The following is a 72,089-nucleotide window of genomic DNA, read 5'->3' as shown; positions in this document are numbered from 1 at the left end:
GAGTTTGCCTACAACAACAGCTATCAAGCGAGCATCAAGATGGCACCCTATGAAGCATTGTATGGTAGAAGATGCAGAACACCTGTATGTTGGACAGAACTTAGTGAGAAGAAGATTTTGGGTCCAGATTTGGTGAGAGACACAGAAGAGAAAGTAGAAATCATCAGAAGACGGCTGAAGGAAGCAAGTGATCGACAGAAATCCTATGCGGATTTAAAGAGAAAAGACATTGAGTATTCGGTTGGGGACAAAGTATTTTTGAAGGTTTCACCATGGAAGAAGATCTTAAGGTTTGGACAAAAGGGTAAGCTAAGTCCTAGGTTCATTGGTCCATACGAGATTGTTGAACGCGTAGGACCATTAGCCTATCGCCTAGCATTACCTCCAACCTTAGATCGAATCCATAATGTATTTCATGTATCCATGTTGAGAAGATACAGATCAGACCCCTCACATGTGTTATCAGCAGACGAGATTGAAATTCAGCCGGATCTCACGTATGAAGAAGAACCAGTTCAGATCCTAGCCAAAGAAACTAAAGAATTGCGGAACAAGAAAATAGCATTGGTGAAAGTTCTTTGGAGGAATCATAAGACAGAAGAAGCAACTTGGGAATCAGAAGAAACCATGAGACGACAATATCCGCATTTGTTTACAACAGGTAAACTTCGGGACGAAGTTTTTATTTAGAAGGGGAGAACTGTAACATCCTCTTGAGTTGAGTCGGGTTGAACCAAACCCGGTTGGGGTAGCATGAGATGATAAGTGGACTTAATTGCATGGAAAGTTTAGGACTTGTTTGCCTCCAAACATATAGCTTGGGTAGTAAGTTGTAGCCTTTGTATACTTGAGGTACCAATTAGAGAGTTTACACAGCCAAATCACTTCTTCTAGAGTCTACCCGTTCCTATCATTTTCACTTTCCTATTTTCACGTTTTTCATTTTCTTCTTAAGTTTCCCTTCCATTTCCTTGCACTTTTCATGCAAGTTACGCAGTAAGTCCACTCCAAGTAAGTAGAATTCCTTGAAGTGTGATGTTATTTCCTATTTCATTGAGTTATATTGGAGATGAGTTATGAGAATTCTTGTGTATAGGAGAAGAAAGTTCAAAGGTAGCAGAAAAGAGAAGTTAAAACAGAGCCCCAGCTTTGTGGCAAGACAGGTTTGATATCTCTTGTTATTTCCCATGTTCTTTGCATGTAAATTGTGTGGTGTGTTGCCAATGAGATGATATGTTGCTTGTTGTTGGGTGGAAGTACTGGAAATGATGTGAAAACAGGGGATGAATATATGAAGCGGAAACAGAGTTTGCTGGAAATGTTACCAGCAACTTCATCTTGATTTTGAACCCATATAATGATGGAATTAGGAATTGTCATAGAAGAGTTATTTGTTCCTTTCTGTGTTAGCTTTACATGGGCTTTTGAATCATTCAATTTGGAGTTAGCTATTGAGAGTTATGGCCAAAAGAATACAGACTGCACAGAATCACGTCGCGCGCTCGCGCATACTGGAAAGCAAGTCGCGCTCGCGATTTCCTATTGCGCGCTCGCGACTTGAGTCAGGTAGCTCTCTGACTCTCAATTGCACAACTCGCGCTCGCGAGGATCACATGCACGGTCGCGACTTTGGCCAGAAGCTCTCTGACCCTCAGTGTGCGCATCTCGCGCTCGCGAATCACACAAGCGCGCTCGCGACTTCATCTCGCGCTCGCGACTTGTGCTGTGCGGTCGCGACTTGAGCCAGAAAACCCTCTGACTCTCAAATGCATTTCTCGCGCTCGTGAGGTTTGAAGACGCGCTCGCGACTTCTCTCTGGGAAGCATCTCGCGCTCGCGACTTGGAATGTCGCGCTCGCGACTGATGCTTTGACACTCTTTTGCCTTTCATTTGCTATGTAATTACATTCCTTTGCTCAACATGCATGCATCCAATCATTTTTCAACAAAAATACAACATAAGAACATGGATTAAAACAACATACAAGCATTCATATGATGTGAAATCAAATCAACATGATGAACTATGAAGTTATGCAACCATTTATGTATTATGGTGTTATATTATTGACATGTACATAATAAGCTCCATTGAGGTTAGGTAGAAACCATGTAGATAAGGCTATGTCGCGACATAGAATAGCAGATCTGCGCCCCATACAGTTTGGAACTCCGGCTACAGGCCGTTGAGTGGATATGATTAAACCGTGCGGTGCAAATCCGGTTAGGGGCACCAAAACGGACATTATTGGCATAGGCGAATTCGGTTCGGGGCCTATAGCATACAGTTTCACCCAGTTTCATACAGTTTATCTTATCACTTCGGTTTCACTATAACCTTATGGAGCCATACAGATATTTTAACTTGCTATTGCATGAATCAGACAGTAAAATAAACAGTAAGAAAGATCATCAAGGTGAAATGAAAGTCGTATGTTATGTGTGATTATATGTACTTACATAATTCTTTCTGCATATATGTGTGCTTAATTATGTCTTTCTATATTGAGATATCCACTGAGCTGTAATAGCTCAGCGAGTTACCTGTTTAACTCGCAGGTTTTGAGACTGGTCTAGAGAGCATCAGCTTACAACTGCAGCAGTTCATCTGTAGAAGACTCAGTCTTCAGGGTAGCTTCTCATTTTGATGTGTATTTTTGTTTCTTCCTTCCATGGCATGTACAGGGCACACAGTTGGGCCCATTCCATTTTGTACACTCGTATCATGTATATACATATTCAGTACAGTATTAATGTAAACAGCATCGGTATATATATATAAATATTCAGTATTATGATATCAGCATGCCAGATCATACAGTCAACCAGTGTTGTAACATCTCGACTCGGTTCATTCGGGTTAACGGGTGGACCGGAAAGGGGTGTTACAATACAATTGATTAATTTGTATTGAACTGGCTATGCAAGCTACTTGTATTGCTACTTCTTATGTACTTAATTTATTTTTGTATAATGAAAGTAGTCTCAAAATAAACTTCAACCATATCCCTAAACATAATCCTTCAGTCTCTAATTTATAAATGAAGATTCTTAAAATCCTAATATGTCCCCAAAAAGAAAATCAAGTCATCACTCAATCTCCAATCCCTACCCACCCCAAATTAATATCTATATACAAATATAATAAAAAATAATAAAAAAATATTTTTCAATTCTGGGTAAAAAAAAATGAGAAGGTGATCTGAACTCATAATAGTAATCACTTTGACTATAGTGGTAACATTACTTACCCAATGTATTACAGAAAGGAATATATGGATATACATATAAATTTCTAAAACTCCAAAAAGTGATCCAAAATAAAAATATATAGTCTTAACTTTTTTCTAATTTCATAAACACTATTTTCTTTCAAGTCAAATAGATTTATAATATAAAAGAAAAAATATTAAGAAAATTAAAAATTCTTAATCATCAAGAGGTCATTTATTTATTTCAAGGAAGATATAAATCTCTTATTAAATTAAAGTGATAGTAGTTAAATATTAATTCAGTAACGAAAAAGAAAATAAAAATAAAAAATTATTATGAGGAATAAAACTCTTTTAAGAACTTAACATATAATAAGAAATAAATTATATTAAAAAATTATCAATTTGAATTTCAAAAATCAATTCATTCTTCAACTGGAAAGCCATAATTTCATTTGATGTTGATGAAAAAAAAAAAAAACCACAAAAGCGAAGTCAATAAATGCAAATTACAAAGCAAATCATGCTAGAATCCAATATTGGTCAGTTAATAAATTTATTCAAATATTTTATCTCTATTGTTCTAAATTGTAAATTTAAAAGAAATAAATATTTTAATTAATTAATAAAAAAAGATTACATAAAAGAAATATTCTATCACCTTCAAATAAACCATCAATTTTTTCTACTCTCTATTGTAGTTTTACCCAAAGTTCATATTAAAGGATATTGTTGCTTGGTTACGCACTACATACAAAAATTATGTGCCATTAATAAGGAATTTTAAGAAAAAATCCCGAATGGGATAGCTCAGTGACAAAGAGCACTTGCAGGGTTGATCATCATGGCTTAGATCATGGGTTTGATCCTCCACAATATAAATTCTTCCCAAGCCAACTCCTTTGCCTTCGAGGGCGAGTGAGAATTAATTAGATTTATGGACCATTAAAATGGTTACTGTCACGACCCGTTTCCATGGACCGGACCGGCACTAGAACCTGGGTGGGGTTAAGGCCCCCGAAGCCCGTAATAAGCTTATATTAGTTAAACCCATATTTTGTTTGTAATTGTGGCTTTGAGCCTAATAACTTATTTCCCAAACATATCAAGAGTACACTTTATATAATTAATATATGTACTTTTAATATTCAATTACAACCCATATGGAATACAATTGTCGAACTTTATAATTTACAGTCCTTTACATTTACATAGTTATTACAACTATTAACAGTCTTCTACATTTAATATTTCGACTCAGTTGGATCCATAGGACTTTTCTTTCTTCCTATTACTTGAAAAAAAAAAAAAAATAGGAGGCAGGGTTGAGCGCCAAGCTCAATGAGTAGGGTTAGACAACCCTCTCACCCCACACAATCACACATACCCTATAATAAATCAATTTAGTCCTCCGACTAGTTATATGATTATACAGTTTGTCACACAAATGGCAATATAACAGCAATAACAATTATTATCATCTTCATATAATCACATCACGTGCAAATTAGTCAGTGGCGTCACCGAAAACCCTGATGAGCCGTCCTCCCCCATCCTCTCCAACGTTTGCACTAGGGAACCGATCCCCCATATATGGCTGACCGGTCTAATCCTCACTTGGCCAACCCTTTCATTGTTTTTCCATTCTCTCGTTTCTTTTCCATACCAATAGGAGGCCACCCTGTGGTTTTTCATATCATCCATATCATATCATCCCCATCCATGGCCGACGGTATCGCAGACTGCCCTCACAAACCCATGGTGACCCACTTCATTCCAACTCCACACAAGCAAAGTAATATAAAGCACATCACAATTAATCAAATCATTTCCAATAATAACAATAATGCAACACAAAATAACAATTTAATAAGTAATGCATGATAAGCATTTAGCCTGGAATGTATGGATGCAAATGTAGGTGAATGATGCGAATTATCTAACACTACTCACAGCTCTTTATTGTCATTTAGAGGACTATGTTATGAATTAATCTCAAATAATTCCACAATAACCTAGATCGTGCAAACCACTAGATTCAACAAAATAGATTGAATAAGAAAAGGTTGCGTACCTGACATCGTTGTTCGTCGATCTTGATGTGTAGAATTAGGTTTGCAGCCTTCCAGAGAATTGAAGAATCGATTTTAGCGGAAGCAGTACGAAAGGAATGTAAAACTGAATCGTATTCAACTCCTCTGGAGACCACGACCTTTATATACCTATAGCGTTAGTACAATTCCTATTTCGGCCCTTTAACGAAATAGGAATTATATAATGGTCTCTACACTTAATATCTATAATTAGTTGATACCTCAATAGTCAATTATTCACAATCAAGACCACATTTGAAATTGACTTTACAATTAGACTGCTGTACATATTTAATTTTACATATTAAGCCCACAATAGAAAATTAAATCCAACAATCTCCCACTTGGGCGAACATATGTTAAATAAAATACATACACCAAAATGAGCTTAACAAACGCAGTCATACAAGGTATCCAAAAACTCGTCCATTAGTTATATTGATAAAGAGCTGAAGAAACATTCGCCATAGATCTCATGACTAAGCTCATCATCAACTACATTACCAATACCGCTAAATGACATAGATTCATTATAGAAGTGTAGCATGAAAACTACATGCAATGTGATCATCATGTCTGTTTCCAACTGGTCACCAACAAAAGTGAGATCAAGCAAAACAATAATAATAATACAGAGTGTAACCATCAACCAAAATGAGTACTCAACAAAATTTCATAATAAAACATATCCAAAACAAAATAGAGCATTCAAAAACATAATGTATACATAAAGACCAAACTCCCACTAAAAGTAGATAGTCTCAAACAAAACGATACCCATATGAGCGGTGTGCTCATGGAAAACTTTCGGTATCACTGCCTTTGTAAGCGGATCCGCAATCATAGAGTTTGTTCCAATATGCTCTAAGGATATCTGTCCACTTTGTACCCTCTCCTTCACAGCCAAGAACTTAATCTCAATGTGTTTTGATCGAGAAGAGCTCCTGTTGTTGTTAGAGAATAAAACGGCTGACCTACTGTCACAATACAACTTCAGTGGTTTTTCTATTCCACCTACTACACGCAGCCCAGTGACAAGGTTTCTCAGCCAAATAGCTTGATTGGATGCCTCATAAGATGCTACAAATTCAGCTTCCATGGTGGAGGTTGCTACTAGAGTTTGTTTCACACTCTTCCAAGAAATAGCACCACCAGCCAATAGAAAAACGTAGCCAGATGTGGATTTTCTACTGTCTTGGCATCCAGCGATATCAGAATCAGTATACCCAATGATCTCAAGCTGATTTGATCTCCTATATGTGAGCATATGTCCCTTAGTCCTCTGAAGATATCTCATGACTCTTTTGGCTGCTTTCTAATGATCCATTCCTGGATTGCTGAGATATCTACCTAACATGCCAACTATAAAAGAAATGTCTGGACGAGTACAAACTTGAACATACATAAGACTTCCTACAGCTGATGCATAAGGAACCTTTTGCATTTCCTGAATTTCAAGTTCACTCTTTGGACATTGTTGATTACTAAATTTATCACCTTTTCCAATAGGGGTATCCAATGGTCTAGAATTCTGCATACTAAATCTCTTGAGCACTTTATCAATATAGCTCTTTTGTGATAATCCAAGAATACCTCGAGAACGGTCTCGATGTATCTGAATCCCTAAACCAAAAGAAGCTTCACCTAAATCTTTCATCTCAAAATGCTTTGAAAGAAAAACTTTGGTTTCATGCAGCAAGACTTTACAATTAGTAGCAAGAAGTATGTCATCCACACATAAGACCAAAAATATAAACCTACTCCCACTGAACTTATGGTACACACAATTTTCAACAGCATTTGCCTCAAAGCCAAATGAGACAATTACTTGGTTGAACTTAAAGTACCATTGACGAGAAGCTTGCTTGAGTCCATGTTGCATACCAGATGTTTTGGATCTCTAATTGCAAAATTTTCTGGTTGCACCATATATATTGTTTCATCAATGTCGCCATTGAGAAACGCAGTCTTAACATCCATTTGATGAAGCTCAAGATCAAGATTTGCAACTAAGGCCATGATTGTCCTAAAAGAATCCTTCGAAGAAACTGGAGAGAAGGTTTCTTTATAGTCAATCCCTTCCTTTTGAGTAAAGCCTTTTGCTACAAGACGTGCTTTATATCTTTCCACATTACCTTGAGAATCCCTTTTGGTTTTAAATATCCATTTGCAACCAATGGGTTTCTTTCCTTCAGGTAATTGAACAAGATCCCAAACTTGATTGTCTTGCATAGACTTATACTCTTCGTTCATTGCCTCAATCCACTTATGAGAGTCAGAACTCTGCATGGCATGATAGAAACTAACTGGATCATCATCTATCATGTCTACAGTATCCTCATGTTCCTGAAGAAACACTATATAATCATCTGGAATAGCACTTCTTCTTTCCCTAGTAGATCTCCTCAAAGGCATTTGAACAAGCTCTAATTCTTGAGGTTGTTGAATTTGTTCTTGAGGAAGAATAGCATTGTCTTGAATTGGATCTTGAATAGCGACAGGAGCAACTGGAGTCTGTACGCTATCAGAAACAACAAAAGGAATGAGAACCGAATCATCCTTACTTGGTTCCTCTTCAAAGACAATGTTTCTTTCTTTATTTCTCCCTCCAAAATCAACATCCTCAAAAAATGTTGCAATTCTCGTTTCAAAAAAAGTTCTGGAAGTAGGATTATAAAACTTGTAACCCCTAGACCGCTCAGAATATCCAACAAAGTAGTTGCTGATAGTTTTGGAGTCCAGTTTTGTTTCATTCGGCTTGTAAGGCCTTGCTTCAGCTGGACATCCCCAAACATGAAGATGCTTTAGACTAGGCTTACGTCCAGTCCAAAGTTCATAAGGTGTTTTAGCAACTACTTTAGATGGAATCCTATTGAGAAGATAAGCTGTTGTCTTTAACGCTTCACCCCACAGAGACTCTGGTAAAGTAGAATGACTAATCATACTCCTTACCATATCCATAAGAGTCCTATTACGTCTCTCAGATACACCATTCATGCTGGGAGTACCAGGCATTGTATATTGAGGGACAATTCCACATTCCTGTAGGAAGAGCGCAAAAGGTCCTGGATGTTGTTCGCCTGAACCGTCATATTTACCATAATATTCACCACCACGATCAGATCGAACAGATTTAATCTTCTTTCCTAGTTGATTTTCAACTTCGGCTTTATAAGATTTGAACACGTCCAAAGACTCAGATTTTTCATGAATGAGATATAAGTAACCATAACGAGAATAGTCATCAATGAATGATATAAAATATCTTTGGCCATTTCTAGCTGCAATATGGAATGGACCGCAAATATCTGTATGAATCAGTTCTAAAACATTGGATGACCGAATGGCACCTAGTCTCTTTTGTTTAGTCTGTTTTCCTTTAATACACTCAATACAAGAATCCAAACCTGTGTAATCAAGTGTATCTAAGATACCATCAGAAACAAGACGCTCAATTCTTGATTTGGATATATGACCCAAACGTCTATGCCAAAGTACAGCTGAGTTATCAATATTCAACTTTCTTTTGGTACCTCTTGTAGTAACATGCAGGGATTCATGATAACTAGTATCAATGTCTAACATATATAGATTATCACATTCATTCAAGCAACTAGTACCCAAAACTTTTGAATTCATAGATAAAGTAAATACACTGTCTCCAAAAGAACAATGAAAACCAGATTTGTCTAAAAAGGAAACAGAAATCAAATTCCTTCTAAAAGAGGGAATAACAAAAGTATCTATAAGATCCAAAAAATAACCAGTACTTAAACACAATCTAAAATGTCCAATTGCCTCTACTTCAACTGGATCGCCATTTCCCACATAGAAGTATTTTTCACCGTCAGTTGGCTTTATGTAGTTGAGGCAGCCCTGCAATGAATCCATCCAATAAGTGTTTTTAGGAGCTGAAGTTAAATTAACTTCACAACAGACTAAAACAAGGCACTTACCCTTCTTTGCAAGCCAAATAGCAAATTTAGGACAGTCCTTTCTCAAGTGATCCGTCTTTCCACAAAAGAAGCATTTTGGCACATAAGGCTTCTTTTGTACTGGATCTACAGCAGTAACAGCAGCAGGTTTCTCAATAACCTTTTCAACAGTCTTTGCAGAAGGCCTCTTTCTTTTCTTGTTCTTGCCCTTCCCAGGTGAAGAAACAAAATGAGCACTCTCTCTTTTGTTAGAATTCATCTTTTCCTCCTCATCAACACAATGAGAAATGAGCTCGTTAAGAGTCCATTTATTCGGCTGACAATTATAGGAAGTCCTAATTTGTCCATACTGAGAAGGAAGAGAATTCATAACCAAATGGACTAAAAGGTCATCTGGTAAAGCCATACCCAGCGCCTTCAGTCTCTTTGCAATCTGAGACATGCTAAGAATATGCTCCCGAACACCACCATTGCCAGCAAACTTCATGGAGGTTAATTTTCCTAAAAGTGTTCCTACTTCGGCTTTGTCATTCTTGACATAAGCCCTCTCCAGCTCGGCAAGATAGTTTTGAGCATTGTCCTTTCAGCTGAGACAGAGTCTCGAACATGTTCTGGGACTCCTTTCTGCATGATCATCAGACCTAAGCGATTAGAACGCTCCCACTTCTCATACTGAACCCTTTGAACATCAGTGCTCGTATCAGTAAGAGGAGCAGGTTCGTCCATCCTGAATGCAAGATCCAAATCCATACAGCCCAGAAAGATCATAATATCTGATTTCCAGAACTCAAAATTTGATCCCTCAAGTTTAGGGACACAATCAGGATTAAATGACATGTTAGCTGACATCGGAGAAAATAAACAAATAGATAAGTATAAGCTCACAATCCACAAATGAAACAATTCACATAAGTAGAGATCAAAAATGGAAATAAGATACAGACACAACATTAATATTCTCATCTTTGGATGTAAAACATTAACTTGTAATTAGTATCTCAACGCAGCAATCAAATATTGATAACATAGTCCTGACAAATAATAAATCTTCCTTTGGGCCGATAAATCTTTGTCATGGAAAATAATCAAACAATTATCACATACTTATTGCCAAACATGTATTCAAAACTCAGCCAGATAGCAACCTTCCTTTGGGCCGATTAACTATCCGCAACGAATTTTAATACACCTGTCTAATATTCTAAAATAAATCAATTCAAGCAATAGAGGTCACTTTGGTGACTTATTGATCAAATCAATTTATTTTAACAAATATCAAACACAATAGGGACTTAATCACTCCAAAATTTAATCTCAAGTCGACAAATTAATTCATTTAATTGTAATTAAAACAAAACAATTGCAATTAAATGAATTGATTGTCTAAATATTTAATAATCTAAAATTATTTAGCCCTAAAAAAAAAAAATTATAATCTAGTCTTTAAGTCACTAAATTAGAGACTAAGTTATAAAATAGGACTAAATAAATTTGAATAAATAAAGTTCGGGGTCTAATTTAATTAAATATATGTCCATGGGTCTAGACGAAAGAAAACAGAAAATTAGGGGCCTAATCTGAAGTTACAGAAAATTAGGGGCCTAATCTGAAGTTACAGAAAATTAGGGGCCTAATCTGAAGTTACAGAAAATTAGGGGCCTAATTTGAAATTTTCCATCCCTAACCTTAAAACCAAAAAACGATGAGAGACAGCTCCTTTCCGCCGACTCTCTCCAAAGAACAAAATTGGAGATCCGACCAGCAAAAATAAAATACCACCGACGTGAAAATCAGGGTCCAACACATGATTGAATCAAAAGAAAACACAAAACACTAAATATCAAAACCTCTTACCTTGTTCTTCGTATTCCCCAATGAGAACAAAATTTTTTTTTTTTTATTAAACAAAACCCTCAATCCGTAAACAGCAGGAAAAACAAAAAAAAAACATATGAAAATCAATCTAAAATCTAGCAATTATGCACAAGGCTCTGATACCACTTGTTATGAATTAATCTCAAATAATTCCACAATAACCTAGATCGTGCAAACCACTAGATTCAACAAAATAGATTGAATAAGAAAAGGTTGCGTACCTGACATTGTTGTTCGTCGATCTTGATATGTAGAATTAGGTTTGCAGCCTTCCAGAGAATTGAAGAATCGATTTTAGCGGAAGCAGTACGAAAGGAACGTAAAACTGAATCGTATTCAACTCCTCTGGAGACCACGACCTTTATATACCTGTAGCGTTAGTACAATTCCTATTTCGGTCCTTTAACGAAATAGAAATTATATAATGGTCTCTACACTTAATATCTATAATTAGTTGATACCTCAATAGTCAATTATTCACAATCAAGACCACATTTGAAATTGACTTTACAATTAGACTGCTGTACATATTTAATTTTACATATTAAGCCCACAATAGAAAATTAAATCCAACAGACTATCTTTATTACTGCACGCTTCCAGCTTTTGTCTTCACATTTCGAAACTTAATAAACATCTAAAATAAAAAGAAAATTCTAAATAAGAGTTATAATTCGAGAAATGTATTTCACACTCATTTATTAGTTTTGGTTACTAGCTGCTTAACTAACTTATCAAACTCAACTATATTTATATATAATGTTTCTTTATTTATTTATTTATTCTAATTTATAATTTTTATAAAGCTTCTAATTATTTGGTAAATGATATTTTAATAATAATAATAATAATAATAATAATAATACTAAAAGTTTTGTCATTACCACCTATTAAGGATACAACTAATTTAATTCTTTATTAAGCATTTTGCCGAAAATTCGGTATCATTTTCTCTATAAACTAGACTATCCAAATTTTTATTCGTCGCACATATCAATACATAGCCTATCCATCGAGCACATTCTCAATCAAGCTGAATTCCCGTCCGCCATAACCATATTCATCAATCATATCCCATCCGCTATTCTTCGTAACTCAACGTCCACGATTTGCATTTCGTCATTTGCTAAAATTCCATTCTAATACAAATTTCATTAGTGATGTTGCAAACAACATAATTATCTATATTTAATTTAGTCAGCTTTTAAGAATCATCAAATAATATTTATTTAAAATTCTCAATTTAACTCACATAACAACATTAAGAATTCTTATCTCCATGTCAAGTCTTCTAATCATAATTATAGTTCATGTAATTTATTTGACAATGTTCTAAACTAATTTGCAATTACATTATTCTAAAATCCTAAACCAATTAACTAATCCTATCCAAAATCCTAAACCAATTAACTAATTCTATCCCGCTATCGCAATTACCGCAAATTAATCAATTTAATTTATTTACAAAAGACTAAAAATATTCTATACATATTTAAGCTATTTCAATAACCTCATTTCTTATTATTCAATTTAATGTACTTAAATACACAATTAAATTCATTAATTAGTTAATTCAGAATTTATACGAAAATTGTGAATTGAGTCTTAGAGTGTTCCGATCGAAAATCGGACTACGATTCTGAAATCTGCGCGAAGAGGAGGTCATTCTGCCTCTTGAAGCCTCACCGGCCGGTCATTGGACCGCCGCCGTCTACGGTGGCCGGAGAATGGATCTTGCCCAGAAATTTGCCACGATCATACCATTCGACTCGAAATTCACCAAGGATTCCATTTTCGGCGTTAGTTTAGTGAGATCAGCCCTATAGTTGGCCAAAACGGGCTCAACAGTAGCCTTAGGTGCATCAATGGCGCAGTCCCTCAAGACGAAGCAACCGCAGCTCACCTACGCAGCAACAGTCGCCGGAGTCGCTAGCAGAGAGGAGGCACGACTGAGCAGTGGCGATCGGAGACTGGAGGTGCTGCTGCGTCGCCGCCAAGGAGAATCGCAGCTCGCTCGCCTGCTGCGTTCTCCAGAAACAAGAACTGAAAGAGGGGGACACTGCAGGACAATGGTGGCGCGATGGAGGAGGAGGTTCGGTCGGCTCAAGTGGCCGGAAACGAATGAGGAAGGAGGCACGACGCTGGTGGTGGTGGCGCACGTCCTGGCGCTTGCGAAGAAGAAGAGAAGAAGAGAGAAAAAGAGAGGAGAAGATGGGTCTAGAGAATTCAAGGCCATTCCGGTTTGATTCGATCAGTTTGGTCCAAATCAGCGATTTGACTCGATTTTTATTTGGTTTACTGGTTTTTCACTTATTTTTGAAAAATCAAAACTGATTTACGGGTCCGATTTAGTAATAATAAAATATTTTTCCGTTGATTTCATTGGTTGGGTTTTATAATTAAATTTTTAAATGAAAAATTTTTGAAAATAATTTTTCGGGTTGTTGCAGTTACGGGCTTAGATATCTCGTGCTAATTATAAAAAAAAAAAAAAAAAGAATTCTATGAAAAAAAGAGAATAAGTTATATAATTAAGATTTTAATGGACGTGCATCATATAAGAATTATGCACACTAATTAAAAAAATTATTGTGAAGTGTCATGTGCTATTAAATTAGGAATTTTATTAGCCTAACTTATCGAAATAATCCAATTTTATAAGTTTTACAATTTTACTCTATTTTGATTTTTCTATTAATATTTATTCAATTTTGACCTTTGTAATTATAATACCATCAACTGCAATTAAGGATGCAATTGCAAATAAAAAAATATTTTCATCATTTTCTAAATCATCATATAACTCAGATAAAAATTTAAAAGATAAAATTTTTTAAAAAACATTATTAGTCTACACAAATAAACATTTCAATTAGGTTTAGAATTAGATTTACAGTGCACTATATGGAAAAACTTATTTAAGTCGGGTCCATGTCATAGTTAGTTTGTCAACACTTTTATCGAATTGAATTTGTTCAATAAATTAGGACTTCTTGAACCTTTTTATAATTAAATTTGTTTTATTTCATCTATAATATATTACTAATTATAATTATTAAGTCTCGAGTAAAAATATATATATATAAGAAGTGTAATATTGGAGTGGACAAAAAAAAATTGGTTAAATTTAATAAATTGCCCTCTAAGAAAATATTATTTATAAAAAAATCTTTAATCGGGTTGATTTTATTGATTTCTTATCTAAATTCAAACAAAATAATAATATTATTTATTATTAATATTTTAGCTTGCTATCTTACTGTGTAAATAGTTAATTATTTTATAGTAATTGACGTTAGTAAAAAATCTAAAAAGTGTTCAAATAAAACTATTAACTAATAAAATGATTAAATAATAAATAATAAATTGATATTTATAACTTATCTATCTTGACTAATTCTTATAACATACAATTCTAAAAAAAATAATACAAAAAATCCAATTAAAAGAATTTAAAAATCCGTAGTTATTATTTAAATTTTTATACTCTCAATAGTAAAATATAAGACTTTTACGATAATTATCTTAATTATGAATTATTGAAAATCATAATTATAAATTACTAATATATATGTTTAATTCTTATAAAAAAATCACGACACAATTTTCATTTCTTTTGGCTATAAGGTTTAGTAATATTATTTTACATCAAAAACTTTTTCTTCTCGTTGTTTTACTTCTTAATTTCAGAGGTATTATGTTTCTTGGGCTATTATTAATTTTATTTTTCCATCTTGTTTCAATTATAAATTTTTGTTTTACATTTGATGTTAATGTTTTTTTTTTTTTTTATAAAATTCATTCAGTTTAATCATGACAGAAATTTTGGCTTCAGCAGTCTCAATAATATGACATGGATAAAAACTCCATACTATGATTCAAATGGCTCCAATAAGAAACCAAAAATGAAATGATGGGATCGTAATTATTGGCTATTGCAACCTAAATTGGCTTCCAATTTGATTCCTCTCTTTATAATAATGTTTTGATGGGCAAATGAGAAATTTGGCCTAAATATTAAAAGATTACCACTTCAAACCCATCTGCTTATTCGGATGTCTTGGATTCAGTTGACGATTGTGTCACTGCCGGAATGAACTCTGACTTTTGCTGGCCCTACACGAGAGAGGAAGTGGTCTGCGCCCTCAAACAAATGCATCCTTCCAAGGTTCCAGGTTCAGACGGTATGCCTCTTTTCTTTTTCCAAAAATTTTGGTCTTGGTGCGTCTGTTGAGCAAAAAGTCCTATCTATTCTTAATGATCATGAGTCTCCTGATTCTCTAAACAATAATTTTATAGCTCTTATTCCAAATGTCAATAATCCTAGCTTAACATCTCAATTTAGGCCTATTAGTTTATGTAATATTATTTTTAAGTTAGTCACCAAAACCATAGCTAAAAGGTTAAAAATTCACATATAATTAATCAATCGCTGTCAGCCTTTATCCTTGGTCGCTTTATTATTGACAATGCTTTAATAGCTTTTGAAATTTTTCATTACATAAAAAGCAAAATTTCTGGGAAAAGAGGTTTTTTTTGCTTGCAAATTGGATATGAGTAAAACATATGATAGAATGGAGTGGTGCTTTTTGAAAGACGTGATGCTTAAATTGGGTTTTGATCTTTCCTGATTGGGATTAGTTATGAGATGTGTTTCTACAGTGTCTGGTGAACCGACACAATATTTTTGTCCTAACAGAGGTCTTAGACAGGGGATCCCCTATCCCCATATTTATTTCTGTTTTGTACAAAAGTTTTTTCAAGTTTACTTCGAAAAGCGGAGAACAATCGACTTTTGCATGGAATTAAAATATGTCCAAGGGCTCCTCCTATTTTCCAAATGTTCTTTGCTAATGGTACTGTTATTTTTGGAAGGGTGAACTTGATTCAAGCTGGCACTCTTCTCAGTGTCCTCCAGGATTATGAAAGAGCGTCGGCTAAAAAAATAAATTTTGACAAGTCAGAGATCGCTTTTAGCAAGAATACAGCTGTGGAGGTGTATCAAGCATTGCCTTTATCGTTTGTGCACTATTCAGATTCCTACGAAATCAGCTCTTGTGCGTCGGGGGGTTAAGGTGGACAGAATTTGTGATTTTTGTGGCGACGGGATTGAGTCTACTGAACATATTTTTCCGATTAAATCCTTAGCTAGGAAGTTTCATTCTTTTGCTCACTCTGCATATTTGTAGGAGCAGCAATTCTGTTGCTCATAATTCAGCTAGATTAGCTTTGAGTTTTGTTGCTGCCGAACATATTTGAGTGGAAAGTTGTCCTGACTCCATCCTGCAGTTTCTATTTCCATTCTGAAAAAAAAAAAAAAAAAAAAAAATCATAAGTTATAAACTAAGAAATTAATAAATTTTAATGTACTTACCTGACAAGGAGCCGTTAAACCTGTTGCCAATTAAAGATAATGCTTTGAGAGAATGAGGTGCCCACATATATGGTGGAAGAGTACCATTGATAAGATTTCAACTCAAATCTAAAATCTCCAAACTTTTAATCTTATAGATAGTTTAGAAATAATATAGATCTGAAAAAAGAAAGTAAAAATAATATAGATCGTTTAGAAATTAAATATCTAAGGTATTAAGTACATAAATGGAATTTTAATCTTATGCTACTAATATAGATCGTTTTTTTTTTTTTTTGGACATTTATTTAGTAAGAAAGTTTGTTTTATATATATGTATAAATAGGAACATGAAGGGGAACATTTGAATTGTCAAAATTACTTTTAATTATTTTTATAATTTTATTTTTATTTTAGTAATTAATATGTCTGATCGTTCCTCAGAAGATTCAAACTATTATGTTTAGTTATGTAATAGAAAATTTTTAAGTAAATAATAAAAAATCATAAACTAAATAGTAATGTGTGTGGATACATATGTAAATGAATATAGAACAAAATACCGATTTAAAATTATATATTTTATTAATTGAGCCATTAATTTAGGATGATTTCTATCGTTATGTGTAATTTTTTGACTTTCAATTTAATTTTTGGATTATTTTATATGATTTTTATAATTTTCTAAAAGAAATCCGAATTTGAAGAATTAATTGCAAATTCTTTTGAAAAATTACATTAGTTGGAAATTAGAGTAAAAATTTGCATCTTTCTTAACTTTTACAATAAAAATGGTGTAATTTTTTGTTTTTAAAACACATTACTTACTTGTGATACTCAAATAACAAAGTGGCTTAGAGGGTTATGTGAATATTTTGAAAGACTCGTTGAAGTCCAAATGTTAACAGTTGTCTACTAAAAAACAAAAATAAAAATGATATACTAAATATAAATATTTTTATAATGCACCTGCGGCTCTCTCTTTCGCCAAAACCTAAATATAAAAAAACTCTCTTTTCTTCTCCTATGGACAGCCACCCGTCGTCACCCGTTTTCCCTTTTTTTTTTTTTTTTTTAGCAAATAATCTTCAGATCTGTATAGATCTGAGTTATTATTTTCTATATCTTAGGATTTAGTGTTACCCATATTTTGAAATTTTGCTCTCAGATATAGTTATGAGTTATTGTTATCACTATTATAGTGATTTTGTCTAATCGTCTTTTGTTATTTTGATAGTTATGCAGAAAAAAAAAAGTGCAGATTTCCCCTCCAATAGAAGGCAAAAATTTGAATGTAATCAAATCGGACTTATAGAAAGACTATGAAGTCTAATAGTGGTTATGAATAGCTACCAAGTGGAGCAAGTCATCGCCTACAGCACAAATATTATGCTTTGTCAACACGATCAGATACTTTAAATTAAGATTGTATTTTTTTTATTCTTTATATAAGTAACTTATTATTAGACTTTCTATATAAAAATATAGAAACTTATTGATCTGTATCCCACATCTGTATACAGTTTCCTCTTAATGAAATTTATAGTTTGATTTCTTCTAAAAAAAAATCAAAGAATAATTTTAAAATGTTTATTTTCAGTTTTACTTGCTTATTTGTGGTATAATTAGATTTGAATTTCTAATCGCAAAATTCAGAAACTCCAATATCATTTAACAAAAGCTTTTACTTATTTTTCTTAAAACTAATTTGACATTATTGTTGATAATAACACTTTTGTTATATAAAAGATCGGGAAGAATGTTTTTGAAAAATGAGTAATATATATTTTTATAATAAATATAGTTATTATAGGCCTAACACTGATTTTGGAAAAAAAATTATATTTGAAATTTTCAAAAATTATTTTTAGACCAACAAAAAAAATTATATTGTTAAATAGCTAAAACTAAATTTAAGTTCTCGGGAAATAAATTACTGAAAAAATATTTTTCATAATTTTTTAATATTTGAAGAATTAAAAGAAAATTAATTAAGAAAAATAATATGTTGGCCAATGAAAAAGAAGGCTAAAACACAAGAAAATAACTTTCGGAAAAATATTTTACAAACTCAAAAGAGCCTCTAAAATTGCAAATCACATGGTAAAAGTTGTTTCCATCGCAAAACTCAATCCAATTCTGCTAATATCATTGTCGCTCATTTCTAGGTCGGGACGACCAACAGTATCGTTAGTCTTCTTCGACAAAGTCACATCTACATCTAGCTAAAACAAAGGTTTCTACAATCAAGCTAGGTTCAGAAACTTCTACGAATAATAATTAGAGTTTGATGGACTTTTCGTTACTACTGAATTATTATTAGGGTTTTGCCCAGATTTCTGGGGCTCACTGAAGGCTTAATTGATTTTGGGTTAATTTTTTATTGGTCATTCAGTTTGGATTTATATGTAGTAATAGATTTTGATCTTCTTGCAAAGTTCTTAGAGAAATTTGTTATTATCAATGTTGGGTTTTTTTAAAGCTCCATGAAACACAAAATAATGACTAATTTCTCTCCCTAATATCTCGTTTTCAATTTGCTCCATAATCATGATTGATAGTTGTCAAGAGAATAGAATAAAAGTTATTTCTGTTCTAATTAGTATTGTCTAGCCTTAGAATTCACGTCTTTGACTTTTCTTTATAGTCCGTTATTAAATGTAATGAATTTATATATTAATATCAATTATATCTCATTTCTTATAAGCTTCCTGCTCTGATTTATTTTCTTCATTTCATATACGTTAAATTATTGATAAAATTTCTAGTGCTGGTAAAATTGCTTTTTAGACTAATCAATAATCACAATATCAATGTTGCTTGGTTGATAAATCATATTAATTCAAGTAATAATGGTCTTTTAAACCTGGAATTCAGGATTTTTGGGTATCATTCTTAAAGCGTGTTAGAATTTTTAATGTGGGCTGCTATTAATTGTGGGGCTATTTTAGTTTGCGAAAATAGACTGAATAAATACAATATAAGAATTGTTAGGAGCAATTGATAAAATGGAGCAATCAATAGAATAGGATGAGCAGTAGATTGGTTTGAGCAATCAATAGAATAGAAGGAGCAATAGATTGGTCTGAGCAATCAATAGAATAGTCCGAGCAATCAATAGAATGAACTGAGCAATTAATTAAATAGACTGAGTAATTAATAGAATAGATCGAGCTTTATTCAAACCAGCTCAAATAGTTGTTACGCTTGGTCAAAGAGTCATTAAGAACATTTAACCATGTAATAATGCAAGATTCTTGCTTGACATTTATGATCGCGATTTTTGCTACGCATTTATATATTCGGTTACAATAGGAGGTACATTATAAATATTTGTATCACATCCTATTAAAGGATACCTTACATCTTAATAGTAATTCCAATATTCATTTGAGTTTTCTAGATTTCACTTCAATCAATTAGGTGCAGTGAGCGTGGAACACACCTCAGTTTTTCAGCAATTCTCTCGTAACAACTATCTCAAAAATGGCGTCCAATGAATCTCAAAATCTACTTGTTGAAACCCAATGTAGGAACGGAGTCTCCTCCAAACCTGACTTCAAATATTGTAACTCTTCCCCATGGTCATGCTCAAGGTGACGTTACATCTGCTTCGAATCCTCTTCCCATGATAGTTCCACAGGTTGCGAAAGCCCTAACAGAGGCATACAACAACTTTGCATCAATTCTAAAATGATTTATGTGTTCTCAGCCTTCTTCTCAACCTTCCCAACAACACCACTATTCACTTAAAAATAGGAAGCGAGTTGTTAGGGAAGAAGAGGAAGAACAAGCATACATGGCAGAAGAAACTGAGTCATCTTGGAGGACATAAAAAACATACAGCAGGAATAATACAAATGTTCCAAAAGGGGAGAGCAAAGAAAACTTCTGAGTAAGAATCAGAGGGGTGAGCAAAGAAAACTTCTAAGCAAGAATCAGAGGGGTGAGCAAAGAAAACTTTCGAGTAAGAATCAAAGAGATTCTTAAAGAATATAGAGTGGAAGGAGATCGCAGTGATTATGGCTTAGGAATGATTCCCCATTATCGCGAGAAATACTAGAAGTATCTTTTCCTTCAAAGTTCAAGATGTACATACGATGACACAACAGATCCCAAAAGTCACCTAGCTAACTTCAAGACAATAATGCACATTTAGACAACTACAGATATGCTATTATGTCAAGCATTTACAGCAACTTTGAAGGGATCAATTGATGAATGGTACCAAATGCTCAACACAGGATCAATTGCATCTTTTGCTCAACTAGCTTCTGCTTTCAAAGCTCAATTTGTCATATGTCTCCCGAGCAAAAAAAAATCTCATTAGGCCTGCTTGATCTGAAAAGGGATGATTGAGAATCACTTAAGGAGTATGTTAATAAATTCCAGAAATTGGCTATGCAAATTGAGGACCTAAATGCTGAAGTGGCTGTTAGTGCCATGTTAAAAAATTATAAGTGTGGAAAATTGTTTGATTCCTTTAATATTGATCCTTCGCTTTCTTTTACAGAATTAATGTTCCGAGAAAACAACTATGCTCAACTAGATGAGGCTTAGAAAATCTAGCAAGCATAGACAAAAGTTCCACACGAACACAATGATTCAATAAGAAGATGATCACCTACAAGATTCAGTGGATTGCACTTTGCTCAGGCAAATTACATATCCAGAACACCATATTCTTGAGTAAGAAATGTTGAAGAAAAACAAAAGAATAAAGAAGTTACTGATTACAATTGATCATCCCAATTATACCAACTTGCTCATCCAAATTGCACTATCTTTTGATAAAAAAGGGAACAAAAGTACAAAGCAAAATGGCAGAAGCTATAAAATTAGTGCGCATAACATTCAAAATCGTGATACTAAGTAAGCTCAAGATAATCTCTAACTCAAAATCAAAGTCCTTAAGAAAGAGAAATAAGAAATTTTATTGGAATATATATATATATATATATATATAACCCCTTCAAATTGGGGGAACGTCAAGAATGGCCATGTTAGGGTCATTATCTTGCCCAACCTATTCAACTTAGGAGAACATCAGAAATGGCTATGTTAGGGTCATTCTCTTGCCCAACCTTATCTGGACTCAACTCTTGTCCATACTGATATGATCATGCCTAGAAATCACGCTCCAAGTTATTGATAGAGCTAGCCACTTCTATTCGCGCAAGCTCCAAAAGTCATATCAATTAAAGATGGGGCTTGAATTGACAGCTGAAACTAAAAAAGTGCATAAATTTTTAAAAAAGCAATTGACAATTAGGGCAAATGTGGAAGAGTAACATAACTTTTTAAAAAGCAATTGACAATTAGGGCACACGTGAAAGAGTTACAAGTGTTCGGCCAAAATAGATTGGTCTGAGCAATCAATAGAATGAGATGAGCGATAGATCAGTATGAGCAATCAATAGAATGGGATCAGCAATATAATGGTTTGAGCAATCAGTAAAATGAGATGAACAATAAATTAGTCTGAGCAATCAATAGAATGGACCGAACAATAGAATGGTCCAAGCAATTAATTAAATATATCGAGCAATTAATAGAATAGACTGAATGTTATTCAAACTAGTTCAAATAGTGGTATCGCTCGGTCAAAGAGTCATTAAGAGTCATTTAAACATGTAATTAATGCTCAAGATTCTCGCTCAACATTTATGACTGAGATTTTTTCTAGACATTTTTATCTTCGATAACAATAAGAGGTACACTATAAATATTTGTATCACATCCCATTAGAGGACATCTTACATTTTAATAGCAGTTCAAATATTCTCTTGAGTTTTCTAGATTTTACTTCTATCAAGAATATTTGTGTGCAGCGCAATATATATTTTTGTGATCACTTGTGTAATGGGTTATGCACCTATAATAAGCCAAGTAAGACGGTGAAAAGTGTAAGCCTAATCCAATAGGACTTGTGAAAAATTTTATAAGGACTAGTGCTAAAATTTTTTATTAAAAGATATATTATAATGGTGAAATTAACTACTGTGATTAATAATTCTATCATAGGTTAAAATCTACAATATATTTAAATGTGGGAATAGGGTGGGAATACTAGGGTTTTAATAGTGCCTTTAATGAAATTTAGAATATGCTAATACAATCTTAGTCATAGCCAATTAGAAATATATTTTTTAGTAGATTGGATATATTTATAATTTTTTTTAAAATAAATATGTATAGATAATTAAACATTTCAAAAATTTAAGTTTTACCGTTTTAATTTATTTTTAGTAGATTGGATTAGGAACATTTAAAATTTTATATTTTAAAATAAATATTTGATTATATTTTAATTATAATTTGAAATTTTTTATTTCAGAGAGAAATAAAAAAAGCAAAAAGTATATTCTTTGTATTAATATTCTTTTTTCATTATATTTGTATGATTTGATTGGGTATATTTTTAATAAATATATTTTCAAATAGAATATACATAATATTTTATTTAGGAGAGGTAAAAAAAAAAGAAAAAAAGTATATTATTGATATTAATATTTTTCTTTATGTTTGTTTGATTTGATTTGGTATATTTTTAAAAAATAAATTTTTAAATAGAATACACTTAATTAAAACCTTCAAAACTTTTAATTTTTACTTTTCAAAATTTATTTTAAATAAAATGAATATGAGATTGGCGAAAATTTTAAAATTTTAATTTTAAAAATATATATAATATTTTATTAATATATTTATATATCGATATATATTGAAACCTTTTTTATTAGGTGAGTTTTAAAACGAGTTTTATTTTTAATAATAATTTTTTATTTTTTTTATTTTCTTTTTCGTTATTGAATAATTTGTACCTGTTATCATTTGAATTTAGTATAAGATTTATATCTCCCTTACAATAAATAGATGGCGTTTTGATGATTAAACATTTTTAATTTTCTTAATATTTTTTTACATTCTAAATTTGTTTGACTTGAAAAAAATAGTGTTTAGAAATTGTATTTGAATAAATTTACAAATTATTTATAATTTATCTAGTGCTATATATATTTATTCTTTCAATATTTAAATATATTAATCAACGCATACTCTCTATGTATTTTATTTTCAAATACATACCTAAATAAAAGAAAACACTCAAAATATTACCGAAACATTCTTCTAGAGATCTTTCTTAAAAAAAACAAAAAGAAAACAAAAATGAAATATTTTATTTGTTTGTCTGGGTTATATATGTAGAAAATGAATTTCCTTATAAAGTATTTGATGATTTTCTTATCCCATTAAAAAAAATAAAAGAGAGAAAAAAAAAAAAAAAGAAAATGTCATTCTCACTACGTTTTTTTTTCCCCTCCATTAGCAGCTTTTGCCTTGAAGCTTAAAAATATTTTCCGTATCTCAGTTTAATTAGCATGATTTTTCATTGTTCTTTTAAAAAACAAACTTCGAAATCTAATTTCACCTGTCTTCTTTAGTTGAGGAACAAATTGATTGTTTGAATCTTCTAGCTAATTTGTAACTTTTAAAGACTTGTAACCCACTCAACATATTTTGGCCCATAATTATATATATTATAATTTTTACGACTTTCAGAATTCCCTCATTATTTTATATGATTTTTGCTAACATTTAAAAATATATATGATAGAAAATTTTAAAAAATATTATTTACAGATGATAATCAAATTATAAAATAAGGTAGATTTAAGAATCGTATAAACTCTTCAAAAGATTTTAGTAAAGTCCACAACTTAACAGTTGAATAATATAACTATCAAATCTCTTGTGTGAGAGTGATTGCAAATTCAATTATTAGTTGATTGTTGACTGTCTAAAATTTTATATAAATTATAGATATGTAAAATTGGTGTATTTGAATCTATTATAGCAATTAAAATTTGTGCTTTTTTGTAACTTTCTAATTAGTCAGTATTTCTGTTTTTAAGTATAGCATCAACTAAAGTTTTGAACACGTTAACTATAGAAGTGTGATATAATTAAATGTGTTTAGCCTTTTGCAGGACATAAAAATTGAGACGTGATAAAAAAATACAGGACTTCAAAATCTATTTTTATAAATTTTGTGCTGCTATTTATTTCTATTTTTTATTCTAATTCAATTTTCAATGTCACTAATTTCAATGCAACTACCCTAACATCATAAATATAGAATCAATGATTGTAGGATAGAACAATAGTGTTTATACTATATTCAATTTTGATAGTTTTATACTAATGTTTTGTATTTTTTTTTTTTTTTTTTACTAGAAGCATTCATGTACTGTGGAAAATAAAAGTCACTACCGGTGGCAGTGGCTGGTAGTGAACGGTGAGTAGTTGTAGTGGCTACTAATGATCAATAAATTAAAAAAAATATAAATTTATAAGGTCGAAATAAGTTTGTCAAAGTCCAGACAATATTTTACGTTCTTGAAAATGAGAAGTTATTTTCCTTAAAAATGACTTAATATTCGTTTGATCAGAAAAATATTTTCTGTTGACTTATTTTCCCAAACAACGAAAAATTGTGAAAAATATTTTTTTGCAAGTTATTTTACGGATACAAACGGAGTCTTGATGTATGTTTTATATGTATTTTTTTCTATAATGTTACTTCTACAAATATGTATTACTATATAATATATAATCTAATTTTATATTATTCACTCTTTTGAATTTGAACAGTTACCATAAATCAATATACTTGAAATTTCTATTGAACAATTAAGTGATGATGTTTATTGCTTATAGTTATTGGAATTCATTTAAATTTAAAATTGTAGATTTAAATTAATTTAATTAATTAATTTAAGTTAATTTAGTTATATTTTTAAATTAAATTAATTTGGTACTTTTGTACATAGATTTGGGCTGAATTATGGATGAAAATCGAGACGATGTCAACAAAAAATATCATTAAAATATCAATAGTTTAGTTGATGTATTTAGTTATTGTATATTAATGATGTCAATGAGATCAAATCATAGACAATATATTATTATCCTTTTTGATAGTGAAGGCATGACCTCGGGTTATCGAAACGGGGCTACTTTGGAATCTCCTCACAATAAGCGTATTCCCACAAACCTTCCTACAGAGACCAAGGGAGGCGTCTATTCCTGTTCCTCCTCCTCCTCCTCCTCCCCTCCCCCCGGGCCGGCGAACCTCTAGATATCCAAGCCTACTTCATGGGTAAGTATAGGGCTAACTGCAGCCTTCAATCTGATGTTGCCTAGCCACGAGATGGCTCACCATTGTCTCTTTCATGCGGATGCTTGCTTCTTTGATTGCATGGATGATCTGGCGAGGAAAGATATCATAAATTAATGTCTTTTTCAAGCACTGAATGCCAATAACATCATCTTTGGTCAGATAACCAAGCTGAAAGGTGCCTATACCGTGATGGAACTGCAGAAGATCCATATGGAGGACGCTTTAAAAGGTGCTGAAGTTTCTATGAGGGAGTAGGAGGCTCAACATAAAGCAAAGCTTGCTGCTTGTGATGTTGAGCTGGAGAAGTTGAGAGAGGAGAACTAAGACTTGCTCAATAAGAACAAAGATCTTGAGGGCAAGGTAAAAGAGATGGGTGAGGAACTGTCGGGGCTTCAGGATCAAGATGGGTCTGTGGCGGAGGATATAATGGAGGCATGTTTGAGCCTTAGGGCGAACATCCTAACTGAGATAAAGACTAGATGCCCTCAGTCAGATTAGAGTTGGGCGAACTATGTATACCCTGATGGGGATGATGAAGATGAGGAAGAAGGGGATGTTGGGGGTGATACCCTCGCATGAGCTCGCGATGCCGGTGACTCGCCTCCTCTGAGGGTGGATATCAAAGTATCAGCTGACATCCACCTTGTTCTTCTAAAAGGCGGGGCACGATTGAGGACGTGCCTTCTGGGCAAGATATTTAATTAGATTAGGGCGAAGCATGTTGTATTTAGAATTGAGTAAGGAAACTTTTTGTAACTTATCCCTGAATAGGAGAATCTTAGAGACTATCTATGTAAACACTTATGTTTATTATTAATGAAAAGAAATTTTTGACTATTGTTCATGTGTTATGTTTGCCTCCCTTGAATTCTAAGTATTTTTTGTGGCATTCAATATTATACCGCAACTAAGTATTTTTGTTATTTTTTTGTCAAATTTCGAACCTGAGTGTTTTAAAATCTGAGCGATGTACGTCCGAACTGATGGACTTAGTTAAAAGACTGCTTAAATCTTGATTTGGCGAACTATTTATTATTGAACTGATGGATCAAGTTAAAGGACCGCTTAAGTCCTGATTTGGTGAACTATGTATTGTCCAAACTGATGGACTAAGTTAACGGGCTGGTTAAGTCTAAATTGGAGAACTATGTATCATCCGAACTGATGGACTAAGTTAAAGGATCGCTTAAGTCCAAATTTAGCGAGCTATATATTGCTCGAACTGATGGACTAAGTTAAAGGACCACATAAGTCAAAATTGGAGAACTAATGTATTGTCCAAACTAAAGGACTAACTTACAGGACCATTTAAGTCCATTTTGGAGAACTATATACTGTCCGAACTGATGGACTAAGTTAAAGGCCACTTAAGTTCTGATTTGGCGAACTATCTATTGTCCGAACTAATGGACTAGGTTAAAGGACCGCTTAAGTCTAATTTGGAGAACTATGTATTATCAGAACTGATGGACTCAGTTAAAGGAGTGCTTAAGTCCTGATTTGGCAAACTATGTATTATCCGAATCGATGGACTAAGTTAAAGGACCGCTTAAGTCCAAATTGGTGTATATATTGAGGTCTCTTTATTGTTTGAATATAAAGTTACTTTACATCTTATTGGGTAAAAATACAATATGCCTTCTTCAGATTGTTTGCATTCCATGTTCGAGGTAGCTCGACTTCTTCAATCTTCTTAAGCTTATATGTGCTTAGGCTTAGCCACTTTGAGACTTTATAGAGGCCTTTCCAATTCTGCCCTAACTTGACCACGCATGCCGAGCCTTTGGTTATCTCTGCCTTTCACCACACTATATCTCCTTCTTCAAACTGTTTGCTTTGAACTTGCCTGTTGAAGTATCTTCTCATCCTTTGCCTGTATGCCTCGACTTGGAATACAATATCTTCCTTAAGTTCTTCTACAAAGTCTAGGCTGATTCTTGGACTCTCGTTGCTACCAAGCTCCTCATATTCCCTTATTCTTTTGCTAGATATACCTATTTCACTGGCACCACTGCTTCGGTCCCATATACAAGGGAGAAGGGGGTTTGTCCTGTCGTTTGTAGAGGTGCAGTTCTGTGAGCCCATAACACACTATTTAGTTCATCTACCCGGTTAGCTTTCTCCCCGTCCAACCTCTCCCCGTCCAACCACAAATTTTCTTTATCCGGTTATTATAGGAAAAGGTCCTAGTATGTGTATTCCCTATTGAGCAAAAGGCCAAGCTGAACCTAAGGGCTATAGTTCTGAAGAAGGTTTCCTGGGAATGCGATCATATTTTTGATAAGAATTGCAATGGTGAACATGTTGGCAAATATCTTTCTTCATTATCTCCCAGTGGTACCCTAGGAGCAGTATCTTTCTAAGCATTGCATCGGAACCCTCATGTGCTCCACAAACACCTTCGTGGATTTCCTTTATGATGATAGTTACCTTCTTCTTCAGTTAGACATTTTGCCCGAGGGTGTGATTTTGACCTCCTATAAAGCTCTCCATTTTCCAGTGTATAGTTCACCGCTTTTTTGCAAAGTCTGGTCGCCTTTTGTCTATTATTAGGCCAAACGTCATTCTATATAAAATCGATGATTGGACTCATCCAATTAGTGCTAGGTTGGGATACAATAATTTCATCCAGCTTATAGCTCGGGTGGCTCTGATGTTCGAGCATTACCTCCTTTGGCAATTCTTCTCTCCATGCTGTAGCTTTAGCTATGGTGTTTGCTACCTCATTGTTTGCCTGCTCTATTTGGATTATCTTCTAAGTGCCACCTTCCTCCTCTAGGTTGTGTAAGAGAGATAGAGCTGGGGAATGATACTTAGCTAGACTTGCCTTTTTGGTGACGAATGTGATTGTAATCTTATTAACAATAAGTTGTGAGTCTAAGAAAATGTGGAGCACTGGGTTTGTACCTCGAGGGCCAATTTAAGCCTTCGTATTCGGTGCCATTATTAGTTATTATAAAGTCTAGGCGCACGACGTACTGTACTTTCACCTTCTCTGGCCCTTGTAGAATGATCCCTATGGTTGCCGCCAAACTGCCTAGGGCCCCATCAGTGTGCAATTGCCAAGTACTATTATCAGGGTTCGATATCTTAGCTCTCGGTTCACCCTCTTCTTGTTCTCTAGAGAACTCAGCCATAAAGTCTGCGAGTACCTGTGCTTTCATAGCAGTACAGGGTGTATGCTTTCATAGGATTTTTTTTCAAAGGATGGTTAGTTCGGACAAATATAACATGAGATTGGAAGTAGTGACGTAACTTGTTCGCCGAGGTAAGGATGGCGAAAGCCAGCTTTTCAATATTTGGATATCGCAGCTTAGCACCCCTAAGGATCTTGCTAGTGTAGTAAATGGGGAACTGCTCGCCTTCCTCTTCTCTGACTAAAATCGATGCAACAGTGTCTTCAGTAGTAGCTAAGTATAAGTATAGAGGCTCATCTTTTTTGGGTCTGCTTAAGAGAGGGGCTGAAGATAGGAATTCTTTTTATCTTTTTGAAGGTGAGTTGACACTTATCATCCCATTGGAAACCCTTTAGCTACTTTAGGGTTCAGTAAAAAGGCACGCATCTCTTAGCTGAGCACGAGATGAAGCATCCCAAAGCTGTGATCCGGCCGTTCAGCTGCTGAACTTCATGAATGTTATTTGGTGCTCGCATCTCCAGGATTGCTTGATCTTCTCAAGGCTTGCCTCGATAGGTCTTATTTTTATAGTATTTTTAGTTTAGTTTTTATTAGGAATTCTAGTATTTTCAATTACTTTGATTAATTTTTGTTTAGATTTAGTTAAGTTTTTCATTAAGTTTCCTTGATTCTTATAAGCTTGATTTGAAGGGTTTTTAGCAGGAAAATAGCTAAAATTTGCATCAAAGAAGGTTAGAGCTGAAAATTGGAATTAAAAGATCAACATGGCCAAGTCAGTAAAGTACACGGCCAAACGCCACGGCCGTGTTACCAAGAAAAGCTGAAAATTCAAAGTGGGCTAAATTTAGTTATTTAGCCCTGTAGATTTGAAGCCTGGGCATGGCTTGAGCATGGAGCTGCATGAGAATAATAGAGACTTACCTTGTTTGAGTTCAAGCCTTATTTGGTCAAAGAAAACTCCTAATTGGGAAGAAATACAACATAAAATCATTTTCCTACTCAAATGTTATTTCTTCCTAATTAAGCCAGCTAGTTTCCTACTCGGATTCAAAGACACACTATGAAGTCTATATAAAGAGAGATCACTACAATAATTAAATCATTCATCGAATCTTGGATCTTAGATTTTTGTTCTACTCTTTTCTTAGTTTTCTTTCTTTTAAGACTTTGAGCATTCAAGTTTGTGTAAAGAATCAAAGAAGTCATCTATACTATTCGTTGACTAGTTTTTATCTCTAAACTCTTATTCTTGTTTCTATTTTTCATTATTCATATTGATTATGGAATTATTTTCAAGTTTAATTAAGTTTTATTTAATTATTATGTCGAACTAAACTCTCATACTAGGGATTTGATGTAGCTTGATTTCTACTCCAATTTATAATGTTAGATTTGCTTTTTTCATGGTATAAATTATTATTGAACTTAATGCTTCCAGACAGAGTTTCTCCCCTAGATTGATTTATTTCATTAATCACTATTGGAAGAAGAGTTTTTGTTATGAAAAAGGTAATAAATTACAAGGAAATAATAACTTGAAGTTGAAGCTATACTGTTTGACTCATAAGTTAACAACTTTAGGTTATGAATTCTTAAACAAATCATAGAACTTAATTTTTTAATTCATGTTTGATTGCACTATTGGGAGGTAGGTAATTAAACCGGATTAAAATAGCTGACAATACATCAGGAGAGCTTATAAGTGATTTTAAGGTTGTTCCCCCCTACTTGTACAATTAAAATTGATTATTAAACTAATAAAATAAATTTGATAGAATTAAATGAAGTCAAAATCCCTAGTAGCTTTTAATCCTTGATTTCTTTTCATTAAATATTCTTGCTTGATTTCTTTTTATTCTCTTTTATTTCCTTTGAATTAAATTTTCTTAGATTATATTCTTCTTATTATCGTTTAAATAATAGTAGGTTAATGCCATTTTTGTACTTGGTATACAATCTTCGTGGGATAATACTCTACTCATTCTTTATTACATATGTCAATTTTGTGCACTTGTGAAAAAGCCTGTCAGCCTCAATCCCCCTTTGTAGTATAATGAAACCCAAGAACTTACTTGCTTTAACCCCAAATGTGTACTTGTCTGGATTGAACTTCATGTTGAACTTATTTTCGCAAGCTTCCTGCAAGTCTCTAGTATGGTTGACAACTTGGGTACTCTTGATGATCATATCGTCCACATATACCTCAACAGTTTGGCCCATCTGGTGTTGGAACATGCTATTGACCAATCTCTGGTATGTGACACCTACATTTTTTAGCCCAAAGAGCATGACCTGATAGCAATAGATCCCCCTATCTGTAATGAAGCTCGTCTTCTCCTCATCTAGCCTATTCATTCTTATCTGATGGTATCTTATTGCTGTATCTACAAAGCTATACACTTCGTAACCAGCTGTTGAATCTACTAGCTGGTCTATATTTTGAAGAGGGTAAGGATCCTGAGGGCCCGCCTTGTTCAGATCGGTAAAGTCGACACACAACCTCCACTTCCCATTGGACTTTGGCACCAAAACTATGTTCGCTAATCACTCAGGGTAGTTGACCTCCCTTATGAACCTTGCCTATAACAGCTTATCTATCACAGCTACTATAGCTTGCTGCCTCTCTAGGCCATGATTTCGCTTTTTTTGCTTTGTTGGTTTATAGCCTGGGTCAATGCTGAGCTTGTGGGATATGGTGTCAGGATTGATCCCAACTATGTATTCAGCAGTCTAGGCAAACTATTAACATTACCCTCCAAAACTGTCTTAATATTGCTCCGTACCTCTTCTGATAGTTTAGTTCCTAACGTTAAGTGCTTTCCTGGTTCCCAATGTATGTCTGGGTATGTCAAAAGGTTGATGCTCGGCTGGTCTTATGGACAACTCCTCATTGGGCATCCACATGATGGGTAGGGCAAGAGGTAAACCTTTCAATGCTATCATGTTGTTTTCGCCGACCGCCCCCGAGCGACGCGAAAAGCCGTCCCTTCTTAGTTTTTTGGTCGGAAAAAGTGATCAATGGTGAGAAAACATTTTGGATACGATGCCGATAAATCAGTTTTAGAAAACACTTTGAGTCGCCACCCATTTTTTTGGCAATGGGACCGTTTCCAATTTGATTTTATAAAAATGACTCCATACTAAACCCAATTTCTTTCTTAAGGCCAAATTATTTCGAAAACTGGTCAGGCGCACCAAGTGCGATTCTGGGTAAGGGAATTGGGTACGTCGGCCCGTTGGAAGCCGACGCCCGGAAAATCGGCCTCTTTTAACCTTACAATTTCTAATTCATTTTCGTTAGAAAAGCTAAATTATTTATTTAAACCAACCCGAATAAATCGAACTGAGTTCCTATTTGGAAAATCAATTAATCGTCCCAATCAAATTATATTACTGCATCCATAATCATCCAGATCATCCAAACCAAAGTAAATAAGCAAAAATAAATAAACCAAATAAATAAAAGACCCGCTCTTGTCTTATGGTTAAAGGCAGGCCACAAACTGAACCTAAAAGATACATTCTACCCTGAAAACATTAAACCCAAAAACCCAAAAATCATGCATAACTACATTCTAATACTATAAACTTAATTAAACTACAATCTGCTCACAATTGGTTGTCTTCGGATTTATTGGAAAAATTAAACTTTGTTGTCCATTAGTTAATTTTTGAAAAGAAATAAAAATTGTTTCTGGAACCCTAGAACAGTTGCGTCACGCAGCTGTTCTTTGGAAGAACAGTTGTGTTACGGAATTAATAGTCACGTGACCTAACTGTTCTCAAGATTCCAGATTTATTAACCATATGTTTTAGATTCATAATGAAAAATAAAGTATTAAAGATATAATAAAATCGTGAACATGAACAGTTCCGTCACGCAGCCTTTAGATCCGTTACGGATCAGATAGCTGCGTGACGCAACTAATCTGGGTAATTTTGGACATGAACAGTTCCGTCACGCAACTGCCAGGTCCATTACGGAACTACTGGCTGCGTGACGCAACTGCTCTGGTCCGTGCTTACTTTTCAAACAGCCTTTTAAATCATTCTTTTATTTAAACATGCTTTTATAAGGTCTAAAAACAACCCAAAGTGAACAGACCACCGTTTAACTAAGATTAAACTACACAATAATAGCAAAATAAGCAATACTAAAATAAAAAGACAAAGAAAGGTTTGAAAGAGTTACCTAACCCTCAGACTGAGGATTGTAAATGATTTAAGTGTCTTAAGGAATGAGGATTAATGGTTCCAGAAGCCCTGTCCTCAAGGATTTAAACGTTCAACCTTTTTCTCTTTGCTTTTTCTTTCCTTTTGATTTTTGTTTTTAACCTAATTAATGTCTAATAGCTGTTTTTCTTCAAGGGAACTCAGAAGAGTCTCTGGAGAAAAACTTAGCCGCTAGTATATATTTTGACGCCCTAAAATTCTGTCTCGAATAAGAGATAAAACGATGTATTTATAGGAGTAGGGCAATAGGGGATAGCTGCGTCACGCAACTGATGGCTGCGTGATGGACCCGATAGCTGTATGATGCATCTCACTTTCTGGACCGTTGCCACATACTCAAACAGAATGAAAAAACATTATGTCGGCATTCACAGTGATGTCATCTAGATTGGAGTTGCGTGACGCAACCAATAGTGCCGTCACGCACCTAATAGCTGCGTAACGCAACTCTATTGCAATCCGGACACCTTTAAATTGGTCTAATTTAAATCCTTGGATTAAAAAGACTTCTAGACCGCCATAATCCTTCATTCCGTATCCTTGTATCCTCATTGGGTTAGGTGGGGGCCAAAAGACATGCGTCAACAGTTTGCCCCCCCACTTTATCATTAATTGTATAAATAATTAATGTTAAAGTGGTCCACTGACTCGCCTTTAATCTGGTAATCATCTTCGCAGCTCAATCTGATTGGCTTTGAAGACACCTCTGGAGCTCGTCTGATTAGCTCGAAGGATTTTGATTGAAATTGTCTTGATCATCTGGTTACGTCTAAAGCTCAGTCTGATCGGCTTTGTTGGCTCCAGTCGGATCTGTGATCATCTTCAAAGCTTGGTCTAATTGGCCTTGAAGACACCTCCGAAGCTCGGTCTGATTGGCTCGAAGGATTTTGATTTGAATGCACTAATCAACTTTGTAATCCACCATCATTAATCAGGAAAATGATTGACTCGATCAGCTTCGTAATGCTTCATCACTAATCGAGAAAAAGATCCAAACAGCTTCATAATAAATCATCACTGCCTAGTGGGACTAAATGGCTTCGAGAAATCATCACCGATTGTCCTGAAAATATTTTTCAAAAAGAAAGAGCAATTTCTGTGTACAAACAGATCTTGCTTTTGTTAAATATTGGAGCATCACATGCCCCCATGCATTAATAATTATGAATTTTAAAATTCGAAATTTTGCATCAGGGCAAAAGATTTTTCTTTTGCCCCTAGTCTGGAATTCCGACTCGGGACCAAAAATATTATCTTTTGAGCAAACCTTGAAAGTTTGAGATTTTAGCAAAAATTTGTTAGAAATTTCAGCAAAAATTTAGGCAAAAATTTTATACCTAAAGTTTCGGGTATACCTTTCCTGATGCGGTGTTTGAAAGAAAACATACCTGAGGGTGATTTGGGCAATTTAATGATGTTGCCCCCTATGTGGCGAGTAGATGGAATTGCTGAAGCATGCGAGCCGCACATTGACTCCAAATTACTTAGATGAGCCATATTGGGCTTGAATGGGTGTTGATGGGCTTGGGCCCATTTTCTCTTTTTATTATAAATTAGCTTTTAACTTATTCATTTTTCACTTTTCAACCTCTCAAACTTCCCAAATTTCTCTAAACCTAAGCTAATATGGCTCATTTTCCTGAGATTCCTGCCTCTGCTTACACACCCGACATGGAGATTCTGGGGGTGATTCCAGACATCCCGGTCTTTGAGGGCGATCGGGTTCCAGTCAGCCGTAACGCTCTTACACCTGGGACACGACCTCTTCAGCTTCTTCCGCTATCAGGCTCCGATTTCCCGGTTCGACATGATACCGACGCGATGCGCAGTTTCCAGTCCAAGGTACGCAACTTACACTTGAATTTCTTGCTTTTGGTGTTGCCCTGAATGTGTTGCGAATGAATTTATGTGATTTGTATGCTGTCTGTGCGTCGGCAGTAGTGTCACGCAGGAGAGAGTTGATGCAGCTGTTCTCACAAGCAGTTGCATGATGGAACTGTTCTTGTGTTGAACAGTTGCGTGACGCAGCTGTTCGAAGTTTTGCGAACTGTCTCTGAACTCTGATTTTGCCCCTTTTATGCATCTTAATGCTTTACTTGCTGTTTTAAAGTGTGATGCCATGTGATTGCGAATTATCTAGGCCCTGTAAATGCGTAGAAAAACACAGAAATTGGTAGATTGAATGTTAGGGTTTTCCTGACTCATGTTCGACAGATGCGTCACGCAGCTGTTCTTTGGAAGAACAGTTCCGTGACGCAACTGTTAGTCAGAAGACGCGACTTTGACAAGCTGTGTGGCATAACTCAGCAGTTGCGTGACGCGGCTACAGTTGCGTGACGCGACTCTGTGCCTGGCCAGACGCTTGAACACTCTATTTCCCTGCCATGAAAAACAAAAATAAATAAATATTAGTCTTAATTCTTTGTTTGCATGAATTTTCTTACATAAGGTCGATTTGGGCAAGGCCCGTGCTGGCTGGTCTTCTACCGACGCCTCTGCCTTTTGGGACTTATTGGACCCCCTGATGCGGTCTAGAGTTGTGGCTGCTGGATTTGGTGACTATGCCTTGGGTGTTCGCCGGACTCAGCCTCGATTTCCACCCGCCATGCGCTATGCGCTGATGGAGTGGTGGAACGACTGCACTCACTTGTTCATCTTTGGCTTTGGAGAGATGACCCTGACTCCAGCTGACTACACTACGATCACTGGGCTCAAATTTGATGGCGACGCTGCTCCTCTGGATTCCCGGTACCAGACGGCTACATTGGGAGCCGAGCAAGTTGGGACCTTACTCGGCATTACCACCCGCACTAGGTACACCGCTCAGGGGTACGTTTCGTATGAGGTCATCTACAGGTTTTGGGCCGAGCGGATCTAGACCAAACTAGCTGCTTGGAGAGAGCTACCCGTGGACGCTAGACCTGCTGCCCTAGCTTATACTAGAGAGGAGAGGGACCAGGCAGCGCGGTCCTTTATCTTCTACATCATTTCTTCACAGCTGATATGCACCTCCCAGAATAAGGGAGATCCTGTTGTTCTGGCTTGCCTTCGGGACTTGAGCCTTGTCGGATCCTATGACTGGGCCTTACTTGGGTTGGCTCATCTCTACCATGGTCTAGATGTATGGACCAGGGGTAGTGGTGAGTCTAACTGGCAGTTTCTCCGCCCGCTTGAGGTAATACTACTATCCTTCTGACTTTTCTTCCTTTATTTTTTCAATCACTCAAATTCATACTTAACTGTTGGATTCTTGTCACAGGTATGGGCCTATGAGTATCGGATCTATCCTGGTGGTCCGGAGGGTGATACTTCTGCTGAGGCTCGACGGATTCCTCAATACTTGGCGCATCGCCATCATACTTATTTGAGTTCCGAGGATCCGCATTACTGGAGGTGCTATCTTAACGATAAGGCCTTGACTGATGTAAGTATAAGGAACCTTCAGAGTAACATGTCTTCTTTTACTTTTTACTGTTGATTTGCTGACTTTTCTATTTTGCAGCTCTTTCTGACTCCTTGGGAGGAGATTCTTGGGCGGCTTATCCTCCTCGTGCCCTAGCGAAGGCCTTTACCCGGTCCAGAGTCCTGCTTCAGGGCTACTGGGTAGACCGGTATTTCTTGGGGGAGAGGTTCCTCGAGATCCGTGTTGCCACGGCCCAGAGGCGAGTGCCCGCTGCTCCTCCTCGCCACATGTGTATCTTGGAGGGGATGACGCCGGAGGACAAGTTGTTGGAATATGATGGCTTTCCCGCCGATGATTACCTGATCTTTAGCGATTATGCCTCCTATCTCACCACCCGACTTCAGGCCAGATTGCCGGAGGTCCGAGAGTACTTTCAGGTAACTCTTTTGCCCTTAGTCTTGATTTTTCAACACTCTGACCAAGTAATTGATTGCATTTGTTCTAACTTGTTACAGGAGAGGAGGAGGCATCGTACTCCTGCGTTTTATAGGGCGCAGGCAGAGGCTGATGTTCCTGCTGAGCCTCAGGGTGTCGTGCTGGGTGATGTCCCCTTCCCTCTAGGCATGGAGGTTGCTTTGGACCCTGCTCTAGGCCTTGGGCCGACCATCGTTATTCCTGCTGACCTCAAGCAGGCTCCTCCGCCGCTACAGCTGGATCCTGAGCATGCCACACACGTAAGTAGAAAAATGAATTCACTAAGTCAGAGATATTTACCTGGAGGACTCTTTATTGAATGTCTTTCTGCACTTGCAGGTGCCTGCTCAGAGATATCAGGAGCTATACCAGAGTTTGGACTTCGCCCGATCCTACATCGCCCAGTTGTATCCAGAGCTTCATGAGAGGGTATTATTCTTTTGCTCTTTGCTTCTTTTTTGCTTTGTGTGCTTCTCTAACCCATCTTTTTTATTTTCACAGGAGTTGGAGATTGGGAGGCTACGGAGGCACCAGTCTCGCCAGGCCAGCGCTGTTGCTCGTCTCCAGATGGAGGTTGACCGACTCCGCACCAGGTTAGAAGTCGAGGGGATTCCTCTGGATTTCTCCGAGGAGGTGGAGGATAATGATGATGGCTCTTCGTCTGACGATGCTCCGCCACCTCCACCCTCTTCTACCAGGCAGGCGGCAGCTGGCCTGAGCCGGAGGCGACGTTAGCTGGCCTTCTCCATTTTTGATTCACATTTTTTTTATGATATTTTGTAGCTCCCTGGAGCGTACTTTCAGTATTGTTTACATTTCCTTTATAGCATTTTTCACATATCTATTGCAGTATTATTTACATTTCTTTTATTATTTACAAATCTTTTATTATTTACAATGCTTGAGACTTCACTTTATTCCTGCATAAAACAAAACACAGAAACGCGAAGAGGAAGTACCCCACTCACTTGCGAGAGTGGCCCATCTCGTTAATGCGGGCATAAATGCCCAACTACCTTATTGCTGTGAATACTCAAATTTTGAGGCTCAAAAAGCCAGTTTTCCCGGACTGCAAACAGTCTGGCCGGACCGAAGGCCATTCGGAAAGTTCACCGAAAGTATGCCAATATGGTACTTGAAACGTCCGAAAAATTATGAAGATCGCAGAACTGGTCCCGGAATATTTTTTGGAGGTCCGGAACTCCCGAAAAAGCCTTCGGAACAAAAAGACTAGCAAGTCCGCCGGCCACGGCGGCGGCGGCCACCGGAATAGACGGCAGTTGCAGCCCTCCACAGCGGCAACGGCCGCCCTCCAGCCCGGGTTTTCCTATAAATGCAGCCCCGGTTCGTCAGTTTTACTCACTCAGTCTGTGTTGACGGACACTCCTTCTCCCCTACGCTCCTTGCGATTCTTTTACTGCTTTTCTGCATTCAGTATAGGATGTTATTATTCTGTTGTTGTGATACTTGGTCACTTAAATTGAATTAATTCTAATTAATATTCCCCAAACGAGGAGCTTAATCTGGAATTTTCAAGCTGAAGCTAAGAAGCGGCCGCCGATTAAATCAGGTAATAACGAAACTCTGCCCATTTAAATTCAGCATTTCATGCATATTCTTCTTCTACTCCAATTCTGAATGAAAATTGCTGCATAAATGCATTCACGTCATCAATTTGGGAAATAAATTGTCTCAATTAAAAATGATTAAGCTTAAATGCCCGTTTAATTAATAATCGTGGTGTTAAGCTTAAATCTGACGATATTGGCTAAGGTATCTGGTCAATTAATGACTATGGTATAATCGCCTTTATTTTGAACAATCCGACTTAAGTCTAATTAATCAATAATTGTGGCTAAAAGCCTTAATCAATCACGTTTTTGGCAACAAATTGCCTACAGTTTAATCAACCTTTTTGGCAACAAAATTGCCTACGGTTTAATCAATTTTGGCAAACAAATTGCCTAATAAATAGGATTAACCATTTTTAGTGACAAGTCGCTTAAATCGAAGCTTTGGCAAAATGCCTTGAAATTAATCAATCTTTTGGCTAAAAGCCTTAATCATTTTGGCGACAATCGCCCAATCAACACTCTTGGCAACAAATTGCCTAAATCAATCTTTTTGGCTAGAAGCCTTAAATCAACACTTTTGGCAACAAACGCCTAATCAAATCAATCAATTTCTTTGGCAAAATGCCTAAAAAATGCACGAAGCATACACACACTCATGCATTAAGCATACCCATTCAAAGCCCTTTAAAAAAGGCCTATCGAACTACGTCGACTTTGATCTTCCATTCAAATGGAAGTACGTAGGCACGTTTGGGATTTAACCCCGAGCGGCAAGTCGAAACCACTTAAACATTTCATTGGTCCAATTACATCATTTACCTTGCAAAGCATTCATTCATTGGTTAGTTCATCAACATGACATGGTCTCGGGATCCACCTCGGGTTCGTAAACTATGCCTTAAACATTAGGATAATTAATCTAGTAATTAGGTTAATTAAAATTGGAGTCAACTTAGGGTTTTTTCCTAGTTTACCCTAAAATAATTAAACAAGATGGCGACTCACAGATTCACGTGCATTTCTGCCCTTTAGTCATATTCATCATATGCCGATATCTGGGGTAGGGGTTCACAATTGCAAAACGGACGAAAGAAAATGAAATGAAAATTAATCAAAACCACAAAACAAAAAGGAAACGTCCTACTCACCTGCCAGAGTGGTTCACCTTATTAATACAGACATAAATGCCCATCTGCCATAGTGGTCCCTCCTGTCACGCATAAATACTCTTCTACCATTGTGGTCCATCCTATCACGCATAATTGCTCATCTACCATTGTGGTCCACCTTATTAGTATGGGCATAAATGCTCAACTACTGTATTCCAAAACTTATCACCACTGTAAGTAGATGCCATGCCAGCTGGTGATAGCATCGCGTTCACTGAAGCCTTTCCACTCCTATAAATAGAAGTCCCCTTCTTCGTTCTCTCATCACTCTACCACCTTCAAAACAAACCTTTTCTTCAATAACCCTTTTCCTCCATGGCTTTCAGAAATCAAGTCTCATCCTTTGTTCAGTCCATTCCTGATGACCTGTGGCGGATTCACCCCATGAATCAACTGTCCTGGCTGAAATACTTCAAAGACCTGAAGCCTGATCATAGTTTCTTGTCCTGGCTCGTGGGGTACTTCAATCCCAACACCATGGTTTTCCGTTTTGAAGACTCTGAAGTAACTCCGACCTACGAGTAGATGTGCGCCGTGATGGGCCATCACCCCGAATAAGATGAAACCTTGGCTTTGCCCCCAGGCCCGAGATATGATCTGGCTGAGGTCGCGGCTTTATGCCCGGTTTGCCTTCCTGATGGAATAGACCCGAATCAAGGCCTTCCCTTAGAGCCTTTTCTGAGTAGAGTGTTGTCCATGGATGCGAACCCTTCTTGGGTTCGGGCTTGTTGTTTCTTGTTGCTAAGTGTGTATGCCATGAAGAATCGCCAACCCAGAATTGGAGATTTCCGTCTGCTGACCGTTGTTTGTGACATGTAGGTGTACCGTCGCACCGTCTTTATGATGATCATGGGAGAGACCATGTGCTGGGTTAGGGACATTGCCCTTCATGTCACCAATTTCAATGTTCACCATCGGGGTTGTCCGATGTTATTGCATGCCTAGGCTTTAGACAAGCTGAGCCTGATTCCTCCAATCCCCGCTTGTTCAATTCCAACCATGGCCCTGCTAATTTTTGGCCCTGTTCCCGAGGACAATTTGACTTTGGAGATAACCCCGTGATTCGGTAGACTTGTCCTTGGCGGAGGATTAGACTGATCACCGCTAGAAGCATGAACCTCAGTTATGTGCTGTATGCCAGTCTCGACCGTTCCATGGCCTACTTCCCGGATAGGATCAACTGCCAGTACGGTGTCGTTCAGCGTGTTCCCCGAGCCCATAACTTCAAAAGTGGTCCCATGACACCGAGTCTGTTGACCAATTTGGCTGATCGTTGGTGGAACCGAAACACCTGGTACTTGGGTCAAGGAGTGATGCAGGACACCGTGACACCCGAGTATATTGACTGGTTTTATTCTCAATGATGAATGCTGTTGCTACTTTTCTTTCGTTCAGTTATCTGTATTCCGGGGGCGATGAGCTCCCAATCAATGTATCCCCTCTCTTTTTTCAATGAATAGCTCTGATAGTTTTGTCTTTACTGATTCCTACTTTCTGCACTTAGAGGCAACAAAAGACAACAAATCTTTTCTTTCAAAATTATTTGCTGGATTAGCACTTCGGCCTCCTGCCCTTGGATTAAAAATTGAAAGCACATAAAAGTGGATTTTTCGACTAAGGACAGAAACTTACATCTGAAAAAGATGGGGTGACCATTTTATCACCTACAACATTCAGAAAAAAAGAAAATATGCAACTCCCTTATGTATGCATGAACCTATTAAGTGCTAGGGGTTTTACTCATAGTCAATATGACAAGAAAATTATTTGAGAATTTCAAAGTGAAATTTTTCCTATTATTATTATTTTTATTATTATTATTCAACAAAGTTAACAAATTTGCCATTAAAATTTTGTACTAATAGAGCAATAATATACATAATAATATGTAAATGAACAATAAATTGATAGAATAAATTTATTAGATTATCACTTATTAATAATAATAGTGGTGGTTGTAAGTACATTTTTTTTTTGAAAATTATAGAATAGGCACATTTTAACCAAAAAAAAAAAAAATAGACGAAGAATGTCTTGGCAGGTTGAAAAAGTTTTGGACTAATTGGCCTATTGCATGAAAAGACAATTTACTGAGGGTTGATGTTACTAAAGGCAAAAAGAGAAAAGGGTTGAATGGTAAATATACTGTTATGACAATAGTAAACAATCACGACCTTTATATATATATAAATTCTGGGTTGTTTGGGATTTACTGGCCACCGTCCACAGCGGGCCGGCAGCGGCGGTTCGGCGAGCCTCCGGCAAGGCACCAAAAGATAGAATCTTTCTCTCCTCGCGTGGATTGTGGAATCGTCGTCCAAATCTCAATTGGTACGCTCTAAGACCCAATTCCAAATTTTTAGTATAAATTTCAAGTTTAAATTTACTGGGTAATTTAGTTGATTTCAAATAGATAGTTAATTGCGAGACTTTGAAATATTAGGCTTTGAAGTTGTGAATTAGTTGGAGATTTTAGGAGGATTTAAACGTAGGTTTCAGTGGCTAGAATTTGGAATTTTATTAGATGCATTTAAGTTTATATTTGGAACTAACTAGTATTAAAAAGATAGTTAGGATTATTATTAGTATGATTTAAAATTGATAGAAGTTTTGGTTATCCTCATGTATATACAACCTTGAATTAGTTACTTTATAACATGAAATATGAACCTAGTAGCAGGTGGTTGGCTATCTATTAGCTAAATTGCATATTAGTTGTTATGTGGAGATTAGGTAAATATTTATATTCATTCATTAGTTACCTTATGAATCGGCTTAGCCTTAGATAGCAGGGTAAGGCAGTTTTTTCGGTGATGCCACAGATCAATTTCCACGTGATGTGATTATGTGAAGGTGTTAATAATTGTGATTGTTGTTGTTGTGTCATTTGCGTGATCGCCTGCATGATCATATATCTAGTCGGATGACTAGATTAATATATTTACACATTCGTGTGAATGCATGTGTGTGCAATAATTAATATTCATTGATAAACTCACATATCTCTTGTTTAAACTTTCAAGAAGTAGATTCTTCTGTCCCGGTTAAAGCTCTGTTCCCTTCACCACAGAGCTAGAAAAGAATTTGCTAATTTCAGAAATTAATTCATTAAATAGTCATATGTACGGGGACTTATTTGTATTTATCTGTTAGTGAACTCCGCAGTTGTAGGCATTATGTACCTATAGTCGTGTATTAAAATAGGTACGTTAATTTATGAGTGCATAGATTTTTTCATTATTTTCTTTGAGCGTATGTATAATCATTAGGCCCGAAGTATGTTTTGTTCGAGACATCTGAGATTGGGCTAGTAATGTGTGCTTATTAGATATATACATATACATTCTAATTCATATGGGCTTACTGTTTCTAAGATTTTGTGTGTGGCGTGTATGGGTTTTGTAGTTTAGACTTACTAAGGGCCTCGAGGGCCTTAAGCTTACCTCGGCCCTAGTGTCGGTTTGGCCCATGGAAACGGGTCGTGACAGTTAGCCTAGCAAACAGAGGTGACCTTTGCTCACTCTTTTAACCATACCCTTGTCCATAGAAATAATTTTGGCACGAACTTATACAATTAGAGACTAGACACAAATAGCTTTGCAAAGATATACTCTGAGCCAAAATATGAATTAATTTGGTTCCTGAACTATGAGCACATATCACTACACACAGAAAGCACCCAAAAGTGACATTTATCTACTCTTTAGATCGTATCTCTAGTGTCGATCCAATTTTTAGATGATTAAAGTTGGATTAAAAACTAGACATATACAGCTTTCTAACGGTATATTATGGGCTAAATGTAACACCCATGATCCAGTCCTATAAGACTAGATAATCAGTGTTACAATTCTGTGACGAAGGCACAGAGCCACTATATAAATCTTAGACTATAACCTTCCTTCAATATTATATCTTAACATCTATAAATTTAAGAGTCTCCAAAATACGTCTTAGAAGATTTCTTAGAAAATTACTATTGAAGGACTAAAAGTGTTTCCCCTATATAATAAACATCTCATTATATTGGAAAAAAAAAATCTCTAATTCATTATCCGTAATATTTTCTCATAAATGAATTACCTCAAGTATAGTATTCGAGAATTTTAAATAAATGATCTAATAATAACTCATCTAAGGTCAATACAAGATTAACAATCATACTGCACTATCGTATACATATGTCTCTGAGACCATATACAATAATTTAGATACAATATTCTATAAATCATCATATTAATATATAACCTCAAATAGTTAACTACATGCCATTAATATTACAATAAATCGAATAATTATAATTACTTTTAATCTATCCACTGCTCTGAAACATCCATCTTACTATTCTTCTGCAACCATCATCTACCACATGCACGTGATAAAATCCAACGTGCTAAGCATAAAACTTAGTGATGCTTATTTTCCCATTTCATAGGAAATCACATATAAGCATATAATCATAAATTCATAAATTATAGCATAATCAAATCTCAAGGCATATGATTAAACATTTCATAACATAATCTATTCATAGGCTAATTACAATTAGTCAGCATTTATAATTTAGTCACATGCCAAAACTTTCACAATCATCATTTCAATATCATAAATTATTTACCAGCTCGAAACAATCGTAATCAATAGTTAATAGCTATTAAATCACCAATTATAATATTCATCAATCAACATTTAATACATAATCACTTTAATCAATTCACTAAATTTTAGCCTAGTGCCTTATATAGTCATATCACCACAACAGACTAGATAATTCCATAAATAGCAAAACGATTAATTATTTATTTAATTACATAATAATATTATTTTAATTAGTTAGCAGATACAGTTCATTTCAGGATTCATGTACGCAGAAATATATATTTAATCATGCCATCACAATATTCAACATTGTAGGGCTTAATTCAATCACATAATAAAATATCCATAATTTAGCATGTAATATTAAATTCAAAAATCATCCACCAATAAATAAAATCATAACTACATACTCAGTCACAGAGTCACATAATTTAGTATAACTCCATAAAAGCAATAATTTAATTCTTGATTTATTTCATGAAAAAACAGCATTTTTAATTAGACCACTTGCTCACTTAGAAGAATCAAACCGTAGACAGAGAATTTCATAATAAATATATGGCTCGAAAGGCCATATAATATCAACGATCCTTCAGTCAGATCAAATAATCATAGGGTTCGTTAGCCCTTATAAGACATTGCGTGTCACATATAGAAGTATTTTTTTTTCTATGGCATGTCATACCTCTATATTACTACTGACTTGACCAAGTAAACTAGGGTCAGTAAAAGATTCATTATATTTAATTCATTTCATAATTCATCTATATCAACATTTAGAATTTACTATCTCATAAATACACCGGAATCTTTTATTACAATCCAAAAAATATTTTCTTTCATATAAATTTCATTTATTCATAAAAATCATACTTTTCCATACTAAATATTTCATCATAATTTTCATTTCCATAAAATTATATAACCATACTTAAATCTCATAATTCATATATAACTGCATAAATTCATATCATGTTCATAAAGAATATTTTATTTCATAAAATATTTAATCATGGCACTTAAATTCATATCATTCAATCAATTTATCAATTATATTGTATTTTCATATAATCATTTTTAATTCATTAATTGACACAATTTTCAAGACTGACACATTTCCAATGCATTAAATTCAACATGACAAATGACCACCAAAGTCATCCATTTGTTCTATTAACTCCTCCAAGCATGGGTATTGTGCCATGAGTCCATGGATCATGTCCAATTTATCCTTGTGATTTCACAATTGGGCTTTTGCCCAATTGGTTTGACCCAATTATCATTTAAATTCAATTATATCACTTAATTCACTAATAGCCATATTAAACTTACAATTCACATCATATAACATCATTAACATTTTAATTACATATCATAAAATTAAAATATAATATTTGCACCCTAAACTCATTTTAATAAACACATATTAACGTAAAAACATGATTAAATCATTAAATTACCAATCATACTTCATGAGACTTGAGACAAACCTTAATATATGTTTAATTACCATAAATAGATAATTAAACATAAGATATTAAATACGAAATAGTGAGAGGTAGGAGCCCCTACACTTAATTCCAAGTAAAAATAAATCAAAATGCATTTTTCTCATTAATTTGGACATATATTATACTTCTATCATCAAACCACAATTATGTTCCATTTCAGTCATCAAGATAATCATTTTTAACATGAAAAACAAGGAGGAACATCCCTTTAAATGATCAAATATCCAAAGCAAAACACAAGAAAAAATTACTCATTTAGCACAAACAAGCTCATATTACATCTATACCATAAAATCATAAAAGGTATCCACCATAATGTTAAAATAACATGAAAACCATGAAAAATAAAAGGGGGGACAACCCCTACATTTTCAGACTAGGATTAAACACTAAAAATAAATTATCACATAAAGCATACTAAGCTCAAAGACTACAACTTAAGCATAGATCAAGACATAGGTAATATAAAAATCACATTTGCTTACATAATAACATCAAAAGCAAGCAAGGAATTTCTAAAATATCTAAAATGGCAAAAATAGCGCAGACCTCCAAAATACTAACCCTCTAACACCTCTTTTCCCTTATTCTTGGAAGTAGAACCTTCTAAGAAAGAAAAAAAAATCTAAAATAAATACATAGAATTAATGAAAATAAAATCTAAATACATGAATAACATAAATAAATGTATGAGAACTTATTTCTAGTCTTAGTTTGAAAAATACTAAGACTTTAAATGAGAGAGAAAGAGATAAAGTACATTTTAGTGAAAGAAAGCTTACAAAATGATGAAAATCCGGGATTTTGATGCAAGAAGTCACTTCCTTAGCTTAAGTACTTAAAATATTTTTTGCTTGAACTTGTTCAAAAATTATGCCTTTGATGGTGTTGTGGAGAAAAATGGAGGAGAGAGGGAGAGAACTTGGTTTGGGTGGCTAGGGTTTTGATGAAGAAGAAGTTGGGTTGTTGCATATTTAATTATTTAGGTTTCAGATGACTTTTAGACACTTTGATAATTTCTCTAAATGGACAATGGAGATTAGATCTTAAAATCTCATCCAAAGGCTCATAATAATTCATCAATGGCAATATGGTAATTTACCATTGTGTAGAGACAAGATTTACTTGGTCAAAAGTCTTATAGATAGAAGACTAGGATTTATTTGGGGTTTCTCTCATCCTAAGGCTAGAATTAAACACTACACTAAGTCTAACTGCACATTATAAAAACTCAATATTTACATATGTCATGTCATAAATTAATCCTCCACATAATTAAAATTACTAAAATATTTTATGGCACCATAACTCATCTATATGAGCATAAATCATATCTTAATAAATTAAATATCTACACATGTGAAATTACTAAACTACCCCTATGACATTATTCACCAATAAAATAATAGACCATAAGAAATTTAAATTTTAAATTTAATTAATCATAGTATAAAGTATAATTAACTCCATAATTATTAATTATGATTAATATTCTTCTTGGGTCAAATAAATATCATTTTCCTACCGAACAATACCATTTATGACCCAGTATAGTAATATTATTTTAAGACCTGAAATTTTGAGGTGTTACACCAAAATCAAAGTGGAATCAAACCTCGAACCATCCAAATTAAAAACCTAAACCAAACCAGTGTTACTGGCCAACTAGGGGTCTCACAATCGGCCGCTAGCCAACTTTGGCTGTTTGCCTCTGGACAGTCCTTGGTAAAAAATATACCAAAAAAACACCCTTTTGCACCCTTTTTTCATCCAAAAGCACCTCAATCCCATATTGCTTGCACATAATCCTCACCCCCACTCTCCTAGCCGATAATACCCCTCAAAACTCACCAAAACACAATTAATCATTCTTTTGGTGGAGCAATATTAGAAACCTATTGAAGGGCTTTTGCTCCTAAAAAGTGTGATTGAGAAGAAGATTCCCATCTAGGTAAGATGCCCAATAGTCTAAGGGTTTTAATACTCATTTTCGAGTCCTTTGAGGACTCTTCGAGTTGAAAAATTTGGACGCATGGGATGAAAAAATCATGAAGTCACTACCTGTGAGACACCGTTAAAGCACACTACAAGAGGTTTTTAATATACATGCTTAGATTTAACATTTAATCAAGCTAGTTTAGATTTAAGCAAATGTCTAGTTAGAATTAATGAGCTTAGATTTAATATTTAATTAGGTTAGTTTAAATTTAATTAGATGCCTAGTTAAAATTAAATAGCTTGAATTTAATATTTAATTAAGTTAATCTAAATTTAATTAAATTCCTAGTTAGAATTAATTAGCTTAGATTTAAATGCATTACTATTTAGGTTTAATTAGTTTAGAATTAAATTAAATAATTGTATGATCACTTAGAATTAATTAATTAGACTAGAATTAATTAATTAAATATAGACCCATTTTTAATTAATTTCATAGGATTAATTAGATTAATTTAGTTCTTAATTAATTGCATGATTAATTTTAGTAATTGCATAATGACTTAGAATTAATTCATTAGGCTAGAATTAATTAGTTGAATGCATGACCTATTTTATTTTATTTTACATAGATTTATTAGTTGAATTTAGAACTTAATAAAGCATAATTAACTTATTGCTTAGTTAATTACATGATTAATTTAGAGTTGCATGATTAAACTAGAATTAATTAAGTTGCATGTTCACTTAGCTTGGGATTAATGAGCATAAATTATGGCATGATTTGCTAGTTAATTATCATAAACTAATATTTGTAAATTTAATTTTAAAGTTTGCCATAATTATGTAATTCAGTATTGCATGAAAATTTATATTTTTTGACTTCATCCATGATAATTTCAATGCATAAATAGCATTATGAATGTTATACCAACACTAACATGCATATATAAACATGTAAGAAACCATAATAGTATTTATACATTTTAGTCTAATATAATTTGGTTAAAATACTTGTTATTGAATGGTTTTGTTGGTGATCTGGTTATGGAGATGATACTTGACAGAGACATGGTGATGACAATGAAGACCGCGTTGGATTGAGGAAGATGGTAAAAATGTGAGTTTCAGGTATTTTAGAGGAAAGGGATTAATAATAATGTCAATGAAAACTTATAAAGGATAATTTCGTATTTTTCACTCAAAATTAAAGAAAAAAGTGTATTTTTTTTATGAGGACCAATTAATATGACAAAAGTAAACCTCAGGGACGTTATAAATATTTGTATAAATGTAGGGGACTATTTAATAATTATGGCAAACCTCAGGAACGAAATAATTATTTTTTCAAAGGATAATTTCGTCTTTTCTTATTAAAATTAATGGAAAAAGTGTATTTTTTTTACGGAAGGACAAATTAATATGATGGTGGCAAAACTCAGGGACGTTATAAATATATGTATAAATGTCGAGGATTACTTCAATAATTATGTAAAACCTCAGGGATTTTTCCTTTTTTTTAACTACCTTTCATAAATTTCTCAATGTTGTTATATTTATTAGTCATATTATTGATATTTGTAATTAAAAAAACATAAAAATATTTCTTTTTAACTAGAATGAAAGACATAAAAATGTTGAATGGAAAAATACTATTATAGCAATGGTGTTTTTTCAGGCGTTAATATTTTTTATTTCATCACTCTTCATTGTAAAAATTATTGAACTTATAAAAAGTACACATTTTTGTTCTTTTAAATTTCTCAAATTCTATCTATTAAGTATTATAATTCTTTTAATTGTTTTTTTAACTACCTGTCATAAATTTCTCATGAACTTTTACTTTTAGCAAGGACAGATTTATTGGTGTGAAAAAAAATTATATAGGCCCAAAAATTCACATTTGGCTCCAAAGGTCCAAAAATTCACATTTTGGCCCTTAAGGCCCAAAAATTCGCAATTTGGCCCCAAAGGCCTAAAAGTTCATATTTTGGCCCCTAAAGCCCAAAAATTCACATTTTGGCCCCTAAGTCCCAAAAAAAAAAAAAAAAAAGAAGAAGAAGAAACTGATTGATTTTCGCCTTCAAAATTTGTTTTTAGTCAACCACCGACTCCCATAAATTATTTTTATGGTTGCCGGCGGGGGGCAACTGTGAATACTCAAATTTTGAGGCTCAAAAAGCCTATTTTCCTGGATTGCAAATAGTCCGGCCGGACCGGAGGCCATTCAGAAAGTTCACCGAAAGTATACCAATATGGTACTTGAAACGTCCGGAAAATTACGAGGATCGCAGAGCTAGTCCCGGAATATTTTTTGGAGGTATGGAACTCCCTAAAAAGCCTTTGGAGTGAAAAACTAGCGAGTGGACAGGATAGGGCGGCAGCGGCCGCCGTCCACGGAGGCAGCTGCCGCCCTCCAGCCCGGATTTTCCTATAAATACGGCCCCGAATCGACAGTTTTAGGCACTCAGTCCGTGTTGACGGACGCTCTCTTCTCCCCTACACTCCTTGCGGTTCTTTTACTGCTTTTTTGCATTTAGTGTAGGCTTTTATTATTCTGCTGTTGTGATATTTGGTCACTTAAGCGAATTAATTCTAATTAATATTCCCCAAACGAGGAGCTTAATATGGAATTTTCAAGCTGAAGCTAAGAAGAGGCCGCCAATTAACTCAGGTAAGAACGAAACTCTGCCTATTTAATTTCAGCATTTTCTGCATATTCTCTTCTACTCCAATTCTGAATTAAACTGCTGTATAAATGCATTCACGTCATCAATTTGGCAAATAAACTGCCTCAATTAAATATGATTAAGCTTCAATGCCCGGTTAATTAATAATCGTGGTGTTAAAGCCTAAATCCGACAATATTGGCTAAAGTATCTGGTCAATTAATGACTATGGTATAATCGTCTTTATTTCGAACAGTCCGGCTTAAGTCCAATTAATCAATAATTGTGGCTAAATAGCTTTAATTAACCACGTTTTTTCTTTTGGCAATAAATTGTCTATATTGCAATTCAATTGATCACTTTTGGCAAACAAATTGCCTATAAATAAGATTAATCATTTTTAGCGACAAATCGCTTAAATCGAAGCTTTGGCAAAATGCCTTGAATTAATCAATCTTTTGGCTAAAAGCCTTAAATCAATCATTTTGGCGACAATCGCCCAATCAACACTTTTGGCAAACAAATTGCCTAAATCAACCCATTTTGGCTAAAAGCCTTCAAATAATCACTTTTGGCAGTAAAAAGCCCAAACATCAATTTTGGCAATAAATTGCCTGATCAAATATCAATTTTTGGCAACAAATGCCTAAAACCGAAAATCAATTCTTTGACAAAATGCCTAAACAAAATGCACGAAGCATACACACACTCATGCTTAACACTCATGCATTAAGCATACCCATTCAAAGCCCTTTAAAAAAGGCCTATCGAACTACGTCGACTTTGATCTTCCATTCAAACGGAAGTACGTAGGCACGTTTGGGATTTAACCCCAAGCGACAAGTCGAAATCACTTAAACATTTCATTGGTCCAATTACATCATTTACCTTGCAAAACATTCATTCATTGGTTAGTTCATCAACATGACATGGTCTCGTTATCCACCTCGGGTTCGCAAACTATGCCTTAAACATTGGGATAATTAATCTAGTAATTAGGTTAATTAAAATTGGAGTCAACTTAGGGTTTTTTCCTAGTTTACCCTAAAATAATTAAACAAGGTGGCGACTCAAACATTCACGTGCATTTTTGCCCTTATCCGGGGTAAGAGGTCCACAGACGGACAGGATTAGTTGTTGTGAATTGCTCAATGGATGGGCTTTGAGAATTTATTATTGAATTGTAGTTTTAAGCAGGTGGTTTTAATCCAATTTTTAGGAGAGGTTTTGTCGAAATTTCGACATAATCTAGATTAGTTTTACTTGTAAATAGGTTGTAGGATTTATTTAGGATAATCCTTTATTATTATCTAGGAGAATGCTTTATTTAATTCTTTCCTCTCCTTTCAATTTTATTTTATTAGAATCAATCTAATTTGTTCATTGCTCCAACAAGTTTGAATTCAAATTATGTTCTTTACTCATCTATCATTGTAAGTAATAATAAATAGTACATACTATTTCGGCGCCCTCATGTGCATCTGATGATATATATTATATAGAAAATCACAGGATGGCCTCCTATTGGTAATGGAAAAGAAAAGAGGGAATGGAAAAATAATGAGAGGGCTGGTCAAATGAGGATTAGATCAGTCGGTCATGTATGGGGTATCGACTCCTTAATGCACACGTTATGAGAGGGCGGGCCATGTGTGAGAACGGCTTGTCGAGGGTTTTGGTGACCTACAGACCAATCTCCACTTATTTCATTATGTGAAGATGATATTGTTTGTGGTGCTGTTGATATGCCATGTGTGTGTTTAAATGCATGTTCACTTTTAGAATACCTAGGAGCACGTTGTGTGACTGTATGAACATGTATTATTTAGTATTATTTACTGAATTGAAGCACTCACTTCCGCTTCACTTAATTTCTTTCAGGAATCTTGGTTATTGCCTCTATATTAGCCTGAAGCTCTGTATCCTTTCCTCTATAGAGCTAGGGAGAATAAAGTTTAGTTGAATTATAGGCTCTTCTTAACTGAATTTTCTTGTTATTGTATATTTTGCAGAGATCCGCAATTACATTAGGAAAGTAATATATGTAATAAGATATCCGAAAGTATTTGATCTCCAGGAATAATTATTTGAAAATTGTGAATAGAACTTAGTGTTGAATATTGTAGGGCAAGCTCCATAGATACTTTTATGAATGCTGATGGGGTTACTAATAATTGTCGAATGATGATGATATATTGAATTGGGCCTTGGTTTTCAGGTACATATATTCATACAGAGTTTGTGTTGTGAATACCCTTAATGGACTTAATGAATATTACTGGTGTAAAAGGCTTACTATGTTTCTTAGTGGCCTTGATCCTATCTGGGCTCTAGTGCCGGTTCGGCTCATGCAAAGGGTCGTGACTAATTTTTTAATTCTTTTTGCGACAGTCAAATTTGAGATTGTTTTTTATTTGATATGAAAGTTTTTTTTTGTAACCTATATTTTCAATTTTATTTAATAAATACATTTTAAAATATTATATATAAAAATTTAATTGAATCGTATTGAATTTGATTGCACTCTCCAGTTCAATAAATTCCTACCTTCACTGGTCATTGACCGTTCAGGTTCTCAGAACACTGGGTATTACAACAATATATATATATATATATATATATATATATATATATATATATATATATATATATATATATATATATATATATATATATATAATTTAGAGCAAAATATTTTTTTTACCCCTAAAATTCATGTGCAACTCATGTTTATAACGGCTTAAATCCATGTATGAACTAATATCCGGTTAGATTGTAGCATAATTGCACCGGTCTCCACTACTTAAATTACTCTTCGAACATCTACGTACAAAATTATGAATATGAATATTTCTTTTCTCATATATAATATTAAGCATTCTACGATAATACAACTTAATCAATTCCATGAGCTTTTTTGTTGAAGGTAAAATGAAAAAATGCATTAAGAAACATGATAATAAGAATACAAGCATTCGGGAATTGAATCTTACTTGTGTAAGTTAGCATAAAGGTAACCTATAAATTTCATGTCATCTAGCAGTCTCCTAAATTAAATGTACTTAAAAATAACTTGGCTTGGAGGAGAGGAAGAAGTCTCACCAAAATTCATAAAAATATGTGCATTAATATTAGTAAATACTCTCTCCATCCCATTTTTGCTTTTTATTCTTTTTTTTTTATATGAAAAAATGTTTGCAAGATTTCTAAATTTATACATTTAAACAATTATTTTTCATTTAATAACATTTATGATTGTTCATTAAATGAAAGATTTTTATTAATATTTAAGGATAAAAAAAGGTAAATTGGTTTCTGTCGACTAAATTCTTAATATGTGTGTTTTGTCAAACTATATAAACAAAATGGGATAAAGATAGTATAATATATATATCACAATTCACATCACAACCTTTTTATAATCATAAGTATCCATCATCATCATTTCATTCACAATATTTCATATCATGGGGCAATCATTATTTCATCATTATAGTTCATGTTAACGCTTGATTTTTACCCTTATGCTTGATGATAAAAATCCTTTAATTCTCTAATTAATTTAGTGTTGGTAATTTTCCGGATTGGTCAGTTTATAATTTTTCTATATTTGGGCTTTTGTAGAGAATAAAATTGTTGGGTATAAAAACCGTTAAAGGTTAATACTAGCTCATGATTAGAAGTAAGATTAATTAAGATTAATTAAGATTACCTTAATTAATTAATTGAGGCGGAGTCTGCTAAGAAAAAAAAAAAGGAAAACGTGAAGAACAATATGAGAGAATTAAGAGAGTGAAACATAATTGAATACAAAGACTAAGGTGTATATTAAAAACCCAATCGCATGATATATATATATATAAAAAAAGGATATCACGTCAAGAAAGGGGGAAGAAGAACAAAGAAAGCAAACACGTGAAAAGAGGATAAAGGAAAAGACAGCAAAAATGCAGCAAAAAGTGAGAAAAAAAAAAGAAAAACCCTAGCAAAAAAAAAAAAGAAGAGAGAACATAAAGAAAAGGTAACTCGGCAATTAACCTACAAAAAATACGATTTGAGAATCAATAAAAGGTAAAAAATAACTCTTTGAGCTGAGAGCATCAATCTATTTAATTCATTCTCGTTGTTTTTCTCTCTTTAGTTGCTTTATAGAGTTATATTTTGATTCATTTTATTTTATTTTCATTTAATCTATTTGTTTTGTTGTAAATAATCATTTAAATATGATTTTTATTATATTAAAATGAATCTAAGTAGTGTATAATCAAATCAATTTATAATCATTTAAATATGATTTTTATTATATTAAAATGAATCTAAGTAGTGTATAATCAAATCAATTTAGTATTAATATGAATGAAGAATATAAGTTTTTGTAGGTTAATTGAATGATTTTTGTCCTAAGAAAATATTGAAACTCGTTTGCTTATATTAGAAATATATTGATATGTAAAGGCTTACGCACCTGTTGTTAAGCCTTATATACTAGTAACAATTCTGTACGCACAAGTTGCTCATTTATTTATCAGATATAGACTGGTACGTAAAACGCTTACACATCCATGGTCAAGAATTTTAGTTTTAGGAGTTGCCATCCTCTTTAGGGAAAATTTTCGAACTAGTCGATTCTTTGGAATTGACTAGCTCGGTTTTAAACAAGAGATAAGATTTGGGAGTTAGGTACGATATTGGGAAGGTATTAGGCACCCAAATCGCTCGGTTAAACTGGACTTCTCGTTGTCCATTAATTCACAATGATTTAATAATACAATTAACAAAAATTGAGGTGTAAAATACTTTTTAATGCAATTTTTGAAAACCATGTCAATCAAGCAGACAATCTCATCCATACAACATGAAATAAACCATCCAAAGAAAGGGGGTAGGGGAAAAGATTACAAACCAATACCTAATTGTACAATCTATCCTTTAACCCTCCAAATTTCCCAACCCGTTTAATATTACAAGCAAGCAATAATAGAAACCCAATTAGAACCCTTTACATTTAGCCAATTTACAAAATAAAACAAAAGCAATAAAGAAGCATCCATTCAACATACACAGCATAGATAACATTTGCAGAATTATACAATACGCTCAGAACCATAAAACATTCATTCACTAACAAATGATAAAATGATGCATGTTTATGTTCAAAAGTTAATGAATAACGAGTTAGTGCAGCAATAATTATAATACAACGAATAAAAAGGGCAGAAATTTAAAGGACAAAAAATTAAAAGTGCTTCAAAGTAAAGAACATTAATTTAAAGGCAATAATTAAAGATTAGAGCCAGATTAGAGTTCAAGGTCTTGATGTTCATCATAAATGATGAACAAATACACTCATCACTACTCAAAGTCTTGTTTATTGATGTTTATTGAATCCATTTGTGGACAAAAATGCATCCCAGACCAATTAAGATTGGAGCTTTGCACTGGATGTCTGAATCGAGACAATTTTATTTATTATTAACATTTTGGACTTCTGAAATGAAGTGCTTGGCACCACAGGGAAATTAGTGTGTGCCACATGGGTGTGATGTGTGCCACACACAATGGCGCCAGGCCCTTCCCTAATCAAGAAGCCACGGAGAATAAACAGAGCATAAAGCGCATATCGTGGGGAAGTGGCAAGAGCCGCTTGCTTGTGGCGCATGCCACACGTAAAGGAAGAGACTCAAAGGTAGTATGTCTCTAAGTTCCAAAGGATGGCAATGCAGGTGGAAAATTTGAATGATGAGGTAGCTATTAATGCTATGGCTAAGAATTGCAGGTACAACAAGTTATTTGAAAGTTTGAGTATAGACCACCAATGACTTTTGCTGAGCTCCTGCACGAGCTCACAAATACACAAAACTAGATGAATCCTATGAAGCTTAGCATCATTGATCACTTAAAGAGGAGAAGCCCTAGCATAGAAGACACCCTTCCCCAACAAGCAGATGTTCACCTAAAAGGAGATCGCCCCTTCGACTTTCGTGAACCAGTTATGCTGTTAGAACACCATATTCAAGGGATGAAAAATCATAGCAAGACCGAGATTTTAACCCTTTGAATAATTCTCACCTAAAGATTTTGTCTTGGGCAAGAGGGCATGGAGACCATGTCTAGCTCTACTACCCCAAAAAGATTAAGGAAGATACTTTGGGCTACCGAGATAAGAGTAAGTGTTACGAGTTCTACAGGGATGCTGATCATGAGACTGAGGCCTGCTCGCAGTTAAAGAAAGAGATCGAGCACCTTATGCAAAAGGGTGAACTAAAAGAATTTCTGGGGAGAGCCCAAAAGGAAACTGGGAAGAAGGATAAGTCCGTAAAAGAATGCCATACCCTAGGCACAATCTACACTATCTTTGGGGGCTCATCGGGAGGCGATAGTAATTCAGCTCGAAAACGGAGAGCTAGGGAAATTTACTCCATTTTACCTAATAAAAATCGAACACAAGACCACCTATCTCATTCTCTGAGGCTTATGATGAGCATGTACATGCTCCACACAATGACGCCTTAGAAATGGAGGGGTCTTGGAGAATTTTCTAGTAAAGAGAGTCTTAGTAGATGATGGTAGTGCGATTAATCTATTAACTATGGAAGTCTTTAGGGCATTAAAGTTAGACTAGGCAAAGATGAAACCTGTCCGAACCCTAATAGTTGGCCTAGCAGAGAAGATTATACAAGTGTTTGGATCCATAGATGTAACTTTAGAGCTCAGAACCGAAGACGCATTGAGAAGAATCAAGTCAAAATTCATGGTAGCAGATATTCACTTCCCATACAGTGCCATACTTGGCAGACTAACCTTGTATGAACTGGAGGTAGCCACATGTATTAGGTACCTCACTATGAAGTTTTACTCTGATAAGGGCGAAGTTGTTGCTATGAGGGGAGATCAGAAAATGGTTCGGGAGGCATACGTGATACCATTGAAAGCGTTACCTTTTACCCTACCAATTATGTGGCTGCCAAAAGGGGGAACCATCCACAAGACTAGCCAAGCACCAACCTTTTGACATACCCAGACACACTTCAAATTCTAGCCCAACACATGTGGTTGAACTGATCGAGTGGGAAGTGAAACCAGGGAAACACTTAACATTGGGAGCTTAGCTATCAAGAGAGGTAGTACAAAAATAAAAAAATTTTTAGAGGGTAATGTTAACAGCTTCGAGTGGACCGCTGAATATATAATTGGGATTAACCCCGACATCATATCCCACAAGCTCAACATTGACCCAGGTTATAAACCGGTAAAGCAAAAGAAGCGAAATCATGGTCCAGAAAGACAACGAGTTATAACAGTCGAGGTAGATAAGTTGTTGCAAGCAAGGTTCATAAGGGAGGTCAATAACCTTGAGTGGTAAATGTAGTTTTTGTGCCGAAATCCAATAGAAGGTGGAGGTTATGTGTCAACTTTACTAGTATGAACAAGGCATGCCTTAAAGATCCTTGCCCTCTATCTAACATAGATCAACTGGTAGATTCAACAACTGGCTATGAAGTGTACTATTTTGTAGACAAAGCAACAGGACACCATCAAATAAGAATGAACGTGCTGGTTGAGGAGAAGACGAGCTTCATTACAGATAGAGGAGTCTATTGCTATCAGGTCATGCCCTTCATGCTAAAAAATACAAGTGCCACATATCAGAGATTAGTGAATAGCATGTTCCAAGACCAAATGGGGCAAACTGTAGAGGTGTGAGTAGATGATATGATCATCAAGAGCACTCAAGCTGCCAACCATCCCAGAGACTTACAAGAAGCATTTGAAATTTTAAATAAGTTCAATATGAAGCTCAATCCAGCCAAGTGCACATTTAGGGTTAAAGTAAGTAAATTATTATGTTTCATGATATCACAAAGGGGGGTTGAGGCTAACCCTGAAAAGATCAAGGCAATCTTGGAGATGCAAGCACCTACTAACATTCATGAAGTTTAGCAACTGAGTGGCTGAATCACAACTTTAGGCCATTTCATCTCATGCTCGACTAAAAGATGCATGCCTTTCTACCGAATCCTTAAGCAGTTAAAAAGTAACAAAGTCACAAACATAGAAAAGAATTCCTATCTTCTGCTCCTCTTCTAAATAGACACAAAAAAGATGTGCCTTTATACTTTACTTAGCTGCTATTGAAAACACGGTGGCATCGGTGTTAGTCAGTGAAGAGGAAGGAGAACAATACCCATTTATTACACTAGCAAAGTCCTTAGTGGTGTTGAGCTGCGGTATCCAAATGTTGAAAAGCTGGCTTTTGCCACCCTTACTTCAGCGAATAGGTTACATTATTACTTCCAATCTCATGTTATATTTATCCGAACTAACCACCCTTTGAAAAAGATCCTACACCGAGCTAAAACTTCTGGGAGTTTAGTAGAATGGTCAATCAAGTTGGGAGAATTTGACATCAGATATACACCCCATACTACTATGAAATGACAAGTGCTTGCAGACTTCGTGGCTGAGTTTTCTAGAGAACATAAAGAGAGAGAACTGGGAGCCAAAGTCCTGAACCCCGACAATAAAATTTGGCAATTACAAACAGATGGGGCCTTTGGAAGTTCAAGGGCTAATGTAGGGATCACACTACAAGGGCCAGGAAAAATAAAAGTGCAATACCTGTGCACCTGGACTTTGCAACAACTAACAATGGTGCTGAATACGAGGGCTTAATCACAGGGCTTAAGGTAGCCCTCGAGGTGAACCCCAGTACTTCATATTTTCCTAGACTCATTGCTTATGGTCAATCAAATTACAAGCACATTCATCACCAAAGAGGCGAATCTAACCAAGTACCACTCCCTAGCTTTATCTTTCTTTCAAAAACTAGAGGAAGGTGGTACTTAGAAGATAACCCAAATAGAGCAGGAGAACAACAAGGAAGCAGACACCATAGCTAAGACTGCAGCATCGAGAGAAGAATTTCCAAAGCAGGTGACGCTCGAGCATCAGAGCTAGTCGAGCTACAAGCTGAATGAAGTCTTCATGTCTCAACCTAACAGCATTATTGACTTCATACAGAATGATGTTCAGCCTAATAATAGATAAGAAGCGATCAAACTTTGTAGGAAAGCTGCAAACTATGCACTAGAGAATGGAGAACTATATAGGATATCAAAATCACACCCTTGGGGTAAGTGCCTAACTGAAGAAGAAGAAAACTACATTGTAAGGGAGACCTATGAGGGTGTTTGTGGAGCACATGAAGGCTCAGATGCGATGCTTAGGAAAATACTACTTTTAGGTATTACTGGCTAATAATGAAGAAAGATGTTCACCAATATGTTTGACATTGCACTACTTATCAAAAATATGATCGCGTATGCAGGAAAACCTCTTCAGAGCTACAGCCTTTAGGTTCAGTTGGCCTTTTGCTCAATGGGGGATAGATATATTAGGACCTTTTTTCTATACAATTGGAGAAAGAAAGTTCATAGTAGTTGCAATTGATCACTTCTCCAAATGTGTAGAAGCTGAGGGCCTCAACACCATTACCCTAACCTGGGTTATTAGCTTCTTTAGGAATAGTGTATATTTAGGTATGAGGTACCCCCATAAGATTGTCATTGATAATGGTAAACAGTTTGACTCAGGAGCCTTCAAATCCTTTTGTGAAGATTGGTATATTGGGCTCCATTTTACCTTGGTAGCTTATCCCTAAACTAATAACCTTACCAAAGTTACAAATAGAACCATTCTGCAAGACTTAAAGAAGAGGTTGAATGGGGAAGAAGCTAACTTTGCAGAAGAATTAAACAGTGTGCTATAGGCTTACAGGACAACACCTCGGCAAGTGATAGGACAAACCCCCTTCTCCGTTGTATGTGGGACGGAGGCGGTGGTGCTAGTAGAAATGGGTATTCCTAGCAAAAGAATAGGGGAATATGATGAGCTCAGTAGCAATGAGAGTCTGAAAATTAACCTAGACTTAGCATAAGAGTTAGAGAAGATACTGCAATTTGAGCCGAGGCATGCAAGCAAAGGATGAGAAGGTACTTCAACAGATAGGTTCAAAGCAGACAGTTCATAGAGGTAGATAAAATATGGTGAAAAGCAGTGATAACTAAGGGCTCAGAAGCGTAGGCAAGATAGGCAGAATTGGGAAGGCCCCTATAAAGTCTCAAAGCAGCTAGGTCCAAGCACGTATAAGCTTTGGAAGATTGAAGGAGTTGAGCTACCTCAGATATGGAATGCAGACAATCTAAAGAGTGCATGTTGTATTTCCACCCAATAAGGTGTAAAGTAACTTTATATTTAAATAATAAAGAGACCTCAGGTTTTTTCACTTAATGCATGATGCATTAAGTTTTTCTTAAAGGATCTTACTTAGAAATTTTTCAACATTCTTATTAGTTCTCCAATTCGGACCTAAACGATCCCTTAACTAAATCCATCAGTTCAAACATATATAGTTCTCCAGTTTGGACATACATAGTTCCCCAGTTCGGACCTAAGCGGTCCTTTAACTAAGCCCACTAGTTCGGACATACATAGTTCTTCAGTAAGGACGCAAGCGGTCCCTTAACTAAGTCCATCAGTTCAAACCTAAGCAGTCCTTTAACTAAGTCTGTTAGTTGGGACATACACAGCTCTCCAGTTTAGACCTAAGCAATTCTTTAACTAAATCCATCAGTTCAGACACACATAATGCTTCAGCTCAGACCTAAACGGTCCTTTAACTAACTAACATTTCCCCTGAAGGCAAATCTCTAGTGGTGCCTCACCCTTCAAAAAAAGATAAGGCGAATATCTGCTGATAATTTGATATCCACCTGCTGGGAAGGCGGGTACCCATCTACATTAGGATCTTATGAAAAAGAGTTGCCTTCGGACTCTTTAGCATCCCCCTTTTCCTCCTCCTCTTCATCATCAAGGTATATTTCATTCACCCAAGTCCAGTCCCTGTCGAGATCCTGAGCTTTCGACTTAGCCATAATTTTAGTCCTAAGTCTAAAGCAAGCTTTGGCCAAGTCCTCATCCATCAAGCTTTCTTGCAACTAAAGCCTTTGAATCTCATTTTCTAGCTCTTGATTTATTGTTTCCAAAGCCTAAAGTTTTTTAGATTGGGCTCGAAAATTCTCTTGTAGTTCTTCATGTTCAGTATCTTGAATAACAAGCTCAGCCTTGTACTGAGCCTCTTACTCCTTCATTGTGGCATTCAGACTCTTCAGGGTTTCCTCCAACTTAACGTTTTTGACATCTCTCTACTAGGATGGTCATTCTGTAGGGTACAAGCTGGCCTATACTTCCCGTAAGAAATAAGTTTATACATCCAGGGGTTCACCAGGTCAGGAAGGAGGAGAAATTTTCACTTCCCAAGGCCTCTTACTGCTAGGCTCAATCGAAGGACAATTAAGAGGTAGTTCAACATAAGCTGGCTCAAAAATAGCACCAGTGTTTTCCGTTGGGGGATCGACTGTCACTATTGAAACCCTTGGTCTAATCTGCCCTCTCTCACCTTTTTCTTCATCACTTCAGAAAATTTAGCCATCTTGGAAGCCTTCGTATTCTTAGGAACCATTTCTACAAAAAAAATCATAAAAAAGAGAAAATTAAGAAAAGTCAATACAAAAAAAAAATGCCAAAACGAATAAGAACTAAATTTACCAAAAGATGAAGGGCGAGGCCTTATGGGTCAACTAGGAGAACGAACAGGATAACCCTCTGCAATCACTTGCCTCAGATTCACCGACAAAAACCCCTAGCTTTTATAAAATGCACACATTGTTGATCCTCAGGGGTTGGTGAAGGTGGAAGGCAGTGCATATAACCACTAAACCACTAAACCACTAATTTGGAATATAGACCCACCAGGATGTCGAACTATGAAAATTTATGTTTCTAATTATTTAAGGAAGAGAACTTGGACTGCTTCTAAAAGATGTTGAATTTGTTCTTTGCCTGGAGGATGCAGTGATCCTCATTCACCCTAGCATAAAAATGGTAAAGCTCCCGCACTCCCGAGCTGTGAGGACCGTCCTACCCCGATGAGCCAACTCCACAATGCCACATAAAAGCCTTAAGCCTTTAGGTGGAGTTGGCTAACATTAAAACCATACTCATTGAAAAAAAGACTTTAAAGGCTCGAAAAGGGGTAGCCGAATCCTTGATCTGATGTCCTCCTTATATAACATAATAGAATCACTATTTAGTGGCTCGTTCGCTCTTATATACTCAGAAGGGCGAGCCAACTTATTCTCTAGAAAGATGTCATACATATAGCATATATCAAAGAGCTCGTCCTCATCAATATCAGAAGCAACATCGAGGATCCTGACATTTTCCTTTCTGCCTTTCGTATCGCCTACCCCAGATTCAACGGCTTCATCCTCAGAATGCTCGATCAAGACTTGGACGTCTTCATCGCTAGACGAACCCATGACCCCGCCAAAGATAGAAAGAAGAAACTAAAATGATAAAGCTTGCCAGAATAACTAGAGAGAGAAAGCTTTTAGAGAGAGATGCTCTGATGTCACGACCCATTTCCATGGGCCAGACCTGTGAACCCCTACCCCAAAATATCATATGCATATGAATGCATGTGACTAAGGGCAGAAATGCACGTGAGTGTGTGAGTCGCCACCTTGTTTAATTATTTTAGGGTAAACTAGGAAAAAACCCTAAGTGACTCCGATTTTAATCAACCTAATTGCTAGATTAATTAACCCAATGTTAAGGTATGGTCTACGAACCCGAGGTGGATCCTGAGACTATGTCATGCTGATGAACTAATCTATGGATGAATGCTTTGCAGGGTAAAATAAAATAATTGGACAAAAAAAAAAGTTTATGTGATTTCGACTTGCCGCCCGGGGTTAAATCCCAAACGTGCCTACGTACTTCCGTTTGAATGGAAGATCAAAGTCAACGTAGTTCGATAGGCCTCTTTTAGAGGGCTTTTGAATGGGTATGCTTTATGCATGGGTGTGTGTATGCTTTGTGCATTTTGTTTAGGCATTTTGCCAAAGTTTGATTGATTTGATTAGGCATGTTGCCAAAATGTTGATTTTAAGGCTTTTATCCAAAAAGATTGATTTAGGCAATTTGTTTGCCGAAAATTGATTGATTGGGCGTTTGTCGCCAAAATGCTTGATTTTAAGGCTTTTGGCCAAAAGATTGATTAATTTGAAGGCTTGTAGCCAAAAAAGTTGATTTAGGCAATTTGTTTGCCAAAAGATGATTATTTGGGCGATTGTCGCCAAAATTTATTATTCGAAGGCTTTTAGCCAAACAAGTTGATTAATTTAAGGCATTTTGCCAAAGAATTGATTTAAGCGATTTATCGCTGAAAGTAGTTAATCTAATTTATAGGCAATGTGTTTGCCAAAAATTGATTAACTGGATCGTAATGTAGGCAATTTTATTGCCAAGAAAAACGTGTTTGAATTAAGGCCTTTTAGTCACAATTATTGATTAATTGGACATAAGCCGAATTTGTTCGAAATAAAGGCAATTTCACCATAGTTATTGGTTAACTAGGCTTTTTTAGCCAATATTGTCGGATTTAAGCTTAACACCACGATTATTGATTAACCGGGGTTTAGCCTAAATTTATTTAATTGAGGCAGTTTAATTGCCTAATAATGACGTGGATGCATTTATGCAATTGTAGAATTATTAGGAGTAGAAGAGAAGCATGCATGGAGTGCTAAAATTAAATAGGCAGAGTTTAGTTTATGTACCTGATTTAATCGACGGCCACTTCTTAACTCCAGGTTAAGCTCCTCGTTAAGGGAATATTAATTAATTCGAATTTAGTGACCACTTAACGAAGCAAAGAAAGCAATAAAGCTAAACTAAAATGCAGAAAAGTAGTAAAGAATCGCAAGGAGCGTAGAGGAGAAGGAGCGTCCGTCAACATAGACTGAGTGAGTTGAAAGGTCACACCGGGGTTGTATTTATAGGCGAAACGCACTATTTCGGCGGCCAGAGCCGCCGGGCCCGGCAGCTGCTGCCGCCGGAGAAGGCGGCGGCCGCCTTCGGTGAGGGCGGCCGCAGCCACTGTCGTCGGCGGCTGCCGCCGCCGGCGAGAGCGGCTACCGCCGCCGTGAAGGGGGGCCGCCGCCACCGCAGCGGCCGGCGCACTTTCTAGTTTTAAGTTCCGGAGGCTTTTTCGGGAGTTTCGGACCTCCAAAAAATATTTCGGGACCAGTTCTGCGATCCTCGCAACGTCCCGGACGTTATAAGTACCATATTGGCATACCTTTGGTAAATTTCCAAAATGGCCTCTGGTCCGGCCGAACTGTTTGCAGTCCGGGAAAACTGGCTTTTTGAGCCTCAAAATTTGAGTATTCACAGTTGCCCCCCACTGGCTATCATAAAAAAATGATTTATGAGAGCCAGTGGCTGTCTGAAGGAGCAAATTTTGAGGATGGGCAGAGGAGGAAACCCCGCCGTTGGTTTTTTCCTTGAAATGAAATGATCACATGCGTGGATTTATGTTTGCAACTTAAAGATGCTTTTTGCCTCTTTGAGGACTTGAAAAGAGATTTTGCCTCTTAGAGGACTTGAAAAGATGCTTTGCCTCTTAATGAGGGCTTGAAAAGATGTTTTGCCTCTTAGAGGACTTGAAAAGATGTTTTGCCTCTTAATGAGGGCTTGAAAAGATGTTTTGCCTCTTAATGAGGGCTTGAAAAGAGATTTGTTTTATTTTTGTTTTTTTTTTTTTTTTGAGAACCAAGGGTCCACATAAAGTCGAAATGATCAAATGGCTTGGCTTTGGATGAAAAACGGTTGGTTATTGGTTAGGGTTTCACTCTAGGTTTTATGTAGAAAAAGGTTAACCATTAACCGGGTTCTACCTTGGGTTTGGGTAAAAGAGATTGACGATGGTTAGGTTTCACCCTGGGTTGTGTATGTTTTTTTTTTTTTTTTTTTTTTTTTTTTTTTTTATTTTTACTTTTGCCCTTGAATCCGACTTGGAGGATTTTGCCCCCTGCTTGAGAGAATTGATGCCCTTATTAGCTGAAATAGAATTTCTTCTTAATGAAAGACTAAAAATTCCGTGATTACTTCTGTGATGGGAGAATGGTGAAGGTTCTTATCACTTCTTGCCCCTAGAATGGTGCTGACCATGGAATACTTCAAAACATTGGTGTTGCACTTGTCCAATCGATTGAGGAATCAAAGAGAACAAAGCCACTTATATGACTCGAGGAAACGGACAATGTGGATGACATCGCTCGTCTGAAAGGATCGAAGAAACGATGGTCCGAGTGGAGACGAGGTATTAAAGAATTACCTCTCAACGATTGTGTTTGACATTTTTTAGGGTTGTTTTGGAAACTCCGGGGATTGAATTGACATTTTCCTCTCTCTCTTTTTTTTTTGAGGAATGACTCAAAGAGTGACGCTTTCAAAACGAACTTTTGAGATCGATTTTTGTGACTCGTTGTGGAATGACCACTGGTGATGGAGACTTGATTTTAGAGACTCATTGGAGACTCGATTTAGAGACTCAAATTTTTCTTGTGGTGAATTTTGACTTGAAGGAACTCAGTGATTCCTGGAAAAAATGATTTATATACTCCCAAGGAGACCTTTGAAAGGGATTTTTTTTTAAGGACATACTTTGCTGTTTATCCTACAAAAATGGAATCTCTAAAAGAATTCATGAAAGCACTTTTTCTTTTCTTTTTTTTTTTTTTAACTTTTGCCTAGTAGCCACCCTTTCGGGTTTTCGACCCTAACAGGCTCTTTGCCCTAACTTTTGCCTAGACTGCCCTTTCGAATTTTCAGCCTAGCGGGCTCAATTCTTGCCTGAAGCCGTCCTTTCGGGTTTTCAACTCCAGCTTTTATTTTTCTTTTCTTCTCTTATTTTTTTATTTTTTATATTGGCAAAGAGAAAATGTTATTTATGATGCAAACTTATGTTTGTGACCGCGCCTTTGCGGCTGCCTACGTATCTCTAAGAACTCTTCGGGGGATGGGGAGAATCAGGTCTTTCGTAGTTCCTTCCGGGATGCGAACTTCGTGCTCCGCTGGTGCGGAATTCATCTCCGACTTGATGTTAGTGCGGAATTCCTTTCCGTCTTGGTACAAAATTTATTTCCGACTTGCTGTTGGGGCAAAATTCAATCCCGACTTAATGTTGATTGTGGAATTCATTTCCGATTTGATTTCTTCGGGATTCCTTCCCGACTTGATATTAATACAGAATTCATTTCTGACTTGATTTCTTCACGGGATTTCTTCCCGGCTTGATGTCTTTGCGGGATTCCTTCCCGACTTGATGTTGATGCAGAATTCATTGCTGCCTTGATTTCTTCGCAGGATTTCTTCCTGGCTTGCTGTCTTTACGGGATTCATTCCCGACTGGATGTCTTTACGGGATTCCTTCCCGACTTGATGTTGATGCAGAATTCATTGCTGCCTTGATTTCTTCGCAGGATTTCTTCCTGGCTTGATGTTGAATCAACTTATTGACTCGAGCTCGTATGATAGTGATGACCCTAGGTGAATCTGTCTTTGTTGTTGTAGTGGTTTTACCACTGGTTGACTGAAATATGACTTGTATTCATCACAAAGAGTTTTGAATACCCACATTGTGGTGGTAACTTGAGTGGCTTGAGTGTTGAAGAAGCTTTTATGCTTTGAGTTTGTGGCTTCGCCATGTTTAAATTCTTGAGGTTAATTTGATTCCTTTTCTTGAACTTTATCTTCTTCTGAATTTGAAACTTATTTCCTCAATGGTTCTCCTCTCCATAAGGAATTTTGAGGAGACTCTTCCTTTTCCTTGTTTTGAGAAATGATCCTTGTTTATAAGGACACTTGTACTTGTGCCATGCTCGGCGCTTGATTTTCAAGGTGTTTGTTGTCATCCAATTTGTGGAAATGACTGCTTCTTTTAACTTGCTTTTTCAAAATGTGAGCAGCCGCTTGGTCTTTTCCTTATGGCTGAAATGATTTGTCATCTACCCTTGATGGGCTTGAATTTAACGGAGAGCTTGCAGTTGACCCTTTTTTGACAACTTGATTTCCTGTAGCTTTGTCCTTGATTTCTTTCTTTTATGCAGAAGTTCCTTTTGACCCATTTTTTTTCTCTTGCTTTGTTTGCTTCCTTTTGACCAGGGGTTCCTTTTGTCCCGTTTTTCCTTTTGCTTGCTTAGAAGCAGCCTCTCCATAAAGAATTTCGAGGCAACTTGATTCTGAGATGACTTGAGTAGTGTATGGATAACATTGCGACTTTGTGCAGACCCAACCCAATAACTTCTTTATTCTGTCGCTTTTAAGCTCAAAATTCAGACACCTCTCTGTCGGAGCATTTTCCATTCCTGGGTTTTCGGAGAAACCATCCTGGCCCTAACCCCTTCAATCGGCTTTGCCTCGATACTGTTTGAAGTCTTGCGCACCCTTTGCTGGATCCTTTCCATGATTACCCTTCAAAACCTCCCCTTTGATGGTGCTTCTTAGGATGCCCCCAGCTTTGATTGATGCAGAGCAAATGAATACATTTTTCTTTGCCAATTTTTATTATCTTTTTTTTATCATCATTTTTTTTAATTTTTTTATTATTTTTTTTCGATTTTTTTTTTGTGCTTTCACAGGAAAGGATAGGGAAAGAGTATAAACATGATTGGAACGTAAACTGATCCCTTTTTATTGATAAGACAAAATTTTTGTACAAAAGACACTTAGATTTACAAATGAAAACTTGAATGGAAATGAAAATGAAAAGAAAAACGAGACCCTAAAAGATAGACTCTGGGTGGACTGTGATGGACTAGGATTGGATTGACTGTAGTGACTTTGTTCTTCTCGATGCTAAAATCGATTAGACAGGTTGTTGTTGGTCTTGAACAATTCCTTTGTTCTTTTGGAGGTTTGATCTCAACCTTCTCAGACACAAACTTCATTCATTTCTAAGAAAAGTTCGAAAGGATCGAACGATTCTTGTTCAGCAAATTTTTTTTTTTGTATTAATCCCATGGTTAGGCAAGGGATTGGTTGATGTTCAGCTTGCTCTTGGGGATGATGGACCCATTGTCAACCAGGTCTTGTAGGCGGTTTTTCAAAGTCTAGCATGATTCTACTTCTTGTATGAGTCTTCTTTGAGTTGACCCAACTGTATTAAGTCTTCCACCTTAGTTGCAGTCGCAATGAGCGATTGGAACATAGGCAAGTACTGTGTTTGAAGTTGTGACTGGTAGACAGGCAGTAAATTCTTGATTATTATGTCAACTTGTTCCTGTTCAGAGGGTCAGTTGATCATTTGAGCAGCTTTGGCTCTCCACCTCGAAAGGAACGAGGAGAAGGGCTCATTGTTCTTTTGTTTAGTGGTTTCCAGCTCCCTCCGGGTAACATCCACTTCGATATTATAATGGTACTGCGTGTTGAAAGCATTGCATATGTCCTCCCAATTCTTCATTTTGGAACGATCCAAGCTTACAAACCATCTTAATGCAGCACCAGTCAAAGATTGCTGAAACAACTGAGCAAGGAGCTCGCTGTTCAGGCCAAACGGGTTGAGGGCACCCACATACATTTTCAGGTGCATTTTGGGACAAGTGGTTCCGTCAAACTTGTCCATGTTAGGCATCTTGAATTTTGTAGGTAATCTTGCTTCGGGGAACAAGGACAAGGAGTCCATGTCCACCACTTCCTTGTGTGTCTTGAGGGCAGTAATAGACTTTTCCAATAATTCCAGCTTCTCTCTCATTTTCTAAGCTTCCAGCTCAGAAGCAGTTCCAGAGGGCATGTCATCCAGGGTTGGGTTTGAGGACGTCGGTGCAGCACCGGGTCCTTGATTGGAAGCAGCAGGTCCGCTTCCCCCAGCTGAAGCTCCATTTCCATTACCACCACCTAGTTCAGCTATTAGGGCAGTCCTTTGGGCGGCCAATGCCTCATTCGTTCTAACCTCCATTCTGGCCTCCAGTTGTTCAATAAGGTTTTGGATGTCAGTAAGTGATGCCATTGGTGCAGTTGGAGTTGTTGGACTTGTGGATGAGAGCTCAGTTGGTGTTTCGGGTACAGGTGGTCGTTGGAGGGGTACCTTTGAAAGGACATAGTCAAAACGATTAGACTATCCTATACAAGGTGTTTTCATAGGGTATGTGAGATAGTGTGAGGTAGGGTAGTGTATGGGTAAGGTATTTGGACTTAACCCTGTGAGATGGGACGGTTTGACCCTGTGTGGTAGGGTAATGTTGGTATGCTAGGACACCTAGGATAGAACCCAATGAGATGTGATATGTAAGGTAGAGTGCTTAGGGCTAGACACCTCGACTTTTCGAAAGGCCCTAAGTTCTTAAAAAAAAATTTTTTTGGGCTTTAGGGGCCAAAATGTGAACTTTTGGGCCCTTGTGGCCAAATTGGGCATTTTTGGGCCTTTGGGGCCAAATTGAGAATTTTTGGGCCTTCGGGGCCAAAATGTGAATTTTTGGGCCTCTGTGGACAAAATGTAATTTTCCAGGTCTCAAGGACCAAAATGTAATTTTTCAAGTATCAGGGACCAAAATGTGATTTTCCAGCTTTGAAATGGAATGTTTTTTTTTTTTTTTTTTTTTTTTGTGAAGTATGGGATGAATGCGTGAATGCGCACAACATCACAACATAATTCATTTTAATGGAATGATTCAGCATCATTGGGTGCATACAGTCCTAAAGGATAGGTTCTATAGGCTATGACACAAATAGAGAAATGGCTTATAAGGGACCCTTGAACCTTGAGTATGGATATACCTAACCACATGTGAAACAAAGAGTTTCGCGTGGGTCCAACAGTACGCATACTCATGGGCCAGCCCCAAAAGGATTAGGAGTGGTTTGCGGTAACAGGGAGGACGCTTTGACTGTCCGTCGACATAATCAAAGAGACCTGCCGATCAGCGCTACTTGCTATCCAGACTCAAAAGTTTGAACAGAGAGAAGAAATTCATTTGAAATTCATTTTTTTATGCAATGGAGAAAAAGATTCTCAATCGTGCAAATAAATCAACAAATTAAAAATGTTTTAATTTAGTTGTACAATCAAGTTCAAATTCTCCTTATCCAGTATTCTTAAAGAAAGAATACTGGATTTTTTTTGTTGGGGTACCCTGCAAAACAAAGCATAGTAAATAATACCCTAAAGAAGGGCAGGTTAGTTTACACAACAATTGTAGTCCTCTTTTATGCAAAAAGATTACATAAGCAATCCCCAGTAGAGTCGCCAAACTGTGAACCCCTACCCCAAAATATCATAGGCATATGAATGCATGTGACTAAGGGCAGAAATGCACGTGAGTGTGTGAGTCGCCACCTTGTTTAATTATTTTAGGGTAAACTAGGAAAAAACCCTAAGTGACTCCGATTTTAATCAACCTAATTGCTAGATTAATTAACCCAATGTTAAGGCATGGTCTACGAACCCGAGGTGGATCCCGAGACTATGTCATGCTGATGAACTAATCTATGGATGAATGTTTTGCAGGGTAAAATGAAATAATTGGACCAAAAAAAAAAGTTTATGTGATTTCGACTTGCCGCTCAGGGTTAAATCCCAAACGTGCCTACGTACTTCCGTTTGAATGGAAGATCAAAGTCAACGTAGTTCGATAGGCCTCTTTTAGAGGGCTTTTGAATGGGTATGCTTTATGCATGGGTGTGTGTATGCTTTGTGCATTTTGTTTAGACATTTTAACAAAGTTTGATTGATTTGATTAGGCATGTTGCCAAAATGTTGATTTTAAGGTTTTTAGCCAAAAAGATTGATTTAGGCAATTTGTTTGCCGAAAATTGATTGATTGGGCGTTTGTCGCCAAAATGCTTGATTTTAAGGCTTTTGGCCAAAAGATTGATTAATTTGAAGGCTTTTAGCCAAAAAAGTTGATTTAGGCAATTTGTTTGCCAAAAGATGATTATTTGGGCGATTGTCGCCAAAATTTATTATTCGAAGGCTTTTAGCCAAACAAGTTGATTAATTTAAGGCATTTTGCCAAAGAATTGATTTAAGCTATTTATCGCTGAAAGTAGTTAATCTAATTTATAGGCAATGTGTTTGCCAAAAACTGATTAACTGGATTGTAATGTAGGCAATTTTATTGCCAAGAAAAACGTGTTTGAATTAAGGCCTTTTAGTCACAATTATTGATTAATTGGACATAAGCCGAATTTGTTCGAAATAAAGGCAATTTCACCATAGTTATTGGTTAACTAGGCTTTTTTAGCCAATATTGTCGGATTTAAGCTTAACACCACGATTATTGATTAACCGGGCGTTTAGCCTAAATTTATTTAATTGAGGCAGTTTAATTGCCTAATAATGACGTGGATGCATTTATGCAATTGTAGAATTATTAGGAGTAGAAGAGAAGCATGCATGGAGTGCTAAAATTAAATAGGCAGAGTTTAGTTTATGTACCTGATTTAATCGACGGCCACTTCTTAACTCCAGGTTAGCTCCTCGTTAAGGGAATATTAATTAATTCGAATTTAGTGACCACTTAACAAAGCAAAGAAAGCAATAAAGCTAAACTAAAATGCAAAAAAGCAGTAAAGAATTGCAAGGAGCGTAGGGGAGAAGGAGCGTCTGTCAACACAGACTGAGTGAGTTGAAAGGTCACACCGGGGCTATATTTATAGGCGAAACGGACTGTTTCGGCGGCCTGAGCCGTCGATGCCGGCGGCTCGAGCCGCCTGGTCCGGCGGCCGCAGCCGCTGTCGCCGGCGGCTGCCGCCGCCTCCGATGAGGGCGGCCGTAGCCGCTGTCGCCGGCGGCTACCGCCGCCGTGAAGGGGGGCCGCCGCCGCCGC

At 35.7% G+C, this 72,089-nt stretch overlaps 1 long non-coding RNA gene across 1 annotated transcript; it reads right to left on the bottom strand.

The window, feature by feature from the left end:
* Positions 1 to 46,005: 46,005 nt before the first annotated feature.
* Positions 46,006 to 46,727, bottom strand: LOC110011211 (uncharacterized). Its single transcript, XR_002286240.3, has 2 exons — positions 46,534 to 46,727; positions 46,006 to 46,357 (listed from the first exon to the last, which is right to left on the bottom strand). It is a non-coding gene; the product is annotated as an uncharacterized LOC110011211 (long non-coding RNA).
* Positions 46,728 to 72,089: the final 25,362 nt, after the last annotated feature.

The sequence above is a fragment of the Jatropha curcas genome, chromosome 2 (assembly GCF_041381405.1).
Source record: "Jatropha curcas cultivar XTBG-Jc1 chromosome 2, XTBG_Jcur_1.0, whole genome shotgun sequence".
NCBI classification, from domain to species: Eukaryota; Viridiplantae; Streptophyta; class Magnoliopsida; order Malpighiales; family Euphorbiaceae; genus Jatropha; species Jatropha curcas.
Note: the sequence above shows the minus strand (reverse complement) of the source record. Positions and strands in the feature narration are given on the sequence as shown.